Here is a 72,089-nt window from a genome sequence, read left to right as displayed (position 1 = left end):
TAGGAATGCGTCGCATGACAGCGTGCCAGTGTGTTCTTACCTGTACAAAAGAAATGGAGTGAAAACGCAGCACTGCTTTGCAGAAAGCACAAGATCTACATTAAAAAGTAAACTTTTCACCTTTAAACAATGCTGCTTTGACGCTAATTCCAACTGTTCTTTCTTAAACCACTGTGATCAATCAGGCTCTGCCATGCCCAGGATATCTCATTGTGCTTCAGCAAAACCAGGCATGATTTCTGGATGACAGGCCCTGTCAAACCAACTTTGAGAAAAATCAACAAGGAGCTTCACCTTTCCCTAACGGGAAATCGCGTTAATTTCTTTACAAATGTATCAAAGCTCAGTAGTTCAAAAGAGACTCCAGCTATCTGAGCCATGTCAGTTTCAATGTGCTTCAGACAAAACCCCTGCACTCAGGAAAATAACCATGGCTGTAAGGCAATATTGGGAAGTCAGATGGCAAAATCGAATTTGAAAGGAAATGCGAGCAGTTTTCACCACATGTGTAAAAATGGGCTTTGCAAAACTAAAGGAGAAAATGCCAGTTTAAAAAGTAAACTGTTGAATGAAAGCCTGCCATTACCTAGCAATGTGAAAGGGTTTGTGGCTGGTGAAAATACATACATGGGCTATGTTATTCCACATGCTTGTTGTAATTCAGGACCAAATATCAGAAAATAAAGTTTTAAACTGCCTTGGCTGGATTTGCAATCTGTCAAAAACAGGTTATTCCGGTTGGCAGAGTTAAAGCTTCCCCTTGGGAAGGGAGCCACACCATAAACTTCCAGGACACGAAAGTGATAATTGCTAGCTTGAAAAACTTTGAATGGACCAAGACAAAGAAAGTTCACACCCTCGTCAGACATTCGTCTGTGATCCAGGCTGGGACAATAGAAGTCCTGGGACACTAACCTGTGAAGTGGAGGGGGACATAAAACCTTCAATCAAACTGGGAACTCCCTCTCCACACAGGGGTGAAGTGACAGTTGGTGGCACCTGAAGAAAGAAAAAAATGGTCCAGTGACAGACAAAGGACTGCCATTTGCTTCCAAAGACTATTTTATAAATAAACTTTAAAGACTTTTGATCTCTGCAGCAAGAATTTGTAAAAATGTGAAAATATTATAGTTTAAAAATTATTTTATGGGCTTTCATTGAAGATATGGTAGAATTCACTGACACTCTGGGGACAAAATAGCAAAGTATTGCGGATTACAAGAAAAACATCGATGTTGCAAATACAAAGTTTTGTACCTACATTCCTTATGATCATCCACACCCATTTATAAAGTTATGGAATTTTAGGCCGAATATTTCACACTGAAAATGACCAAAAAAGTATAAAAGGATAAAACAATATCTCAAAGATTGCAGGTTTGGACGGCTGTGCTCTACATAAAATATGTAACCTGATTATGTCATGTATTAAGGTACCACAACTGTACAAATGTGTAATTTCTGGTATGACATATGTTTGGCAAAAAGTTCTGGGGGAAGTCTTTTTACATCATAAAATGCAACCTCCTGAACTGAGTCACACCCCAGGGGAGGCAACCAACATTGATTGTCCAATCCAGTTGATTAGAGGCGGGCTTAGCTAAGCCGGCCCAGCCATATAGTCTATGATGTCACCATGCTCTATATAAAGAGTCCCTGACAAGACTCCAGACACACACTCTTCCTGATATTCCAGCGCCTGCATTCCTGTCCCATTCATCCTGCTGAGTCCAGATTCCATCTTCAAGGCCAAAGCATTGCTGACCCTACTCCAGGGCTCACTGCAAAACCCAAGCAGTGCTGATCCTAGTCCCAGCAAGGCCTCAAATCTGAAAACCCACTAATCTCCCATGAAAAAGGAAAGAGCTGTGGTCCCTGTTGCATCCTGAACAAGCCTGGCTTGCTGCTCCCTAACTGCATGCCCGCTGCCATCCTGCCATCCAGCTGGCCTTTAATATCCAGTGACCAGAACTGCCATTCCAGTCGAGTGCCATCTGGTGACCAGAACTGCCCAGCTTTTTGACAGGCGCGCTGCCGTGTAGTGACCAGAATCGTTGATGGTCCAAAAATCCCAAAACTAAAAAGTGGACTGTGAGTATAAATCACCATCCCATAGAAATCCATAGTATACCTTGTTTTGCCTTGGTCCTTATCCCACACTCTAAGCCATCCTATCCTTATCCTAATAACTTGTTAAAACTGTCAGAATTATCCTTGCAACCCTGCCCTTGATTTCTAGTGCTAGCGCCATTTCTTTAGTAATTTTGTCTTGTGTAATCCTAAACCATTAGTCCCATTTCGAGAGATCGGACTGGTTTCCGCCAGGATTGGGCGCTGGGGTGACAGGGTTCAAATCGCAAATCAACCCTGGATCTTACTGTGTCCCTCTTTGGTGGTCTAGCCTGATTACTCTACTGCAAAGTAAAACTGTTCTTGCCAGAACTGATTTCCTTTCCTATTTCAAGGCTTAATTTTACTCAGAGCGCACCTTTTTATATCTTGTATAACTCATCCAATTTACCAGCTAGAGACATAGTTTTACTTCTAGAATATCCCTGGCATATACCTCTATACCGCAACCCAAAGCCGGCGCTCGGAATCAGTGTATTTCACCCATTTTTCTTAAAACCCGTTTGTGTAATTTCAGGCGGGAATTGAAAAAAATTACGAAGTTTCCAACATGTCATTTTGCTGCAATCTGTTTTAAACTTCCCACTAATTTTCAAACTGTATGCTTTTGGTAATCCATTCTTTGTGATTATTAGTGGCTTTGCATTCTTGCTTTAGTGAGGAATTATATTTGCTTCAAGGTTTTTAACACACATTGATTATTTATTTGTCCATTTTCGAGTGTCATTTTAGAACATTGCAAGGGATTTAAAATCCGTTTTTCTTTCTTATTTGTGGAGGGAAGGTCAGATTTAGATTCTGTTTCCTGTTTCTTATTATTGATTACCTGTTGCCTCTGTTTATCCACTCAGAATTGATTATTTGTGGGTTGAAGGAACATTGCCAGGGGAAATCCTAACTTGGGTGCTATCTTTCCTGAACCACAAAGTGCTCCTATTCCGCTGTGCTGTGTCTATGTTCCACTAAAAGGTTAAACCCAGTGTATTGCTCACATTCTTATTGTAATTATCACCCCATTGGTGATTGATGCCCATATTAAAAAGTGAATGATTTCTTTTGAATTTTAAAATAAATACACAAATGTAGTATTTTACCAACTAGCCTGGTTCATGGTCCATTGTGACCTAGGGTATTTGAAAAGGGGGTGTGATATGAGTGGTGTACCATCTCAATATTGAATCTATATATTATAAAGAGATAGACATTTCAGTCATGCGCTGCATACTAGGCTGAGACCAAGGTGTATGTCGCCTGATTGAAATCCTTAACAAATTTGGGGGCTTGAGTCCGGGATTGAGTTTGGTTGCCACTCGTGGCAGTCTAACACAGCAAATTAACCTACAAGGTATCGCTACTTTGTGTGGTTGGTATACTGCGTTACACTCTTACAAGCACGTCCCCAAAACAAATTATCTAAGTACCCGGCCTGTTTCTAAAAGTAAAACTGAAATCAATCCCGAAATAGACAGAAAAGCAATAGAATACAGGTTAACCTTACATAAATAAATAAATTAATAAAGAAAGAACATGTCCAAATGACTGTTGTAGAAATTAATATGGCTAGGGAGCACCTTCTGCACAAGCTATTTGTCTGAGGTGAGTGGCCAGAACAGGATGAAAAAGTCTGGCTGCAAGAAATAACACAACAGGTCACCGTCATGAACCTGTATACATGGCAGGACGGTGGCCTATTACACCAAGCTTTGAGTGAATTATATATGACCCCAAAAATTAAAAAGGAGCAAATTAAACTTGTCAGGATTGCGGCCTACACGTATCTCCACATGGGAGTGATGCGGGAAAAGCAGGAGGAAAATGAAACTCTAGCGCATAATCAATCTGAACTATTAAATCAAATCCAGGCTGAACTAAAATTAACAGAACAAGAATTACAGAAGAGCCAAGAGTTGGAAGTAGAATCTGGAAATTACATCATAAAATTAAAAGAGGACTTGGCCCTCCAACAACAGAAAATGTAGACATAGAGGCTGTGATGCTGGAAATGCATCGGAGGGACAGGGCTTCCGTATCCTTGTCCTTTACTGTCTTTTATCGTGTGTTCTGTTGTGTTTTCCGTGCAGGAGTTCATGTGGGACACAGAGCAGGGTATGAGCTGGTGGCAGCTCCATGCTGAATTTGACAGGTGCTCTGAGTAGCCTCCATTTTGGGATACCAATGCCCTGCCATTTGAATCAGTTGATTCATGATAGGAAACAAGATGGTGTCATGCATGCTGGACGCTACGCTCGTAGAACAGCTAGACCGTTCTACTCCAAATGGAGGCTATTCGATACGTTACCGGGAAAACGACGTTTACACTTTTCACGTCGCTAACTTCACGTGACTTTTGCTTCGTCACGTGAACTACGATATCACGTATTTAAGCAGCGTAGAAACTTCACTCGCTGCTTCTGATCGTCTCTATTGGCGTCGTGTAGCTGAACCTCTGATCTACATCCTGGTATATTCCTACAGCTACTTTTGGGCCTTCGATAGCGTGTGTTCCGCCACACGCTGATTCCTGGAGCTATCCCTTCGCGTGATAATCCACACGCGCTCTTTGTCTTCATACGCGGCTGACCCAGGCTGCGCGATTCCTGCCCGCGTGTAAATCCACACGCTCACGTTGTCTTCAAACGCTATTTTCTTCTAACTCCTGCATCTGTGGAATTAACAGAAGGATTGATCCCTAAGTGGGAAGGAAGCCTTTCAAGGATTATTGGAAGTGACTTTGAACTGAACTTTGGACGCTATCCTGTGGTGAATTCAACCCGTATCTAGCGTGAGCCTCGTTCAGTCCGGGATAAGTCTCCCTTACTAATTTTCCCTTCCCTGTCGTTTTGTTCTTCATTTCAAATCCATCAAGAGACTTCTGGATTGTTCTACCCAGAGATACAGGTCAGTGTGATCATTCCTGTCATTATCTAACTCATCATACTCAGGTTGGAGCAGTTATTCATGATACTTTAATTTGTCCTAGGCTGGATTACCATACCTTACCCACGCCCTTTCCAGTGATCCATCGCTCTGCCTGTTTTATCAGCCAGAGGGTTGTATCATTTGGAAGGTCTTTGTTGACTTCACGACTATCAAGTCGGGTGAACAGGGATCCGGAAGACCCTACCTCCTGTATCCTTTTGAATATTGTATCCTTTTCAGTTGATACTTTGGTGCATTCTGACAGAATCAGAAGCCATGGAGGGTACGGATCCTTTAACTGTTTTGACACAGTTGATCCACGATTTGAGAAACGAAATGGTTACTGCACAGGACATGTTACGGCACCGTATGGACGTTATGCAAGACGCCCTACATGGTAGTCCTCAGGGAACACAAGCGCCGATGGCTACCGCATCCGGATCTGGGACTACGGCACCCCCACAGGAGACTATTAACGTGGTTATGCCCACTCAGTTTCCCTTGGCCCCTCCAGAAAGGTTCACGGGTGATCCCAAAACCTACAGAACCTTTGTAAACCAGTGCCGACTCCATTTCCTTTGCCGTCCTACATCTTTTCCTGACCTAACCACAAAAGCAGCCTTCGTGCTTTCCCATTTAGGGGGCACGGCTGCTGCTTGGGCTAACCCTTTGTTGGAAACTAATAGCCCTTTGTTGTACGATTGTGACGATCTCTTGACTGCTATGAGTAAAGTCTTTGACATGCGTTACTCTACTCAAGCCACAGATTTAGAGTTGCTTAACCTACAACAAGGCAGCCAACCCCTTATGTCTTACGTCGCCCGGTTCAATCAACTGACGGCGGAAACCCAATGGCCTGACAGCAAGAAAACGGCTGTTTTTTACAAGGGTCTTTCTGAAGAACTGAAAGACGCCTTATCTACTGTTCCTGTGGTTCCTACGAGTTTCCCAGAGCTGCTCGATTTGGTTCTACAAATCGACGCCCGAAGGAATGCTCGAAAGGGAGAGAAAAAGCCCTTCATGCCAGTCTCGGGGCGGTCAGAGACACCAGCAGTCATCTCTAACGACCCTGAACCCATGCAAATAGGCGCCGTGAGAGGCCGATTGTCCAATACAGAACGGGAGAACCGAAGAAAAAACCACTTATGTATGTATTGTGGTTCTTCCGAGCATTTATTGGCAACATGTCCTAAAAAACCCGTCAAGCGTGCGGGAAACGCCAAAACTCGACATTAGCAGGAGTCCCTATGTCGAGTGTTTCATCGGACTCCAGTACCATTCCTAAACATGCACCTGTAATAGTTCAGGTGACGTTACATTGTGATGAGCGAGAAGTGGTTTCCAAGGCCATGGTTGATTCTGGAGCCACCAGCAATTATATAGACATCACCTATGCCAAGAACCGTTCCTTACCCCTAGTAAACAAAAAAAAACCTGAAACGGTGAATACCGTGGACGGATCTGTGTTAACTTCTGGTATGGTAACCCAGGAGACGGTACCTGTTCGGATGACGTTATCAAATAACCATTCAGAAGAAATCGTCTTCGATGTTATTGCTGCTCCGCAGTACGAGATCATACTTGGTCTTGCATGGTTAACCCTTCACAATCCTACTGTTGACTGGGTTTCGGGATCGCTCCAATATCCTTCGACTCATTGCAACGAACATTGCTTTACCAGTCAGGAGGTGTCAAATAAACAACACATATTGGCCTCTGTGGTGGAGGATTCTGCTATCAGCGTTGTACATCAATGCGACAATATCATACCATGCGAATACGCTGATTATGCTGATGTCTTTGATAAAGGCCAGGCAGAACAATTACCTCCTCATCGACAGTACGACTGTCCTATCGAACTGATTCCGGGTGCCAAAATTCCTACAGGCCGTGTTTATTCTTTAACACCTAAAGAAGATGTCGTGTTAAAGGAATACATTGACAAGGCGTTAGCCACAGGCTTTATACGACCCTCGCAATCTCCTGCTGCATCTCCTCTATTCTTTGTTCCTAAGAAAGAGGGAGACCTCAGACCCTGCATTGATTACAGGGCACTTAATGATATCACCATCAAAAACCAATACCCCTTACCGCTAATAAACGTGCTGTTGGATCAGTTAGGCACTTCCAGTTACTTCACCAAACTGGACTTGCGAGGTGCATACAATTTGGTTCGCATTCGTGAAGGCGACGAATGGAAGACCGCTTTTAAGACACGGTATGGTCTTTACGAATATTTGGTGATGCCTTTTGGTCTGTGCAATGCTCCCGCCACATTTCAATTCTTCATGAATGATATATTCAGAGACATCATGGACCGATTTGTGGTTGTCTATCTGGACGACATTTTGATTTACTCCTCATCTCTATCGGAACACGTCAGACATGTTTCTACAGTCCTACAAAGACTTAGGGAGAACCACCTTTATGTGAAAGCCGAAAAATGTGTCTTTCATTCGCAGGAAGTGGAATACCTTGGTTACGACATTACCAATCTAGGTGCTCGAATGAGTCGTTCCAAGGTAAAGGCCGTCTTGAATTGGCCAATTCCACATAACGTCAAGTCGCTACAGTCTTTCTTGGGCTTTGCGAATTTCTATCGCAGATTCATCCATTCCTTTTCCAAAACAGTAGCTCCTTTGACGCCTTTAACTAGTTCCAAAGTACCTTTCTGTTGGAACCAACATGCCCAAGCAGCATTCGAAAAACTGAAGGAAGCATTTACCACTGCACCCGTGCTTCAACATCCGGATCCTGATCGCCAGTTTGTCGTTGAAGCGGATGCATCCAGTGTCGCTATTGGCGCAGTGCTCTCACAAGTCTGCACAGAAACCAAGGAGGAACACCCAGTGGCTTTCTTCTCTCGTAAACTCACCTCATATGAACGGAACTACACCGTTACTGAGCGGGAACTACTGGCTATCAAAGATGCCTTCCGAGAATGGCGTCATCATCTTCTTGGGGCCAAACAACAGGTGTTGGTGTACTCTGACCATAGAAATCTCCAAGCATTCAAATCCATGAAATGCCTTACGGCCCGTCAGGCCAGATGGCATGTCTTTTTTGCCCAATACGATTTCCAGGTCACCTATCGTCCTGCCCGAGAACATGTTAAGTCGGACGCTTTGTCCCGTATGAGTAAAGAGGCGCAGGAAGAAAAACAAGTACAGATCCAGCTGTTGGCAGATCATGTGATTTGTGGTTGTTCGGTTCAACCATCCTTAAAAACCGAAATACAAGAGTGGGTAAAAAATAATCCACAAGTAGTCCAGGATATGAATCTAGACGTGCATAACGGTTTACCATTCACACAGGGGGTGCTTTATCTATCAACTCCTTCAATGCGGGATAAAGCCCTCAAATGGAATCATGATTCCTTGATTGCAGCCCATCCTGGACAGAAGAAAACACTGGACCTGCTCAAAAGGTGGTGCTGGTGGCCATCCATGGCAAAAGACGTTATAAACTACGTATCTTCTTGTTCTGTATGTATCCAATGTAAAAATACTCCTGGTAAACCAGTGGGCTTACTCCAATCCCTGCCTGTCCCTACCAAACCATGGGACATGATATCTATGGACTTTGTGGTGGAACTCCCCCCAAATCAAGGATGCGATACCCTATGGGTCGTAGTGGATTATTTCACTAAATTGGCCCTATTTATTCCTTGTATTGGTTTACCAACTGCTACTGTTCTGGCTGATCTATTCATCCAACATATATTCCGTTTCTTTGGTCTACCATCAGTAATCATTACTGACAGGGGCTCGCAGTTTGCGTCACGCTTTTGGAGAGCCTTAACATCTGCATTACTAATTGATGATAGAATGTCCAGCGCTTATCATCCTCAAACTGACGGACAGACTGAAAGGGTCAATTGTACTATGGAACAATATCTGCGGTGTCTGTGTTTGCAATACCAATCGGATTGGCTCACGGTACTGCCGGCGGCTGAATTCGCCTATAACAACTCTTATCATAGTGCCATAGGCACTTCACCGTTCTATGCTCTCTATGGACAACACCCCCGATCAATACCTCTAGATTCCGGTCTATCCCTGGACACGCCTGCCGCAGGCCGTACGCTTCGTGATCTGAAGAGATTACAAAGAAAGGTGAAGCAGCAATTGGAGCAGGCCAAACGACGTGACAAGTTCTATGCCGACGCTCATAGGGTGTCCGCACCTGTCTATAAGGCTGGGATGAAAGTCTGGCTATCCACTAAGAACTTAAGGATTCCGGGCAAAAAGAAATTGTTGCCTAGATTCATCGGTCCGTATGTTGTGCTCCATGTTCTTAATCCTGCTGCTGTACGTCTGGCTTTGCCACAACGATGGCGGGTGCATCCTGTATTCCACGTCTCGCTCATCAAGCCTTTCTCTGACACTACTAGACTGCCGGTACGGCCTGTTGCTATTTCTGTGCGGGGGTCTGATGAATACGAGGTACAAGACATACTGGATATGAAACTCCGTTCTGGTAGACCATATTATCTGGTAGACTGGAAGGGCTATGGACCCGAAGATAGGTCCTGGGAACCTCTTTCCAACATTCATGCTCCTGCTTTATTGAAGCGCTTCCACACAAGAAGGGGAGAGGTTGTCCCTTTGGGGGATGGCACTGTCATGCATGCTGGACGCTACGCTCGTAGAACAGCTAGACCGTTCTACTCCAAATGGAGGCTATTCGATACGTTACTGGGAAAACGACGTTTACACTTTTCACGTCGCTAACTTCACGTGACTTTTGCTTCGTCACGTGAACTACGATATCACGTATTTAAGCAGCGTAGAAACTTCACTCGCTGCTTCTGATCGTCTCTATTGGCGTCGTGTAGCTGAACCTCTGATCTACATCCTGGTATATTCCTACAGCTACTTTTGGGCCTTCGATAGCGTGTGTTCCGCCACACGCTGATTCCTGGAGCTATCCCTTCGCGTGATAATCCACACGCGCTCTTTGTCTTCATACGCGGCTGGCCAAGGCTGCGTGAATCCTGCCCGCGTGTAAAATCCACACGCGCTCTTTGTCTTCATACGCGGCTGGCCAAGGCTGCGTAAATCCTGCCCGCGTGTAAAATCCACACGCGCTCTTTGTCTTCATACGCGGCTGGCCAAGGCTGTGTGAATCCTGCCCGCGTGTAAAATCCACACGCGCTCTTCGTCTTCAAGTGCTATTTTCTTCTAACTCCTGCATCTGTGGAATTAACAGAAGGATTGATCCCTAAGTGGGAAGGAAGCCTTTCAAGGATTATTGGAAGTGACTTTGAACTGAACTTTGGACGCTATCCTGTGGTGAATTCAACCCGTATCTAGCGTGAGCCTCGTTCCGTCCGGGATAAGTCTCCCTTACTAATTTTCCCTTCCCTGTCGTTTTGTTCTTCATTTCAAATCCATCAAGAAACTTCTGGATTGTTCTACCCAGAGATACAGGTCAGTGTGATCATTCCTGTCATTATCTAACTCATCATACTCAGGTTGGAGCAGTTATTCATGATACTTTAATTTGTCCTAGGCTGGATTACCATACCTTACCCACGCCCTTTCCAGTGATCCATCGCTCTGCCTGTTTTATCAGCCAGAGGGTTGTATCATTTGGAAGGTCTTTGTTGACTTCACGACTATCAAGTCGGGTGAACAGGGATCCGGAAGACCCTACCTCCTGTATCCTTTTGAATATTGTATCCTTTTCAGTTGATACTTTGGTGCATTCTGACAGATGGCCCCTGTGGCCTCTTGCTTTCTATTGACTGTTACCTTGTTTTCCCAAAGTCCCGTGAAGCCCTGACTCTGTCCCTCCCCCCTGACTGGCTGTTGGGTGGAAGTTCCATATATGGTGTTGTTGTGAAGTACAGGCCAGACTGGCTGGAACCTTCCCAGTGACTGTATGTTGTGGGTACACCCTGTGGATGGGACCTGGGTGAATGGAGTGTGTGACGAATACGCATTCTGTGTTGTGGATGTCTAGTATCTGGTGTTTGACACAGTGACTGAAACAGCCCTGCCCAAAACTGGTATGAATGCAGTGTGGAGTGTTGAATGGCTGGGTACTTGTCCCAATACACATAAATTGTTGTGAGTGTCTGGAGAGAAGTGAATGGCCTGAATGCACTATGCACCTGATTGAATGCCTGCCTGCATAAATTCCCTTCTGACCGATTGGTTGCCTGAGTGTGACCCAGCAGAATGAACGGGAGATCAACTAGTATATCTTGGGGCCTCTCACTGCTAGAATTCATGTTCAGAAGCTGAAGAGAAACTGGAGTTGAAACTGAAGCTTAACCTTGAAGCCATGCTGGAAGAGAAGTCTTGCTGTTGCTCTACTTCATCAATCTGAAAGCTGCTGTGTCTCCAAGGACCGACCATGAGAGAAGATGGTAAGGCGCCCTCTTCCCGAGCTACGAGGGACCATCGTGCACCAGCTGATCTTTGCCAAAGCTCCCTGGTAGACAGACCTATAACAGGCTGCCGACCAGAGACGGGGACTGCCGCGTAATCCCAAAGAGAAGTGCCTGGACTGTTGTGCACCACCGTCGACGACCGCCATCGCCGACCGGATCCGCCATGCTCCCGTTGCCTAAGAACTTACGATTCACGGACATACTCATCCGCACCGCAGCCTGCCTTATCCCGCCGGAGAAGGCCAGGCCACCGACACACCGAGGAGCATCCACCGGTGGGTTTCCCGCCACCCACAGACCACAGAGACGCCGACGACTCGACGCCCTTGCTGGGCCACAGTTCTTCAAACTCTTTGAGGTCCAGAACTATCGACATCGAGGTGCCCCGCACGCCTCTTCCTTGCAGGACGTTTACGCTTCCCCGTCGATGAGCACCGCTAGGAACGAAGCTGCCACTTCACCACCGTAGTTCACTGTGTTCATCGCCGGACGTTCGACTACCCGTGGCTCCTGCCTTAAAGGGAGTGCACTCAAGAAGGGCCTTCGATTTCCCGACAAGGAACTGTACAACACCAGGTACTTTAGGGTTGCTGAACTATTGGAAAGATTCTTGTGAACAATATATGGACTGGGCTTGTGATATATCTTTATTCTACAGGTTGCCCAGGTGGGGGGATCTCCACATGGAACTGTGTTTAACAGTAGAGGCCAGTATTCTGCCTATTGTTCTCATCATCTTGCTTTCCTCCTATATCTATTGTTGGTTTCCTTTACAAACTGATTTGTGTGACATTTAACCGTACAGGTGATGCACTTTAATGAGATCTAATAGTAACAGTGGTACCACGTAGAACTGTATATTTGCCATTGTAGATAACCGAGCACAAAGTGAGTTATCGTGATATTGTACATAACCTTGTACATTAATTATATAAAGACTGTGTTTTAACTAATAACACAGTCTTAATAGACGGGGACTGCCGGGGAATCCCAAAGAGAAGCGGCCGGACTGTTGTCTGCCACTGTCGACGACGCCGCCACCGACCGGAGCCGCCTTGCTCCAATTGCCTAAGAACTTTTGATTCAACGTTACGCTCGTCCGCACCGTGGCCCGCCTTATATAGTGTGTGGACATTCCTTTGTGGGTGCTTGGGGACTACACTGTACTTAAGAACCAGCCTGCATCACCTCCTGAGAAGTTAGGCCTTGATTGCTCATCCATTGCTACCACAATAGAGAATCTTGGCTGGGGTCCTCCGTGCCTCTCCTCTGCCATATAGAGAGCAGAAGTACAGACACCCCCCTCCAGTCTTTACACTGGTGGCAGCGGTGGGATGCTTATGGTTTTAAGAATCAGTGTATAACCGTGCCACTTACAAAATATCTGCACTTTGTTAAATTGAGGTTTAGTTGTGTACAAGATAACTGCATTACAAGCAATGGAGTCTATTGCAAATGGTAAATTGACTAGGATGAGCTTAGAGGCTCTCCAGAGTGCTTGTGAAGCCAGGAAGTTAGACTTTGTGGATAAGTTTAGGGCTGAACTTATAGCTACCCTGGTGGACTACCAGACTGATGGTGAAACTCTTGAAGGGGGGATGCAACCAATGAGGACTCTGTCCCTGGGGTTTTTGCTGAATCTGATTCTGGGAATGCCACCAATCCTGCTTCCTCTGTTCCAAACCCGAGCACTGCTCTTCAGGGGAAGCCCTGAAGATTGAACTTTTAAAATTGGAGCTACAACGGGAACAGTTAGCCTTTCAATACAAAATGTTGCCAACAGAAGCTGAGTTGAAGAAAGAGGGGTTGGCACAGCAAGTGATACTCAAAGATAGGGACACTGAGCACCAAAGAATCCAGCTAGAGAAAGCTAGAGTGGAGACTTCAGCTAAATCAGTTGAGAGTGGCAGGTCCCCAGCCACCAAGCGTATGAAAGATTTGGTGGTGTGTTTGGGGAGGGTTCTGATATCCTCCAGTGGATTGAAGCATTTGAGATGGCTTCTGCAATTCATGATGTTCATAAGTGAGATTGGGCTAAGTGTTTGCTAAGCAGAGTGCCTCAGACTGGATATGACTCTATTCTGAAACGCAGTGTGGAAGGAAGGGGTCAGTATGAGTGCCTGAAGTCTGCTTTGATTGCCAAGTTTGGCAAGACACCTACCCAATACCTTAAAAGGTTCAAGGATTTTAAGAAATGAGAGAATGTGTCTTGGGTTGACTGGGTGAGTGCTGCGCACATGAACATGATGGGGAGGATTGATGGTTACAAAGGGAAAACGTTTGTTGAATTGTCCCACCTTTTGTTTGTTGAGCATTTTTCAGAAGCCTGTTCACCAGAGCTGTGTCAGTATGTTGCTGACCAGAACATTTTAGATCTCTTTAAACTGGCTAAGTTGGCTGACAAGTGGGTCTCCCACTGGTTGTCCCCTAAGGACTCCAGTGGGAAGGACAAGGCAAAAGAAAAGGGGACTTCTCAGAAAGCTGAGGAGTCCCAGAAGCAATCACAGTCGAGTAAACCAAAACCTTCCTCTCCTAAAACCCGAAAATCTAGTGGGATAGGTCATCTGTGGGTGAGCCAGGAATTGAATAAGTACTGGCATGACCTTAAAGCCTCCCAAGTGGATTGGACTCAAGGAGAGGAAATCCGTGTGATGGAGCCTTACCTGATACCGTTGGGACTGTGGGGCTTTGGATCACAAGAGGGGTGACCCCAAGTGTAAAGATAAGCACTTGGAGTACAGCTGTCAGCCTCACCTACCCTTACCCCATGTCTGAGGTGGAGGCCACTGTCCTCCCCTCCTCTACAGGGATCACATTTGGTGCTCCTGTAGCGATGTCCTTAGTGTCCCTTGGGGCCTGGGACCAGTACGCAGAAGTACTGGCGACTATCCCACAGAAAACCCGTAGGTTTTTGAGAAGTGTTCTCTTGAATGGCCAGCCTTCTACTGCTTTGAGAGACACTGGGGCAAGCATGACAGTGGTGGACAGGACCCTGCTCAAGCCAGAGGACTATGTAGGTGCTCCTCTGAGAACCACCAGGTTAGGTGGTGGGCCTCCCAAATCATCGCCTGTAGCCTTAGTCACACTCATGATTGGAGACAAGACAGCAAAGCTTCCTGTCCTGGTTCAGGACAATATCCCTGCTAACATTCTGTTACGTAATGATGTAGTGAATTTGGGGTTGATCTCGGATGGTCTCCCCCTGACTGCTGCTGCAGTCACTAGGTCACAGGTGACACAGGGTCTGGCTGTGAGTCAGGTACCCGAGCCAAAGGCGAGGCCTAAGGCAAGAAGACAGAAGACCAAGAAGGCCACCTCTATGAAGGGGGCTCCTTCTCTTCCTGCTGTTCCTACAGCACCCATTGGGATCCATGCTCCGGATGGGCTGGGTCCAGTAGAAAACACAAACTCAACTCCTGAGGGAGAAGAGACAGAAGACTCTCCTGTTGGAGAGGTTCTCAACCCGGAGGACCACCCTGATCTTCAGTGCCTGCTAGCTGAAGGGGTACCCTCCCGGGCGGACTTCTGTAAGGGACAGAGAGAATGGCACTTGCTCGAGGGTCTGAGGAAACATGCCCTGTCCCAGGCACAAGAAGAAGTGCCTAGGACATTCCGGATCTATTGGGAGGGTGAGCTCCTTGTTAGTGAGCCCACTAAGCCTCGACCTGGTGCCCTCAAAGGGTTGGTGGTACCCCAGGTTTATAGGCCTTTCCTGTTGCAGTTGGTGCATGTGGTGCCCTTAGCTGGTCATCTTGGTACCAAGAAGACTAAGCAGAGGCTCTCTGCCCATTTCTACTGGTCCCGGATGGGAGTGGAAGTGGAGTCGCACTGCAGGACCTGCCCAACTTGTCAGTTGTCTGGCAAGACTGGAGGCAATGTCATTGTCCCACTGCAGTCAGTGCCAGTGGTTGGCACACCGTTTGAGAGGGTGGGCATTGACATTGTCAGTCCCCTTGACCCTCCCACTTCAGGTTGACATTGGTTCATCCTGGTCTTGGTTGATCATGCCACCAGGTGCCCTGAGGCTAGACCCCTTCAGACTATTACCGCCAAGGTGGTTGCCAGGGCTCTCCTAGGCATTTTCAATTCCCTAAGGAGGTTGTCTCTGACAGAGGATCAAACTTCATGTCTAGTTAGATGAAAACCATGTGGAAAGAGAGGGGGGTAACCTACAAGTTCTCCACCTCTTACCATCCCCAGGCCAATGGTCTGATTGAGAGATTTAATAAAACTCTCAAGGGCATGCTAGGCACTTTGGAAGAGCCCCTAAGGAGGAAATGTGATCTCCTCCTGCTATGCCTGCTGTTCGCTTACAGAGAGGTACCTCAAGAGGGTGATGGTTTCAGCCCCTTTGAGTTACTCTTTGGACATCCCGTGAGGGGGCCCCTTGCCTTGATCAGAGTAGGTTGGGAGGCCACCCCTCCAGGTCCCACCAAGCAAGTGGGGGACTATGTGTTAGGCCTCAGAAAGAGGATGACACAGATGATGGGTCAGGCGAGAGCGAATTTCAAGGCCAGCCAGGAATTGAATAAGTACTAGCATGACCTTAAAGCCTCCCAAGTGGATTGGACTCAAGGACAGGAAATCCGTGTGATGGAGCCTACCAAGCCTAGAGCTTTGGCAGACAAGTGGACTGGACCCTTCAGGATCATCTCCAAGATGGGCGAAGTCAATTATCTGGTTGACATGGAAGCCCCTGGGGTAGTCCCTCGGGTATTCCATGTTAACAGGATAAAGCCTTCCCACAGGCGAGCAGAAGTCTCATGTCTCTTGCTAGCTTCAGAGCAAGAAGAGGATGAGAGTGAGCCCCTTCCTGATTTGCTGCATAGCAAACCTCAGGATGGCTCCGTGAAGGGAGTACATCTCTCTCCCGATCTGACGACAGAGCAGCAGAGGGCCTGCAGGGCTTTGCTCCGGCAGAATGCCTCTCTGTTTTCACTGACTCCAGGCCTTACACCGTGGTGTAGGCACGAAATTGACACTGGTGACAGTGTGCCTGTCAAAACAAGGTGCTACGGTATGTCATATACAGTTAAGAACCACATCAAGGCTGAGGTCGCCAAGATATTTGATCTGGGTGTTATTGAACCCTCAACCAGTCCATGGTCCAGTCCAGTGGTCCTTGTCCCCAAGGCAAGTTCCCTGGCAGGTACCAAGGATTGGAGGTTCTGTGTGGACTTCAGAGGAATCAATGCCATCACCAAAACTGACGCACACCCATTGCCCCGGGCTGATGAGCTCGTGGACACCATAGGTGCTGCCATATTTGTGAGCACCTTTGACCTTACCTCAGGGTATTGGCAAATAGCTCTGACGGACCATGCCAAGGAAAAGACGGCATTCTCAACACCTGAGGGACTCTACCAGTTTGGGGTCATGCCTTTTGGGTTGAAGAATGCCCCGGCCACCTTCCAGAGATTGGTCAATCATGCGCTCAGTGGGCTGGAGGCCTTTTGTGTGGCTTACTTAGACGACATTGCCGTCTACAGTTCCACCTGGGAAAAGCATTTGACACATCTAGACAAGGTGTTGCAGGCCTTGAAAAGGGCTAACCTCACTATCAAGGCCACCAAGTGCCAGATAGCTCAGGGTAAAGTCACATATCTTGGTCATGAGGTAGGAGGGGGTCGAATCCAACCTCTCCCCAGTAAAGTACAGGATGTACATGACTGGGAGACTCCCACTACTCAAACCCAGGTGAGAGCCTTTTTGGGCCTCACTGGGTAGTATCGCAATTTAATGGCAGACTATAGAACCATAGCTGCACCCCTGACAGCTCTGACTTCACCCAAACAGCCTAGGAAGGTTAATTGGACTGAAGACTGTCAGAGGGCCTTTGATGGCTTGCAAGAAAGTCTGTGTAGAGCACCTGTGTTGTGTGCACCCGATTAGAGCAAGCCCTTTATTGTTCAAACTGACGCCTGTGACCCTGGAATTGGAGCTGTCTTGTCCCAGTTAGATGACAAAGGGAGGGAACATCCTATCATATTCATCAGTAGGCAACTCAAGCGTAGAGAACCTAGGTGGGCTACAGTTGAAAAGGAATGTTTTAGCATAGTTTGGAGCCTTAGGCGTTTTAGGGCCTACCTTACAGGGTCTACCTTCAAGGCCCTGAAGTGGCTTATGCAGATGAATGGTGAGAACCCGAAACTGCTCAGGTGGTCCATTAGCCTGCAAGGGCTAGACTTCGCCATAGAGCATAGACCAGGTAAGAGTCACGATAATGCAGGTGGCCTTTCCAGAAGGTATGTTGACCGTCTGGATGACGGTGTCTATCTCGTGGGAGATTAGGCTGCCTAACCTCAGTCTTGGGGGGGCGACTGGGATGCTGGAAATGCATCGGAGGGACAGGGCCTCCGTATCCTTGTCCTTTACTGCCTTTTATTGTGTGTTCTGCCGTGTTTTCCATGCAGGAGTTCATGTGGGACACCTGGCGGTGCAGCTCTCTCTTTTGGTTTGGTGTACAGACCCATGGGATACCCTTATGGCACCCCTAGGTGGGGGTACAACCCTGTGCCCCTAGGGTATGTTTTAGGGCACATGTGTGTGGCCCACAGAGCAGGGTATGGGCTGGTGGCAGCTCCATGATGAATTTGACAGGTGCTCTGAGTATCCTCCATTTTGGGATACCCAGACCCTGCCATTGGAATCAGTTGATTCCTGATTGGAAACAAGATAGCCCCTGTGGCCTCTTGATTTCTATCGCCTGTTACCTTGTTTTCCCAAAGTCCTGGGAAGCCCTGACTCTGTCACTTCCCCCTGACTGGCTGTTGGGTGGAAGTTCCATATATGTTGTTGTTGTGAAGTCCAGGCCAGACTGGCTGGAGCCTTCCCAGTAACTGTATTTTGTGGGTACACCCTGTGGGTGGGACCTGAGTGAATGGAGTGTGTGACGAATATGCATTCTGTGTTGTGGATGTCTAATATCTGGTGTTTGACACAATGACTGAGACAGCCCTGCCCGAAACTGGTATGAATGCAGTGTGGATTGTTGAATGGCTGGGTACTTGTCCCAATACACATACATTGTTGTGAGTGTCTGGAGAGAAGTGAATGGCCTGAATGCACTATGCACCTGATTGGATGCCTGCCTGTATGAATGCCCTTCTGACCGATTGGTTGCCTGAGTGTGACCAAGCAGAATGAATGGGAGATCAACTAGTATACCTGGGGGCCTCTCACTGCTAGAATTCGTGTTCAGAAGCTGAAGAGAAACTGGAGTTGAAACTGAAGCTTAACCTTGAAGCCCTGCTGGAAGAGAAGTCTTGCTGTAGCTCTACTTCATCAATCTGAAAGCTGCTGTGTCTCCAAGGACTGACCCAGAGAGGACCTGGTAAGGCACCCTCTTCCAGAGCTACAAGGAACCATCGTGCACCAGCTGATCTTTGCCAAAGCTCCCTGTTAGACAGACCTATGACAGGCTGCTGACCGGAGACGGGGACTGCCGGGGAATCCCAAAGAGAAGTGCCCAGACTGTTGTCTGCCACCATCGACGAACGCCGTCACTGACCGGAGCCGCCATGCTCCCATTGCCTAAGAACTTTTGATTCACTGACACGCTCGTCCGCACCGTGGCCCGCCTTATCCTGCCGGAGAAGACTAGGCCATCGACGCACCGAGGAGCCTCTGCCGTGGGTTTCCCGCCACCGAAAGTCCACAGAGACGCTGAGGACTCGACGCCCTTGCTGGGACACAGTTCTTCAAACTCTTTGCTTTCTGGAGTTACCTCTCCAGAACTATCGACATCGAGGTGCCATGCACACCTCTTCCTTGCAGGACGTTTACAGTTCCCCGTTAACGAGCACCGCTAGGAACGAAGCTGCCACTTCACTGCCGTAGTTCACCGCGTTCATCGCCGGACGTTCGACGACCCGTGGATCCTGCCTTAAAGGGAGTGCACTCATGAAGGGCTGTCGATTTCCCAACGAGGAACTCTACAACACCAGGTACTTTGGGGTTGCTGGACTATTGGAAAGATTCTTGTGAACAATATATGGACTGGGCTTGTGATATATCTTTATTCTACAGGTTGCCCAGGTGGGGGATCTCCACATGGAACTGTGTTTAACGGTAGAGGCCAGTATTTTGCCTATTGTTCTCATCATCTTGCTTTCCTCCTATATCTATTGTTGGTTTCCTTTATGAACTGATTTGTGTGACATTTAACCGTACAGTTCATGCACTTTAATGCGATCTAATAGTAATAGTGGTACCACGTAGAACTGTATATTTGCCATTGTAGATTACCGAGCACAAAGTGAGTTATCCTGATATTGTACATAACCTTGAACATTAATTATATAAAGACTGTTTTAACTAATACAGTGTGTGGACATTCCTTTGTGGGTGCTTGGAGACTACACTGTACTTAAGAACCAGCCTACATCACCTCCTGAGAAGCTAGGCCTTGATTGCTCGTCCATTGCTACCACAATAGAGAATCTTGGCTGGGGTCCTCTGTGCCTCTCCTCTACCATATAGAGAGCAGAAGTACAGACACACCCCTCCAGTCTTTACAGAGGCCCAACTAGAAGCAGCAAAAATAGAGTGTCAGGAAAAGGTTGACTCTCTAGAAGAGAGTCAACAGAATCTGACTCAACAATTAACGTATAATATGGGGTGCTCAGGACAAATAACCATGCTGCAAGATCAGGTCAAAAGGTTGAAAGAGGAAAATAATAAATTAATTTTGAGAGACCACCACTCTCAAGCAGAATTTGATCAAGAGCGCCAACAATGCAATACCATCAAGCAACAAAGGGATGGCCTGGCTGAACAGAGAGGCACCCTAAATCAGGAGAAAGACGCCCTATGCCAGGAAGTAAGCAAATTAATAACAGATTTCAGGGAAGTGAGTTACCACTCCAGAAACTCAATGAACTCAAAATAGAGTATGGGAATCTACTGGAGCGCGCCAGACGGGTAGAAGGTGCTCTAGAAGAGAGCACCCAAACCAAAGATGCACAAACTCAGGAGGTGAGTCTCCTGCAACAGAAATTATCTTATTATTCCCAAACCATACAGGAAGCGCAGAGAGACAAGGAAGCCCTCTGAGAAAAGAATGGTGGGCTCCACAAACAAGCAGCAGCGCAAGAGCGGGTCATAGAGGCCAGTAAAGCCTTGACAGCTGAGCAAAAGGCTAAGATCTTTGCTCACTATCAAGAAGTAGGGGCTGATAAGGAGAAACTAGCAAGGTTGGAGAAAGAGGGTGTTAGATTGAATCCTATCTGGAGAGACCCTGAACGGGTAGAGAGAGACAGGGCAACCCCTGATCATAGCATGAGGACCTCTGTACTAAGGGACGCAAACCCATTTAACTCTTTGTGCATTGCTGACTTCATGGCTGCCGGCTCACATGAGCCGGATACCATGAGCCCGTCAGAATTTAATAGACCAAGCATGATGGAACTGACAGGTCAGCACCCCCCAGAAAGTGATGATGATGAAACATTAAGGCTGATGTCCCTGACAAGGAAATCTCTTATGAGGGGAGAGTCAGGGAATTAGATCCACAGAAATACTACTTTCCAAGGGACCAGTTGGTTCAATTTGATGAAAAACCAAATGAAATGAGGCTAGAAAAGAGCATCCTGAAGACCTCAACCCAATAGGGCAGTGGGGGGATACTCTGCCAATTCTGTAAGAAAGGAAGAGTCAGAAGACTATTCTCCTGAGCACCACAGGAATAGAGAAATTAGACCCCTCCATTCTGTGAGCCCCGCTCACAGAATTAGGGAGTGCCTAGATGATCATGAGGGGACCTCAAGTAGTAGCGCCTCTGAGTCTGAGGGCGAGTGGACTCGGGTGACTAAGCCAAAGAAGGCAAACAAACTCAAGAGAGTTATGACAAAAGACCCCATTAGGCATATTAAGGCCATTAGGAGTCTCATAACCCCATACCATAAAACACAAAATATTCTGTTTGGCAACACTTGGAGCTCTATGAGCAGATGATGGACACTTTTCATCTGAAAGACAACCAGAGCTGCAGAGTACGTAAAATTGACCTTCTCCCCTGAGTACTCCAGCTTCTTTTCCGGACTGGAGGACCAGAACCATTCAAGATGGTCCACCTACAGGGCGGCCATCCTAAAACACTTTTCCGCTCACAGAAACCTCCAAGAGACTTGCAAAGTGGCCTGCAGTCTGCAGTGCAGGGAAGATGAGGCCCCTCGAGAATTTGTGCCGGAGCTCAAACGTGCCTTTGCACAAATCACTAGGAGTTTATAACCACCTTCTTTCATGCACTCCCCAAGTATATCATGACCTAGCTGGTGAGGGATTTCCATTACAAAAGATCTCTGGACTGGGTCATAGAGTAGGCGACCCGCATTTATGATGTCCAAAAACCTGCAGAAAATAAAAATTTGGCCAAGAACCCCAAACCAGCCAACACCCCTGCTGCTGCTAAGGTGGAGGAGGTGAAGGCTGCCCCCATTTTAGACTTAGAGATGGGCTAGCCTAGAAATATAGCTACACAAAATCAGCAAAATCAGAGACCCAAGAAGCCTTCAGGCCAATCACAAACAGGTGGCAGTCAGGGAGGTAATCCCACCAATGGGACCCCAAACTCCTAGGATTATATCAGTCACAGATACAAGGGCAATCGACCAATCCTGGGGTATGTATGAACTCCCCCAGCCCAAGGGGGGATCCAATCCGGTAAGTACTCCCCCAGGAAACTTCCCTCCTAACTTCCCCCAGGAGGGCACTAATCCCCCAAATGCTGGGTTAAGTTTCTTCCCCCGATATTCACAAAACCCCAACCTGCATGACAACCCTCTTTCCATTCCCTGATTTCAGAAAACCAGACAACCCAATCCGGGAGAGGGGAGGCCAAGGGTGGAGGGTTACCAAAATTCACAATCTCCAGGTTACTATGGGAGAAGGGATAGTTACCCTTCCCGTCATCCACCTAGATTTGAACAGAGACCCCCGTACCAGCCGGAACGGGTGTCCCAACTGGAGCGCCAGGTCCAAAACCTTACCCAGGATCTGGGTCGTATGTTGAGGGCTCAACAGAACCCTCAGATAAACATGACGGCTCAGAACCCCACAAACCAAGGGTCTGGTATCCCCAGAACAATAACAGGGAGAGAGCCCTGACAACTCACCGGTTCCAGAGGAAGAGGCACGGGGGGAAGGGAGGTGTAAGGCCCTAGTGGAAGCTTCCTTCCTTACTTATGAAAAGCCCCTGGACATCCAGGAACCGGAAAAAAATCTTATGCCCCAAAAATCTGCAACCCAAGGAACAGAGGGCGGGTAGGAGAAATACAAAACTCAAAAAGGCCCATTTTGGGGAATGTAAAGCCCTAGAAGAAGCTTCCTTCCTTACTCCTGAAAAGCCCCTGGACAACCAGGAACCGGAAAAAAATCTCATGCCCCCGAAAATCTGCAACCTAAGGAACAGAGGGGGGGGTAGGAGAAATAAAGAACTCAAAAAGGCCCATTTTGGGGAGAAAGTTGGTGTCCTCCAGTTTGAAGGGGAATAATCCTTAGAGGATTCTGGGGAACAAATTTCTCCTTCGGGGATGGGGGAACTCGTCCCAAAGAAAAATGGGTCCCAAGAGATCTAAATGAAGACTGGGTGGATGTGGGGACTGAAAAATGCCCATCCTTGAACCCCAGAATGAGCATCTAGAAAAACAAAAGGTAGGTGAAAGGGGAATCGTGGTCTATCTGGATGATGTCCTGATAAAAAGCTCAACTGTGGAGGAATATATAGCGGAAATCCGTTATGTTCTGACACAGTTGAGGGTTGCCGGAGAAAAACTATCCTTCCAAAAGGCACAGAGGTGCAGAACCCGTGTCAACTTCTTGGGCATGAGATAACTCCTCAGGGTCTCTGTCCCCAGGAAAAGAAAGTGGAAGCACTCCAGAAACTGAAGGATCCCACAACTCTGCGTGAGCTAAGAAGCCTCCTTGGAGTGACTAATTACAGTAGGAAGTTCATTTAGGATTACGCAGAGATCACAAGACCCCTGATCCATCTGTTGAAGGGGGGTCAAGTGGGAGTGGGGTCCAGAACAAGCTGAGGCAGTAAAGCAACTCAAAAGAAGCCTCTCACAAGCGTCTTGTCTAGCTTACCCTGTCAAAAACAAGGAGTTCTTCTTGGGGACAGGGTTCTCAAATACATGCTTGACAGCAGTATTATATCAAAAGCATGACAAGGTCAATAACGTCATCTCCTATGCAAGCAAGACTTTGGGCCTCATTCCTAGATTGGAAGTACCCATGGCTGCCTCCAATACCGGGTCGGGCACCAGTCTGGTTGAATGGGGACTTACCGGGTCATTCCGACCCTGGAGGACCCGGTATGTCCCCATTCACCAAACCATTCCCCATTCCCGTTTGAGCCCCCATAGGTGCTAATAATGGGCCCGTGAATAGCAGGCCCGTTATTAGCACCCTGGTCCCTTAGCGGGACCCGTAAAGGACGTGTGGTCAGACCACACGTCCTTTACGGTTCCCGCTAAGAGACCTCGAAATTGGGCGGTAAGGGATTACCGGCACTGGTCTCCTTACCGGTGTCTGGTATCCCTTACCGCCCACCTCGGAATGAGGCCCTTTATCCTCTGTGGAGGAAAAATTCAAGAATTGTGAGAAGGCACTCCTGGAAATGGTGTGGCCATTGAAAAATGTATCAAATTATATATGAGACAGAGCTCAAAGACAGGTTGCACACCTGAGTAGATTCCTAAAAACACTGTATATAAACTTTAATTTGATACACATTAAGAATTAATAAAACACACAATTAATAGCAATCATCACAGACTATTAAGTACAATACAAAAAGGATCAATATTGATCATCACATAAAAGAACACATAAAAGAACATAGGATTTCGGTAATAACAATCAAATGGTTGGTCAACATAAAGTGAGCAATACATTCAACATATAGCTGCTACTGTATCAGTTTCTGATCACTAATAGATAACACAAGTTTTTGTTTCCCTGTATGGCAGTTCACTAGGCCATCCTCACTGCCATCCAACACCAACTCCATGAACTTGTCATAATCACTGACTCAGATTATGCCTGTAACGGGTTTGTGGAGCAACGGGTTAATTGGAAAACCAGAATCATGCTATGTGCTAACAACAAACCGCTTAAACATGGCAAGCTCATCCAAAATATTGATGATCTGGTCTCCTCTAGTGGGATGACCATCTATTGGAAGAAGATCAATGGCCATTCCAGAATAGAGGGGCCAGACAAAACTGAAAATAACCTAGCGGATCAGCTGGCCAAAACCAGAGCCATCCAGGGGATCCCCTTGAGATTGAGTCCCTATTGGGGGAAATCCAGGTCACTGCTATCACTAGGTCCCAGACAAAGGTTCACAATAAACTCTCAACTGCCCACTGGAGTAAAGAGACCCCAGATGCTGATTTAATCATGGCACAAAAAGGGGATCCAATCATTGGTACATTTTATCAACACATTGAGGACCCTGAGAACTTTCCCTGATGAAGACCGATTACATTGGGAAAGAGGACCTCAGGGTGTTGACGAAATGTCCAAACATTTTCCGAATCCAAGACGGTTTGTTGGTAAGGAGATCCATATCTGGCTGTGACCAGTGGGTGGTCCCTACTTCATTCCGAAGCCTGATGCTAAGTCCCGCCCATGATGCGGCCACAGCCGGTCATCGGGAGTTTTACACTACTTTAGAAATCTTGCTAGAGGTTGCATACTGGCCACACATGCGGCATGACCTCGACCAATACTTGAAGGGGTGTCTTGTGTGTGCACAATTTCAGCCAACATCACTCACACACCAAGCTCCCCTCCAGAAGAAGGGGATGACACTGCCTTGGTCAGATTTACAAGTAGACTTCATCCGGCCCGTGATTCGCTCCTAGAGGGGGAACAAGTACATGTTAACCCTAAAATGCTTGTTTACCAAATGGGTGGAATGTCTCCCGGCCCCAAATTGCAAGGCAGAAACAGCAGCTGCCCTGATGATCAACCACATCTTCTCACGTTTTGACCTACCTGTTAAGCAGAATTAAATGCAGTACCCTTTGGGAACACCATACACAATTAAGACTGCAAGTGACAGTACAAATTCACCTTTGGTACAAGCCTGTACTACACAGTAAAATGGTAGCGATGGCTGAGCAGCCAGACTTATCTCAAGAGCAAGTGAGCAGTATCAAATAGTTACAAAAAGGACAGCAATTACTATGATTCAAACAAACACTGACGCAAGGTTCCTGAGTAAAAGAATATACATTTATTTACATATCAAGTTGTATAGCTTTTCACTAAAGTAAAGCAGTTCAAAAATCATACTCTAAATACACCACACCACTCCTAATAGTTTCCAGACAAGTTAAGCTCACAAAATGAAGTGGGAGCAAAATGGTACTCTAGTAATTCAAAAGGGAGGGAAAGACAAAGTTAGATAAAAATTGAGCAGTACCAACAGGTAAGTAAGCAGGGCAATATAGAAAGAGGAACTACAGTGATGGAGTCAAGTAAAAAGGGTTTACGGTCAAAGTCAATAGGACAAAAGTCTTTTGCTCAAGATCACGCGGCTCAGGGTAGTTCGTGGTTAAGTCTTTGCCAAGAGTTCAGAACGAAGTTGGTCAGCAGAAAAGTTAGTTTAAAAGAGGAGAGAAGGACAAGCCCTCGGATTGGCGAAATGTTTCAAACACCTTCACCGCAGCTGGATGAAATGAACAACTGGATTTGCACGGTACCTTTAAATGGAGAAGAAGCTGTAGCTGAGGCGGACGTTCCTGGCAGTTCCTGCAGGCTCACGGTTCCTCAAGTGACTGTCGGACTGACATGAAGTAGGAAGAATGGATGGTCCTGCACTGTCCAGGGAAGAAACTAGCAGCTGAGCAAAGCAACGAATAAAAGGTGCACTCCATAAAACCCAAGCAGGGTCTGACCTTCCTGGCTATCTGGCCCACTGTAGCTCTTTACAGCGAATTTGACCAGAGGAGGGAGTCCTGGCTTGCATTTTGGGTGAACTGGTTGGTCCCACCAGCTCAGGGGAAGAAGATTCCGGGAGGATCTTCTCTGTCGTTGGAGTTTGAGGATTCAGAGCTGCAGCAGGGCTTCACCGGGCGGTTCAGTCGTGGTAGGGATCTTCTTCTTTCAGCTCCTCATCGGTTCTTTCATTCCAGTGGCGACTCTGCCTTTCCAGACCTAGAGACCTGCTTTTTATGCAGTTTTCCCCCATTCACACAGCCTGGCTGTCAATCACACAGCAGGGTGGCTGTCCTGGCTGGACAGTCACCTATCCAATCAAACAGGAGTGTGACTTGGGTTACCAAGGGAACCCATGGCAAGGCTCCTAAAACCCCTCCCTCACATCCTGCCTACCCAGACTTTCAGGCGCCTAAGGAGGGTTTCTGTGTAGAAGCCCGCAAAGAGACAGTGAACGAAGGAACCAAACCTGGTTAAGCCCGCAGAGAAAAACAGGAGAAAGACATTTTCAAAAAGAAATGGTGAATAAACCCAGCCGGAACCGTATATAAACGTATATGGTCCAGCGGGTTTAAGTACGAGGCTACCAAGGTAGCCTAAAACAATACCAAGGTTATTTAAGATAACGTAAGTAGGAAAAATAGGGTAGTTACAGCCAAGTTTTGATGAAAAGGGAGAAAAACAATTCTCCAAGAGAATCAGACAAAAAGTGATAAGTATTAACCCTTTCCAGTACTCCATTTAAGATGGTTTGTACTGGGTCTGTGGATTTAAAATGACTAATAAGGTCAATGGCAACTTTACATGTTCTCTGGGAGACAGTCCCAGAAAATGGAGTGTGAGTGGGAAGTCTAAAAGACAACCCTGTGTCACTGCATTGAAGGTGCTGTGTAAAACACAGTAAACAGATGATACCTGTGGAGTAGGTGCGGCTCCACAGTCTATGAACACAAAAATGATAAACACATACAGCAAAACACATGTAAGAGTGGGAAAAAGAGCTCACACTATTACCAGGTGAAAAAAATAAATTCTAGAAATCTAGCAAAGCTGCTGAGGGACTCAGTAGTTAAGGGAAATTACCCATTCTTGGGAATTCTCCCTAAGACTACCCCAAAGGATTGAGTCAGACCAAGGTAGTCACTGCCCCAGCAAAGTGATGACAAAGATGTGGGTGATACTTGGGGTAAGAAGGAATGCCACAGTGCATACTGCAGTACACTAGTGGTTGAGTTGAGAGTTACAATAAAACCATTGTGAGCATTCTAAAAAAGTTTGCATCAGACTGTGGCCAAGCTGGGCCATCCAATTACCACTTGTCATGATGGCCATCCGATATGCACCCTCTTCTACAACTAAGATGTCTCCATTTGAGTTGATAACTGGAGGAAGGATGGTGTTCCCTCAGCACCTGCTCTATAGAACACAAGAGGAGACACTGATCAACTCCTTCACCACTCATGTGTATGTTGAGAATCTAACACCTTCAACATGCGTTTGCGTACTCTCAGCAGAATCTAGAAAGATCTGCAGAGGGGATGAAGATTCAATATGATTTATAAACAACCAAAAAGGAATACCAAGTAGGAGACAGGGTGTACTTGTACAATTTCCAAAGGAACCAGACCAAAGAATTCACATTTTTGCCCAGTTGGCACGGTCCTTTTGGAATTGTAGATCAAATTTCACCTGTCACCTACAGAATCTGCATCCCCAAAGGCAAAATGAGAGAAGAGAAATGGGTCCATATTAATCAGCTAAAGAGTTGTCACCCTAGGTACACTTTGCAACAAATTGAGGAGCCCAGAGAGAGTCAAATAGAGGAGACATCTGAAACATGAGAAAAAGAAAAAGAAGAACCAGAAGGGGACAGATAGAGTTTTCAGTATAATTATGTAACAGGGAGTATTTTTCTTCATTATCAATTGTCAATTGTCATCATTGAATGCCTGCATATCCCACTGCTGTCAACCTGATTGGAGGGCAGTTAGTGGAAATGGTAGTAACCGGTTTGTGTTCTCTTTAATAGATTTGTACTGGTTGCACCTTCACTACCAAGGAGGACTTCCTCGGGGACCTGGAAAGTAGAAACCCAAGGAAATCCAGGATTGTCGGTCAACACCATGAATGAAGATCCAAGAGAAAGCTTGGGGTGTCGTTTCAAGTTCCAACCAGAGAGAGCGAGAGGAGCGTGACACACCGCTCTCTGATGGAAGAAGGACTCATTCCTGACTGATCCTGCTTTGCCCCATTGAGGAATCCCACTTGCCTGAATCTCCATTGACTTGGAATTCACAGAAGTCAGAGGGGGATGTGTGGGATAGGTTGACCCACTCAACAGTATTTGCCCACATCACCAAGCTGCATTTGCGCAGAAACAGAAAAATAGCTGCACTGGCTCATGTGAGTACCATGGCCTCAAAACTGCATTTTGCAGCAACATAAATATGGTGGCACCTTCTTGCCAAGCACACATGGGGCAAGATGGAACAAGGGGACACACTAAGGGAGTGTGCCAGTGTGTTCTTACCTGTATAAAAGAAATGGAGTGAAACGGCAGCACTGCTTTGCTGAAAGGCAAAGATCTCCATTAAAAAGGAAACTTTTCACCTTTAAAAAAGAGCTGCTTTGCCGCCAGTTCCATCTGTTCTTTCTTAATCCACTTTGATCAATAAGGCCCTGCCATGCCCAGGAAATGTCATTGTGCTTCAACAAAACCAGGCATGATTTCTGGATGAGAGGCCCTGTCAAACCAACTTTGAGAAAAATCAACAAGGAGCTTCACTTTTCCTGCACGGGAAAACACTTTCATTTCTTTACAAATTAATCAAAGCTCAGTAGTTCAAAAGAGACTCCAGCTATCTTAGCCATGTCAGTTTCAATGCATCTGTGCTTAAGACAAAACCCTTGCACTCAGGAAAATAACCATGGCTGCAAGGCAATATTGGGAAATCAGATAGCAAAATCGAATTTGAAAGGCAATGCTAGCAGTTTTCACCACATGTATAACAATGGGCTTTGCAAAACTAAAGGAAAAAATGCCTGTTTAAAAAGTAAACTGTTGAATGAAAGTCTGCCATTACCTAGCAATGTGAAGGGGTTTGTGGCTGGTGAAAATACACACATGGGCTATTTTATTCCACAGGCTTGTTGTAATTCAGGACCAAATATCAGAAAATCAAGGTTTAAACTGCCTTGGCTGGATTTGCAAGCTGTCAAAAACAGGTTATTCCAGTTGGGAGAGTTAAAGCTTCTGGCTAGGAAGGGAGCCACACCATAAACTTCCAGGACACGAAAGTAATAATTGCTAGCTTGAAAAACCTTGAATGGACCAAGACAAAGAAAGTTCACACGCTTGTCAGGCATATGTCAGTGCTCCAGGCTGGGACAATAGAAGTCCTGGGACACTACCCTGTGAAGTGAAGGGGGCCTTAAAACCTTCAATCAAAATGGGAACTCCCATCCCACACAGGGCTGAAGTGACAGTTGGTGGCAGCTGAAGAAAGAAAAAAATGGTCCAGTGACAAACAAAGGACTGCCATTTGCTTCCAAAGACTATTTTATAAATAAACTTTAAAGACTTTTTATCTCTGCAGCAAGAATTTGTAAAAATGTGAAAATATTATAGTTTAAAAATGATTTTATGTGCTTTCATTGAAGACATGAGAAACATCCATGGTGTAAATGCAAAGTTTTTTTTGTGCATACATTCCTTATGATCATCCACACCCATGTGTAAAGTACTTTTAGGCTGAATATTTCACACTGAAAATGACCAAAAAAGTATAAAAGGATAAAACAATGTCTCACAGATTGCAGGATTGGACGGCTGTGCGCTACATAAAATATGTAAACTGATCATGTCATTTATTAAGGAGCCACAACTGTACAAATGTGTATTTTCTGGTATGACAGATTTTTGGCAAAAAAGTCTGGGGGAAGTCTTTTTACATCATAAAATGCAACCTCCTGAACTGAGTCACATCCCAGGGGAGGCAACCAACATTGATTGTCCAATCCAGTTATTTAGAGCGGGTTTAGCTAAGCCGGCCCAGCCATATAGTCTATGATGTCACCATGCTCTATATAAAGAGTCCCTGACAGGACTCCATACACACACTCTTAATGATTTTCCATCGCCGGCGTTCCTGTCCCATTCATCCTGCTGAGTCCATATTCCAACCTCAAGGTCAAAGCATTGCTGATCCTACTCCAGGGCCTACTGCAAAACCCAAGCATGCTGATATTATTCACAGCAAGGCCTCAATTCTGAAAACCCACTAATCTCCCATGAAAAAGGGGAGATCTGTGGTCCCTGTTGCATCCTGAACCAGCCTGTCTTGCTGCACCCTAACTGCATGCCCGGTGCCATCCTGCCATCCAGCTGACTTTTAGTATGCAGTGACCAGAATTGCCATTCCAGTCCAGTGCCTTCCGGTGACCAGAACTGCACATCTGTTTGCCAGGCACACTGCCGTCTAGTGACCAGAACCGTTGGCGGTCCAAAAATCCCAAAACTAAAAAGTGGACTGTGAGTATAAATCACCACCCCATAGAAATCCCTAGTATGCCTTGGGCCTCATTACACGGTATGCGATAACCATGGTGCTATTAGCGCCATGGTTGCAGCCGGTATTTTACCGTGTCTGCCTTGATGGATGGCGGAATTACCGCCCTACTCCAAGGTGAGCAGGGGTGGTAATTCCCCATTCACCAAGGCACTTCCCCATTCCCATTTTTGCCACCATAGAGCTCAATGGGAATGGGGAAGGAGCTAATTACGGTACCGCAAATTGCGGTACCGTAATTTGCACCAAGGTCCCTTTGCGGGCCCGTTCCTTAACGGCTGGTAAAACCAGCCGTTGAGGTCGCGTCCCGCAAAGGGACCTCGTAGTAAGGCGGTAGGGTTTACCGATACCGGTGCCCTTACCGGTACCGGTAAACCCTTACCGCATTCTGTGTAATGAGGCCCCTTGTCTTGGCTTGGTCCTTATCCCACACTCTAAGTCATCCTATCCTTATTCTGATAACTTTTTGTCTAATTTTGTCTTGTGTAATCCTAAACCATTAGTCCTATTTGAGTGATCGGACTGGTTTCCGCCAGGGTTGGGCGCTGGGGTGACAGGATTGAAACCGCAAATCAACCCTCGATCTTACTGTTTCCCTCTCTGGTGTGCTAGCTTGAATACTCTAGTGCAAAGTTAAACTGTTCTTGTCACAATTGATTTCTTTTACTATATCACAGCTTCATTTTACTTAAAGCCCCCCTTTTTATATCTTTTATAACTCCTCCAATTTACCAGCTGGAAATCTAGTTTTACTTCTAGAATATCCCTGGGATATACCTCTATACCACAACCCAATGACCGCAGTCCAAATCAGTATTTCACCCATTTTTATTAAAAACCGTTTGGGTAATTTCAGACGGGAATTGAAAAAAATGGCAAAGTTTCCAACGTGTCATTTTGCTGAAAATCTGTTTTAAACTTTCCACTCATTTTCGAACTGTATGCTTTTGGTAATGCATTCTTTGTGATTATTAGTGTCTTTGCATTGTTGCTTTAGTGAGGAATTATATTTGCTTCAAGGTTTTTAACACACATTCATTATTTATTTGTCCATTTCCGAGTGTCATTTCATAACATTGCAAGGGGTTTAAAATCCGTTTTCTCGCTTCTTTGGGGAGGGAAGGTCAGGTTTGGATTCCGTTTCCTGTTTCTTATTCTGATTACCAGCTGCTTCTGTTTATACACTCAGAATTGATTATTTGTTGGTTGAGGGACATTGCAGGAGGAAATCCTAACTTGGGTGCTATCTTTCCTAAACCAAAAAGTGCTCCTATTCTGCTGTGCTGTGTCAATGTTCCACTAGAAGGTTAAACCCAGTGCATTGCTCACATTCTCATTGTAATTATCACCCCATTGGTAATTGGAGCCCCATATTGAAAAGTGTATGATTTCTTTTGAATTTTAAAATAAATAAATAAATAAATGAATAAATAAATATTGTATGTTGCCAATCAGCCTGTTTCATGGTCCATTGTGGGGGGGTGTGATAGGAGTGGTGTTCGATCTCAATATTGATTCTATATCATATAAACAGATAGACATTTCAGTTGTGCGCTGCATATTAGGCCGAGAACAAGGCGTGTGTCGCCTGATTGAAATCCTTAACAGGAAAACTCTCAATCACCAAAGAGTGGCATCCACCTTTTTAAACAACTGAACACGGTCACATTCTTTTTTTACTTTAAATCCCTCCATATCAATACAGTCAGATTTGTTACCAGATTGTGTACAAATGTTATTGTGAAGTTACACGTCACAAGAACAATATGTTCAATAACATTGCATTGTGGCTTTAGGCACATTCAATGTAAAGGATGTGTATTGGTTACATCATTGATCTATGACACTGCACTGCATGATATTTTGCCAAATGAATGGTGGGGCCTGTGCATTGCTGACTTAGTCTTTCTGACCTTTCCTTAAACCTGCCCTGGTATCTTTTGGAGACTTGGTCAGCCTTTCCATCCACTTGGTGGATCATTACATTTCACCTCTGCTTACCTTGGGGCTTTACCATGAGGTGATGCCTGTGGAACAGTGCTCCAGAAACTGACCCGAAATGGCTTTCCTAACACTGGAACATAGTTCCACAAGCCCTTGGAGGAGTCCCAAACTCTTTCAGGGCACCAGGTCAACATGTGTACCAGTTAGAGCTCCATGGCAACGGCATGTGCAGGGTCTTAGCCCACGGTATGCAGACTACGCAAATCTTATTGAAGAGAGGGTCACAGGAATACTCTCCCTCGTCCCCATTAACATGACACTATTCTGACCGCCCGCAGAAGCACCAATGTGCAGAGAAATGCTCTCTCAGACAGCCATTCAAACCTTATCCAGTGAGTGTCTTTATGGATACAGGTGCTTCAAAAGTAGTTATAGACCTGAATGTCTCGATGGATGACATTGACTAATGATGAGAAACCATTGTGCTGACCTCATGAAGTGAAACATGAACAAGTTAACAACGTTGCAACATGTAGAGCACTCTCACAGGCAAATGTGGTATTGCTAACAGAAACATTGGGTGCACATAGTCATTCTTGCAACCTTGAAGAGGTGCACAGAGTGCTGAGAACCAAGCTGGGTCCCAGGTCTGCGGAGACTAATTCCAGCCAATCAGGGGATAGAAATCCGGGGTGAATGGCAGGGGGCAAGGGCCAATTGTAATCCTGTGACCCTGCAACAATGTAATAGATAGTTACTTGGGGAAGGGGCAGGCCAGCCACCTGACATGGAAGGACCAATTGAGTATTATCTATAAGGGGATTCTATAGTGTTTACAACTCCGAGCACCCAAGGAAAGGTTGTGATAGGTTTTTCAGGGAGGGCCCAGGTTGTGACGCAATTTAGCATCAAAAAGGGTTGTCAAAGGTTTGGAAATGGTGATTCCGGAAATTGTTGAATGTCCTGTATGATCCCTGTCAGTTTTTGTAATAAACAACAGTTCTAACTTGCACTTGGCTGAGTCCTCAGTTTGTTCGGGGGGCAGGGTTGTTGGGCCTTTGGGAGCTGAATGGGTGATATTGTAGTAACCCCTAGACCTCTGGCATACCAGACCTCACCAACAAGTTGGTAGCAGAGGGATAGTTTACTACGCCCGTTCGGCATAAACCACCTCTTCCGCCGCAGTGCCTGGAGGGCTGCGGGGCGACACGTGGATGAGTCCAGCAGATAAATGCACCCCTGCACAAAGGCCGTCAGGAGCCAGCTTGGAAATGTCCTGCCCGCGGTCCGTGAGGAGTCCAGCAGACCAGAAGGGTGGCGTGGCAGCTTTGGGAGAGCTGGTAGCTGAACAGCCAGCATCTGTGGATCATGGAGTGTAGGTATTGACTCAGCCACACAGCATCTAAGGGGAGTGGGAAAGTAACAGGGGTCCAAGGGTGGTAATGAGTATCTTTGAAGCATTGTCAAGTATTGTCTAGAAGTGTTGACTATTGTGAAGCTTAGTAGGGAAAGGAGCATTTCTATGGTTAGGGCACATTCGCTCCTAAGGGAAAAGGTTCTGGTGAATAAACTAGACTATAGACTTAAAGGCACAGGTGACAGAAGTTAAGTGAATAGTGGATACCCTGTAGATTGAGCAATTTAGCTTGAGTCATGGATGATGGAATCCCTGTGTAAGGTTTAGAAAAGGGAGCTGACCTAGATTGCGGAAGGTGTTTGTCTGGTTAAGTCTCAGGGAGGCATTTTATGTGCAAGGCGAGGCCGTAGATACAGAATGAACACAAAAAATATTGCTATCCCTGTTAGAAGGCAGGAAGACAGCTGTTGGTTCATGTTGGGGTTGTGTAAAGTGTTTGCGTAATGGGACGTTAGCATTGTGAGCATTGTAAGTGATCTCTAGCACTGCCTTGTCTAGTGCAGTGGTGACGTCACCCATTAGGTCTGTGCATTGGACTTAGAGAGTATGAGGTGTTACAGAGGTTGGTGTTGAGAATTTTAAAATTGACCGAGGAGGCTGTTCAGTGACGGTACAAGGAAGGCGCATGCGTGATATTGCTGGGTGTGCCTGAGGAGGTGGAGAGTTGCAGAAGGGCGGCATGCAGAGCATGCCTAACAGGTTGCTTTGGAGCCAGAGATGCTTGAAAAGAATTGTTAAGAACTAACATTTGAGATATTCATGACTCTAAACTGAAAATATTCATTGTGCTTGTTTAATAACGGAGTGTCGAAAGCCTCGACTTGAGGTCAAGTATGTATAAAAGCAATGTATCAAGGGAAGTGTGGGGGGACACGCCCCTAGAGCACTTGTTTAAGGCCCTTCCACGCTATAAGTACACGATTTGTAAATACAGCACAGAATGGACGAAAAGCACCAAGGGTAAATTGACTAAGACATGGCCACAATGCAGAAGTTTCTCCAAAAATGTGCAGCAACCACTACAGACACACATACAAGACACCTATTAGGGGGAAGAAGTTGGCCAGTCGTATGACAATATTTGAACTCTGGCGAATGTTCCAGGAGGATGAGGGGGATGTAACGAGGCGTGAATGGATGCTAAGCCAACAGGAGACACGGGGGCCAGCGTCCCCGCCTTCTGCTCCCCCATCTTCTGTGAGCGAGAAAGAAGGGGATACAGAAGACGAGCAGGGGTTATACCCTATTCGGGAGCTAAAGACAGTGGATAGGTACACAAATCCAAAATTTCAACCTCCATCATACACCAAAGAGGAGGGGCAGTAAGGGACTGGACAGACAAACAGTGGGAAGGGAGCACGCAGTAACACACAGATTAGCACCAGGGAGGGGCTAGAAGGCATATCATCGAACAAATGGGTAGGAGGGCAGATACTTCTGAAATTGGCTGGGAAGACAACGAGAGAAGCAGCAGGGGTGATTAAAGAACTGGATGGTCAAAAGGGGAGCAGCGTAGCACAAGACAGGGTGGAGATAATGGATGAAGCAGAAAGAAAGGAGAAGGGAGGAGAGGAGAGAGGCGAGAGAGTGCATAGAGACAACCAAAGGGTGGAAGAGAAAGAGCAGGAGCAGCGAGAGAGGAGTATGAGGGAGCTCGAAGAGAGAGAGAGGGGAAGGGAAGAAGATGAGAAGGCAAAACTCTAGTAAAGAGGGAGCGGAGAAAGTGAGAAACAGAGCGAATCGTAAGAGAACGCAAACAAAAGGAGGAGGAGGAGCACGCAATAAGAGACATAACAACAAAGTGGGCAATGAGAATGGGAAATGCAAAATGGGAGAAGGTAGGTGAGCGGAGCCAGCCAACACTACCACACAGGACAGGGCTGCCACTCCATCGGACATGACAGACTTGGGGTCCTGCAGAGGAAGGGGTAGTGAGGACCTTTTTGACTTTGGAGGGAAGCCCAGCGAAGACACAACCTCTAGGAGGCTGAGCTTTGCAGACAATTTCTACAGTAATATGGACACTGACTCAGACGGGAACACAGAGGGAAGTGAGGATGAGGGGAGAGGGTGAGCAAAGCATGGGTCAATGGAGAAAAGTGCAGATAGAAGCATGACATGGGCAGTAGGAAAGTAAACAGAGGGATTTAGGGGTGACAAGAACGATTGATCACAGCAGTCCAGAGACGCATCGCACAGTCTGGATGATCTGATCCCATACGTGCAGAGGCTTAGGGATCTTCAATGGTGAAAGAAGGGGGAGATGGCAAAGGCATGTACTGTCATTAAAGATGCTGGGACACCAGATTGGCAGATCCAATTGATACGAGGAGTGAATGGGGAGGTCGGGTTCACCCAGTTGCCCTTACTGGAGAAGGGAGGGGAACAACGTCAATACATACCATAATAGTAGATAGACAAGGAAAACTTGAGGTACAGGCTACCCTCATTAACGGTGGGTGCGGGAAATGGATATTGGAAATGGGAAGAATGACATCGGGACAGAAGTTAGCAGTGGGTGACGTAAAGGGGCTACGAGTGGCACTCCTCGGGGGAAGCCGATGATGACATTTGGAAAAGGGTGGGTTACCCAGGAGTAACCCTAGACATGGCGCATGATGGTGCACCATTTGCAAACTGCTGAGTGGACGTATGGCAGGCTCTAAGGACACAGTACCCAGACAAGTCAGATATTTGTGCGATTATGGCACACAACATGGAGGAAGACGAAGACCCCTTAGACTACATTCATATGATTCAAGTGCTTTGGAGTCTTGAAACACAAGAACAATGGGACAAAACAGTAGCATTATTCTACCACATATTATGCCTGGGGTTGCCCGAGCAGGTGCAAAAGCAACTCAAGAAATTAGCGGGGATGGAGGCAAAGCCTTGGTCAGAAATACAGCTCACAACAGTACACTATTGTAGGCTAATGCAAGAGAATGCTAGGAAAAAACACGAGGCAAGAAAGCAAGAGGAAGCAAAGTTACACAGAAGAAGCTATCTTAATATGCCATGAAAGGGGCAGTATTGACGAGTGCTGGAGCGCAAGGGGCACCACAGATGCAGTACGCACCACCGCCTATGGGGGGAGGATTCATGGGGTGGGGGAATGCGCAGCATGGGTTCCTAGGAAGAGTGAGGCCACCTAGAGGATGCAGATATGGGCACCATGTGCATCAAAACCACAGGAGATTTGCAGGGGACTTTCGAGGATATGGACAACAAATGCAGCAGGGCTCAGGGGGATTTTCTGGTGGGTTCCAAGGGCAGGGGAGGGAGCCACCCCAGTGTGCAGACAGATAGGACATATCTCTAGGGTATGCATAAGAAGGGGAGAGGCGCAACAGAATGGGGCAATGCAGTACCAGCCAACATATCAGGGGGAACAGAACGAATATTACACACAGGATCAGGCACCACAACAAGGACGGGCACTGAATGCACACTCACAGACACATCGGCCTAAGACGCAGTTACCACAAATGCAAGCACCTATGCAGCAGTATTTGCAAGCACCACAGATGCCACAGATGCAGGGTAACATGCAACATGCATACACGGCACAGCAAATACTGCAGATGCAGAGCAGCACACAACCAAACGATGGGACAGTGGCACACACAGACTCCAATGCAACGACTCACATTAGGAACTTTGGGGGGGTCACTGTATTGGGAGGCAACCCATTCATGGGGAACGGGATGTCCTTATACCCTCAATAGGACAGCCCGCAGATGAACTTGATGTGTTCTATCCTATCGATTACACCCAACCATGCAGAAGAACCACGTACAGGGGTGATGATAGGTGACAAGACTGTTTCCTTTCTTGTAGACACAGGGGCGACTACTTCCTGCATCCGGGAAGGGAAATATAGTATGTCAGGCGATGAATGCTCAAGGGTTCGCTGGGGTGACAGAATTGGTTCCTTTTTACAGACTATATTGCACTTTCTATAGGGAAGCATGATCTATCTTTGTCCCTACTCTATTCCTGACAGACACCTGTAAATATACTGGGAAGAGACATCACAAACAGACTTAACATGGCCATTTCATTTACAGACAAGGGCATAGTGTGCTCTACACCAGACATACACCTTCTAAATATGAGGGAAATCATTCAAGCTTATTGTGGACTGTAGGGTATTTTGTGTACATTTGGGGCCTAGCAGTATTTTCTTACCGCCAAAAATAAAGTAATTCAGCAATAATCACTCCTTGCATTCAGATTGGGTTTGGTATTATAGTAATATAGTGGCTATGCATTATTTCAGTACACAGATACATTTAGTTGGTATGCATTTCGTGGTGGTATAGTGATGCGCATAATTTCTTTGTTTTATTTGTGGCCCCAACATACAAAACTCCTTTATTTTGTTAAGACTGTTCTTGTGATCTCTAGAGGCCTCAGGCTTCTACATTATTCAAGAACACCAAATTTTCATATGGAATGCCACTTATGGCTGTTGTCACTGATTTATCTACACCAGTGAGCTATGCTTCCATAAAGTATTCACAATAACATGTGGTATAATCACTAATTTTTTTACATGAAACTATTTCCAGAGGCATCTCTTTCTGATGACTCATATACGTCCAGCAAACTATTTCATTATGTTCCACTCAAAAAACACACACACATATATACACTGAGTGGAACCACGCACAGAGCTATTTATAATTGCTCATAACATTACTTTATCTGCATAGACACTTGGCGCTTTAAGCATCATTCCCTCTATGGCATAGTATTTTTTTTGGACACCAAATGAAACAGAAACAAGAATACTCTTAGGCAGACTGTGTTATCACAATTTCATTTTAAAATGATACATTACCATTCGTGAGACAATCCTCTCTGAAATAAAAACATGAGAAAGACAAAATGCAAGAACACTACAAATTTCATTTCATATTTGCACAAGAGAGAAAATAATTACATCGTTTGTTTTGCCTTCAGCTGGCAACATTAAAATGTGTCATTTGAACACAGTGAAAAGCTATCGCTACACTGCCTGTCTAAAATAGGTCTCATGCACATACCGCACCCTCACTTTTATACAAGATAATTACCAGCGAATTGTAGCTGTTTAGCATGCGAACTCCCCAGACTGGTCGCTTTCTTTAAATGGCTCAAGGCTTTCCTTCAAAGCACCCCAGCGAGGACATGCAGTTCTGATCTGCGGTCTCTCAAGCCGGTGCTTATTGACTGGAATCTCCAGCCTGGGAAAGTCAGCAATGGACCGGGACGATACCTCTCAATCAGGAAACCCCATAGAAACTCCAGCCAAGTCTTCCCCGAGCTGTGCAAAATGTCCTCTGCCTTTCTCTCTCCCCGAGATTCTTTAGGAAACCTCCGTTACAGCCCCTAGGGTGACGTGCACCCAATAAAATTATATCATGTCAAACCCTCCTTCTTTAAACAATGGTTTGGCTTATACAGTTTAGAAACTGTATCTACTCATTTCCTGTCATGCAGATTTTGCATCCAGCTAACACAGTGAACAGAGAAAGAAAATAAAAATGAATCCAAGGGCATGTTTAAAATGACTTTCAGCCTGCCTCATTTTGCACTGAGAACACATTATATTATTAAGAAGTTAGGATCATGTTAGTACTGTTAATTATATTAGTTCATTAATCCTCTAATGTGTCTCCTGCAACAGAGGCATTTCAGGTGAGAGAGAAGGAAAGAAATGTGTTTTTCAATGTGATAAAAATTGCTGTATTTTTGGCTGAGTAGCCTGTCTTCATTTACATGTCCATGTCACTTTGGCAACACATGGCTTGCTGTACCACATTATAGCAATACATTAATCCCATGCAATGGTGCTGTGCTCCCAAAACACGTTAAATGATCCTACATATCGCCTCCTTCTTTCTGAGAATTTTGGCAATGGTCCAAGCCACAATTGGAAGAAATCCAACTTGCTCCCTTTCTTCTTTTTTAAAATGTAACAATCCAATAAAATTAATATTCATGTGTGAAAAATGAAAATTGAAAAATCACTGTTCAGTCATCATAATAATAAAATTCATTTTTTAGTCCATCAGTTCTTATAAAATGTTCTATATTTTTCTTCCCAATGGAAGTGTCCATAGTCCAGTGTCTTACTTTTGTACTTGAGTTCAATCACAAAATAATAGAATAAAACAAATAACTAAAACAAAGAATTAACATAACAGATTAAAATAATTAATTAAAATAATAAATACGTGGAACTCCATACTCCAGGACACTTGTCTGCCTCTGATATGTCCCGACCAGCGATGTCACATCATTTGGTTCATTCGGGTACTCTTCCATCTTTGCACTCTTGGATCCTTTCCTCATAGGAGTCATCACTTTTTGGCATTCCGGTTACTTTGTCTTCACCTCCACCCGGAGGTAGGCATCATTCGATCTTCATCCAGGGGACTCCAGGACTCCATTGTCTCCCGTGACCTACGGTACAAATATGTTAATATTCTAAACCAAATAGAAAAGAAACAAATTAAGTACATAGCACAATACTAACTTCACCCTTTTGCCAAAAATAAAAAATGCTTTATATTTCACCCTTTTTCCTCTTGCTTTCTGAAATTAAACATAGGTTAAAGAGAAAACAAACATACATAAAACAGCATTCAATATTTAATACATTTTCACACCAATTCCATACATTTTAGCTTCCATTTTTTTAATATATATATATTCACATATATTACAGTGTTTATGTGCCATTATCATAATCAACCATCTTTATTTAACTTCCCTGCCACTACTATTGACTAGACCCATTCACTTTACCTTTTTATGTTCAAGGGACTTTATCTGCTTCGACACGCTCAAGTTGTTTAATCTCATGTCTAGGGTGACATGGTTTCATTTGATTTACGTGAACAAACTGCTCTGTTGCTGTTTCACCTTCAGTCTTCAAAATTTTATAGACCACAGGAGAGACCTTATCTATAATTCGATATGGCCCCTGCCAGGCTGCTAGAAATTTGGAATTTTTCTGTTTACCTTTTCCAAAATGAAATTTATACACCTGATCGCCCACACAATATTCCTTTACTGACGTCTTTTTATCATAATATGTCTTTGCACTGTCAGCAGCTCTTTCTAAATTTTTCTGTACAAAAGCAAATGCATGTTGTAAGTGCTTTCTCAGTTCATCAATATATTCATGAACTGTGGATGCGCTCACAAGTGTTTGCTCATGTGTCCTGTATAGCAGGTGTTGTGGTAACACCATTTTCCTACCTGCTAAAACTTGATGAGGGCTAATACCTGTTGCTTTGGCAGGAGTTGATCTGATTGCCATCAGAAGCAAAGGTAAGTGTAAATCCCAGCTGGAACCTGCTTCTGCCATGAAATTCTTTAAAATGTCAATAACAGAGCTATTGCTGCGTTCAATTCGACCTGAAGACGCCGCCCGATATGCGATATGTAGCTTTCTCTTCACACCCAATATTTGCCATACATTACTCATTAGAACACTTGTAAAATGACTTCCTCTGTCTGATTCTATTCTTTGTGGCAACCCAAACCTTGAAAACACATGGTTCACCAGCAATGTGGCTGCTGTTTGCGCACTACAGTCTGGTGCAGGAATACACTCAATCCACTTCGACATCAAACACACCACACTTAAAATATAACGGTTCCCCCTGCTCGACCTCTTTACAGGCCCTACATAGTCTATTTGCAAATCTGACCATGGAAGAGTAAGGCCTCTTTTCATTAATGGAGCTCTATGCATTGGTGAAGAAGGTTTAAATTGGGCACATACTAGACATCCTCTAGTATATAATTCTACATATTGGGACATATGTGGCCAATAAGCATAATCTTTTAGTATTTCCATTGTTTTCTGTGAGCCTCTGTGGCCTGCAGTTATAGCATCATGCGCATGGTGTAGCATTAACCCTCTGAATGAAAGGGGTACCACCCACTGTATTTGTCCTGTTATGGACTCTCTAATCATGAGTCCATCTTGTAGTCTTATTCGTTTTTTATTCTTTAATAGCACCCTCCACTTTTCTTTTCTCATACAATAATTTTCTGTTAAAGGGTTTTGTTCAGGATCTATCAAATGATTATAATAGATTCCCAAAATGTGATCATTCTTTTGTCCCTCAATCAGATCTTGATCTGGTGTATCATAACTCCACTGTACCACTGGTTGATCTGTCTCCTTTGTCGCTTTAGAACGTGTTACTGCATCAATTTGTATTTCACCCAGTAAATGTTCAATAGGTAGCAATTCTCCCATCACAGCTCCAATTTTAGCCAGGTAATCTGCCTTATCATTTCCCTCCTTATCCTCTCCTGGAGTTTTCAAATGCCCACGAATTCTCCTCCAGTATATTGTTAAATCATTTTCTGACACCAATTTGTCTATGGCTTGTATCATTAATCCATGTATAAGTGGCATTTTATTGTATGTAATCATGCCTCTCGCTTTCCAGCCAGGTAAATATTCCACAAAGCTATTTCGTGCATAATCAGAAATAGTCACCAGGATAATTTCACTGAATTTATTATCAACTGCAGTAGCAATTGCTTTATAAATGGCTGCCAATTCTGCTACCTGACTGCTCCTAGCACCAATTCTCATCCTTATACTCGGGATACCTTCACACTTCAACCAGACATTCCCTATTCCTGACACTAATTGTTTGTCACTGTCATTTTCAATGTGAAAGGCACAACCATCAACATACACAGTTGGCAAGTCTTTTCATGTTTTTTCATCAAAAGCTTTGTGTGGTGATTGTTCAAATTCCTGCCAATTAGGTTCCACTTCTATTTCATTTGATACTGGTTCAGCTGCACAGTCATGTAAATCTGCTAAACCTTGAGCAATTGGGCTTTTTTTTATTTTGGCCATATCTCACTTCTACAGGAAAACCCTGTAATGCTAGCGTCCATGAAGTGATTCTGGACTGTGCTAAATTACCTGACCTAATTCTTTTACTCTCTAAAAATTGCAAAGGTTGATGATTTGTCTAAATAATCACCTTTTCTCCCTGAACAATGGGGCAGAAATGTTGTAGCGCCCACACAGTGGTTAATAGGGCCTTTTCACATTCATTGAATTTAATTTCAACTTGGGAAAATGCCTTACTTGCATATGCAATGGTTTTGTGATTCAAATCATATTTTTGTGATAACACTGCTGACATACAATGTTCAGAGAAACCTATTTCTATAAACAAATCCCTGTCCTTTATGGGATATGCTAAACATGGTGCCTTTACAAGACATTCCTTTAATTTAGCCACTGCCTCAGACTGCTCTTTTTCCCATTTCCAGGGTGTATTCAGTTTAAGCAGTTTAGTCAATGGTTGAGTGATTTCAGAATAATTTTCAATGAACTTTCTGTTATAGCCTGTCATTCCTAATAACCATTTTACCCCTTTCACATTTTTAGGATCTTTTAGTTTCTGTATGGCCTCTATTTTCTTCTTATGTGGATTTAGTCCATGTTCAGTCACTTCATGGCCTAGAAAATTCACCTTTTTCTTGCACCATTGTGCTTTTTGTAAAGATACTTTGGCGCCTGCTTCTGCAATTGGCCAAGAACATGTCTTATTTCATCAAAATGGCTTTCAAGCTTTCATTTTGTATCAGGACATCATCCACATAAATTATGGTTCCTCTTTCTGCTGCATCAGGCATAGCCTTTCTCAAAAATATGCCAAATTCACTCCCACTATTGACATACCCGAATGGAGTTCTAACCCATGCGTATTGAGTCTTATCAAAAGAAAAGGAAAATAAATTCTGTATCTCCTCTGCCAATGGCACACACCAATATCCAGAGGCGAGATCTAATGTGGTGAACACTTTTGAACCATGTACCTGAGCTAATCCCTGATCAATGAATGGCAGTGGCCATCTGGATACTGGCACTCTTTTATTTAACTCTCTCAAATCTGCACACAGTCGCCATTGACCGTTTGATTTTAACACACCTAATATAGGTGCATTGGATGTGCTATGGATGGGCCTGATGATTCCCCGTGACTCCACATTTTTAATAATCTCTGCCAATGATTCTAAACATGCCAGCGGTAGTCTATACTGGCGTACAAATACTGGGCTTCTGCTACACCCTTCCGGAAGTGTGGCCACATGTAAATTAGTTAGCCCACAATCATAAGCATCTTTTGCAAATACATCTCTAAACTCCATAAATATCTTCCTCAATTCATTCCTATTCTCCTCGTTGTCACATGCATCCGCTAATAAAATCTGCTTCTCTACCATTTTGGAGAATTCTGGAAAATGTTCCGGCATGGGAATCTCGGCGCTTTCCTCTAATTGTGTGGCTGTGTCTCTTTGTAAAGCTGCCACATTTAAATGTTTTGGCATATCGGCTTCTACTTCAATGGGCTGATTTTCTATTTCATTTTCATTTAAGTTAAATGTTATGCAGTCCTCTTGATGACAGCACACTGTCTCGCTTGAATCATAAGGGTACACAGAATGAATTTTAAATATCCCTTTGGGTTGAGAGTCCGGGTATTGTGGCAATTCACCCTTAGCATCTACATACTTTTCAGGGATATTTCCAATCACCATGTTATTTAGATCAGCTGTGTAATGTGATTTTTGTATGGCCATTCCTACTAGGGAGTTTTCCTCTAAATGAATATTCTGATTACCTTTATTATTCACCATCATTTTTACAGACCCTTCACCCACATCTTCCAATGGAGTGTATTCATAATCCAGGCCTTGCTGTTTTATGGATTCATTCAGACATACAAATGCATCAGAATCTTTCATCTGCTGTCCATTTTTGCATTTCAGTGTTATTGCAAACTGCTTTGTGAATGCAGGGATAACAGTATCTTTCCTCATGTGTAATTCAGTTCCAGAAGGGACCAGCTGTGCGCAATGAAAAGCCCTTCTTTTGTCTTCAAATTCAGGTGCCGGCCCACCTATGCGTGACCATATCTTTTGATTAAGGAAATCTGGCACCATACACATTCTGTGCATGATGTCATTGCCCATGTAAAAGTCATTTTGTGGTCCACACACTTTCCAAACATTATGGTAAATTGTTTTTTGTCCAATGCTAATTTTCACCATGCATCTACCTGCAATTCGGTTTTCAAAGTCTGGACCGTCCAAACCAGAGACATACTGGTTTTTAATGCTAAATTTCGGGATCTCCTCCCTTTCCATTATTTTTTGCAACAATTTCTCGTTAATGAAGCTCCTTTCCTGTTCAAGCGCTAAAGTGGCTTTTATTGTTTTAGAATAGTCATTTATCCCAACATGAACCCATGGTTGTTCATCTTCCATGTGTATTTCAGCAAGAGTGGTAATGTGTTTTTCCGAACCTGCTCTAGGAGCAGTATTCTGTTTGCATGTCTTCTCTTTTAAATAAAAATGTAAGGTGTGCTCATCTATGGCAGTTTGCCATTCTTTCCTTGGGTCTAAGTATATTTGTACAGGTATTTTTTTATTTTCACTCTGCATCTTGTCTTGACACATTAATATAACAGTGACACTAGGTATGCAACTATTCTGGAGATACACCTCCACTGCATCATTCGTTTTTGCAACGGTGTGACATTCATTTATATTGCTGTTTTGTGATTTTAGTTTCTTAGGTCTCAATGTTTTTTTGGTTAAGGACCACAGTACTCCATTCACCCCATCTATGAGCGGAGATAATCTTTTCAGGCAATCTGTTCCCATTAGAAATGGAATATCACAAATGGATGTAACCAATACCTCCTGTTTCATTCAGTGTTTACCTATCTTTATGTCAACCTCAGTGGCGCCTATAATAGGCACCACCTCCCCGTTAAAATTATGCACTGGACCTTGATTCTCCATTACTGTGATCTGATTCTGCGGGGATCTCCCTTCATTGATACTCTTTACTAATTCTTTAAACATAATTGTGGCATGTGCGCCAGTGTCAATCATTGCAAATGTATGGCATTTTTCTTCCACAATGATGGGAGCATAATACCTGTCTTCAACTTCCTCTAACACACATAGGAAATGCAAATTCTTACTGATTTCAGGGCTCACCTTTCTCAGGCCTTTTTCACTTTTGGCTAAGCACATTGGTAAATGGAAAGACATTTTTCCCTCCCTTTTGCTCATTCCTGTGTGAGAGACTTTATTCATTTCCCCATGTTCAGAGGTTTTTTGGAGTGTGGCGACCGTTCGCCCATCCATCCAGGTATCATCAGAGGTCACACTACAACCCTCCAACTGAACATGTGTAACAACATCACTTGGCAATTTGTCATTGTCTAATTCTGTGCATTTGTGATTATTCAGCATGATACCAGCCCTTTTAACCTCTTCAAAAATATGTGGTTCAAAGAATTCTTCGGGTGATTGACCTGTACCCTCCTTTTGAGTATTTCTTTTTCCTGCCTGTGTTTCGTCATTGTTTGGATTGCCCAGGGAAGGAGCTATAGCATCGCCACTTACTCCCGGTTCACTGGTATTCCCCATGCATGAGTCCTTTTTCTTAAACCTGTCTCTTTGTTCTTTTGGGTTTTCAGGTTTTCCTATTTCATTTGTACATATCGCCAATGTTTGATTTAGTTGTAGGTTAAACCGTACCTCTCTTTTAGAAGTATTTGCATTTTCTGTTACATGTTCATGTACTGGTATTTTCACTTTTAAATCATTAGGCATCTCAGAGTCATTATGCAAAATTACATCAGAGCAAACTGTCTTTTCGGCGCTGCAGGTATCATAAGTACTTAGTCACTTTTCAGAAGCCCCCGATCATTGCTATGGCCATCTGCCCCCTCCTTTAATGACTGTTTTAGTGTTGTGCAGAGCTTTCCTATTTGCTCAGCCAACATTTTCACTTGGGCATCGAGGCACTGGAATCTTTCCATCTCTCTAGAATCCTCTCTCTGTGGCCTAGATCGATATTGACTGTTTTCCCCCTGATTGGATCTATTCTGATACCTCTCAGGAGAATTATTTCTATTGGGATGGTTCCTGAACTCTTGATTCATTTGCGCAGGGGAGCGGGGTGCACCCATCCTTTGGTTGTAGTCCCTTGGTGGGGAATCATTGTATTGACGTGAAGTGTAGTTCATATTCTATCTCATGTCTTGTCTCTCAGGTTGTGGGTACTAGCCCCTATGTTGATTCCCATTATCAGCAAATCGATCCACATATCGGGGTCTGTCCTGATTACCATATATCATGGTATTGGGATCAAATCTGCTTTGTGTCCCCAATGTCTGATAAGGACCATCATTTCTTTGATCCTGATTTTGTCTCTGGTTATTGTTCATACCTGGCAAATCAGGTTGATAGCCTGCCCGGGGCCTATCTCCTAAGTACCTGGGGCTGATGTAACTCTCCCTATCACTAGGATCATGTGATTGGAACATTAGTGCAGTGTGTGATGACCTTTGTTGATTACCCCTCTGTTCAGGTGCCAAATTATTTTTACTTGGACTTTGAGCAGACTCAAGGGACATTTTGGCTGACCTGATTTCCATCACTGTTGCTGAGGGTTCTTTAGATTTAGGTCTAGTATCTCTTATTTTATCACTTTCTCTACCCTGACAATAGAGTACCTCATATAGATTTGTGCTTTGGTGTACAATCCATTGCACGGACTTGTCACGGTCAAATTCACGGACCAATTGGGATATGATGTCTTTCTGCAGCCCATAGAAGTAGGCAGTTTTAAACTCATTGGAATTGGGGTCAAAAGATACATCAAAGCGAGAAAATGCTCTTTTTAAGTCTTGTAAAAACTGGCGAGGGGATGTATTAGGCCCAGCAGTGATTGTGTAAGCGACTTTCTTTGCCTCCTGCAATGACTGGAAAGGAGAGAAATGACGCCTGATCTCTTTTTCGAACTCCGCCCATGTCATATTCTGCTGTTCATTCAATCCTCTTATAATACTGGCCCTCGGGGCATCTAAAGTTAAATGAAAATATTGCCTGTACTGTTCCTTAGGTATCAGTAGTGCTTTAAAAATGTCATGAACCGCTTCTAAGTGATCCTCAATGCAGCATTCCCCTCCTTTTTTAAATGGTTTGATCAGGGCTTCAATGGATCTCATTATCTTTATGGGGCTACTTGTTGCAATGCATGAAATTGCACTACTTGGTGACTCAACCCTGGTTCCAGGTGTATGGGATTGGTGGCGGCCCCCAATGGGAGTATCAAATCCCCCAAGGGCGCTGTAACCAAGTTCAGTCACCGGCCCAGTCACTGGAGCACTAGCCCTTTGGGTAGAAATAGAATTCACCTCAACTCCATTGAATGTGGTGCCCTGCCGCCTCTCCTGGGACATGGGAATGCACATTTGCTGTTCTAAGTCCTTACACTTTTTAAGGAGCCTGTTTGCTTCGTTTTGCAAATAGTTGTTTTCATCACTCATTTTATTAATTACCTCCTGCATGTTGCACATTTGCATTTGGCACTCATTAAATTCTTTATTTCTCTTGTCTCTTTCTTGAATCATTTTAATCATTTCTTGTTCTGCGCTCTGGAGATCACATTCTTTTTCACAATGTTCTTTTTGTAAAATCTGCATCTCTGAAACAACCTCATCTTTATCCTGTCTAATGTGATCCACTAAGGCTTTTAAGTGTGAACATGAAGTGTGGTTTAATCAATATTCAATGTATGGCAGGCCATGTCAAACATATGGATTTAAGAGCAACCCAAGTAAAAAGATGACAGATAGATGGACATTTCAATGGTGTATAGTACATATGTCAAATCAGTCGACTACTGATCCTCTAGAGAATGATAAAATTGAGACTCACAGATCTGTACACACATCAAGGTTTATACTTTTCGAATCTCTATACCAAAAATGAGCATATTCATGTATAGTCGACGGGAGGATTCCACCATTGTATCCTCTTTTCTTCCCTTCTTGATAGTGTTGGTTATGTGCCAGGACTTGTATTCCTCCCCTGCACCTTAAAACTTCCTAAATAGAACAGACTAATAAGTACATTGCTTCTCAGATAACTGGTTTGTACCAATAATTCCTGTTTGTATCACAACAAGTGAACAGCTTGGTGAACGCCTCAACAGCTTGCTCACAGAAGCCATAGCCAAGACTAAAAAGAGTTCAAACAAGAGTTGGCTACATTGTCTACCCCCAGCCCTGTTCGCAATGCGCAACAAGCCTGTGCCCAACCACCATAGAACCCCACACGTGGTGGTAACAGGATGGCGCATGTGACTTCCCCTGGCTCCTCCCACTAGAGCAATCAAAGATGCTGACAGTGTAGCAAATGTATTGGGTCAGGAAATGTATGAATTTATATATTCCTTGATTGCTAGGGCCTCTTTTATTTCTTGAGAGCTGCAAATACACCAGGAGAGGCCTGAAACTGGAAAAGACAGTGACAATGTTGAAAGACAAGAGGACTTACTTAAGCTGCCACTAGCATACCAATGAGACCAGTTTCTCCTCAGAAACGTTTGCCGATGTTGGGATGCACCAGGCTCATGGGCCCCCACACCATTGAAGCAGTAACAGAAAGAGCTGTAAAGCTGATTGGAAAGAACAGTGAAAGTGTGACTCTTTTTACTGCATTTCTTCGATGCTGCCCAGTGATCCCCAAGCTGATACTTTCCAAGGCCAATTTGTCAAATTTATTAGAAGATCCAACAGGTCCTGAGCATGCCATCCTAATGTGTATTACCATGTCTTCATAGCATACTTGGCCCAAGTTTACCCACAACTAGAAAGGAGAAACCCATCAGTCCTTGCAGTCCTTAGAGATCCCAGAATTAAGGCTTTGTGGGAACAACTATATTTTGCCATGACAGATTAAATGATCAACGCGCTTCACCTATTACAAGACTAACTCAATAACTCTAATTTTTGCACATTTCACGTGGGCAACTTAAATCATCAAACTCAAGCAGCACCAGGATCCAAGCAACACAGGTAATGGACGGGGTTATTAAAAACATGCTCTTATTTCCAAGGGGTATTTTTGCAGTACTGTTTTCGCAAATATCCTTTGTATCTAGTGATACCTCTGTATCCTCTACTAACATTACCCCAACTTCAGCAGGTGGAAGACCATGTCAGATGGACAAGGGATCACTGTAAGGAGAGGTAAGCGCAGTGCTGATGTAGACATGTGAGGGGTGGATCTATATCTCACTGACACTGCTCGAGTGTCTAACAATATGTGGTACAAGCACATGACCAAAGTAGGTGAAGAAAACCACTGGGAGAGCTGCTTTGTCTGATCATTACTCCCCTATGCCATTAGTGCCTCCAGAATGTTTATAGCAACTGAAATACCAGCAGCAACATTGCGATGGATTGCTCAGGCAACGTTCCTCTATTAATAGAGTTATATGAAGACTTTTGACATGATAAACAATTACTAGCAATTGGACCAGGCAATACAATACACACCTGATGGCCCACAGAAAGGAGAGACAAAAACACTGAAAGAATTACCCTGCCCGAAGAAGGGGTCAAGGACATAGGAGAAGAACCAGGGTGCTGGGAAAGACCACAGATGCTTGTGTATGACCAAGTATACACAGCAGAAGAAGAGAAAGAGGGAGTAGTAGGAAGCAAAGCACACCCCCTAGTATAAACACCAGTAAACACAGCACACAGAGAAAATTACAAGTGCCTGAAGGAATGGGATGCGAGCACCACATTTCTCACCTGGATAGACAATGAAGCTGGACCAATGCCCATACTACCACTGAAGAAACCAGCATTATGTTACCAGAATGAAGGTGCAGTTAAGGTTGGAGATAACACAGAATGTAGCTACACAGAGAAGCATCAAGCAATGAAGCTTGGCACAGCAGTACTAATGGACCACTATTGGGTGTGTGGATCCAAGGCATACGAGAAGCTGCCACCGAACTGGGGAGGCATTTGCTCGTTGGTGTGCATCAATATGCCAGCATTGATCGTGCCAACGAAGGATGTGAAGATAGACGAATTCCCTCAAATGTATACTAATAAGAGAAAGAAGAGATTGATAGCAGTGGAAGAAAAGGGAAGAAAGAAAAGGTCTGTAGAAGTGATTAGAGTGAAAAGAGACAACATTTTCTCATCAGAATCAGAAGCATCACTAGACGATGTACCAACTGATCATCTGTTGTTCAGCAGGCCAGAGATATTTTGTGCGTCAGTAGTTCCAGCTGTCCAGACATATAAAAATGCAAAATGGTTGCAGATAACCAGATAAGAGCTGATGCAGACGATAAACTCTACAGTAAACGGCTTCAATGCAATAAAAGAAGAGCTCCAAGCAGTAAGGTTAATGGCACTTCAAAACACATATGTTCTCGACCTTCTAGCATTAATGGAAGGAGGAGTTAGGTTAGGAGTTCCTGCTGCATGTGTGTACCTACAAATGATGGAGAGAATGGCACACTGACAGAACAGCGACAAGACTGTCGAAAATGCACGCCAAGATGGAGGAAGAAGCCAAAGGCACAGGGAAGGACCATAGCTGGTTGTTGTACATATTACCCTGGATGCCATCATGTGTAGCAGACCCACTGAAATTATTACTAGGAGCCCTAATACTAGTATTAGTAGTAATGTGTGTGGTGAAGATCTACATTACACAATGCCGCGACACCACTGAGAAGACAATAGGAATGAAGGTGTAAGTAGATGTAAACACAGAACAACAAAAAGACAAGATATTGGAAGAATGAAATGACCTAAGAGCTAGGATAAAGGAGTATCCACTGTTCCTGACTGAGATGATTTCATTCGACAATCCATTCAACAATAACATATACTGGGGGAAATGTGTATGGTGCAACCCAGAAGGAGATTGCAGTTACGTGACGGGGAGTTTCGATGACCATGCAAATTACTATGGACATCTTGAAGGAGTAACAAAGATATGGCTACCAAAAGCAAGAGTGACAAAATATGGAGGTTTGGTCGACATGTCGACCAGAGGGGAGACTGAAGAGAGGGTCCCAGGAATGCCCCCCCCTAAATCCCCATGAACATGATGGCCCAAAGTGTCAAGAATGCACAAAGTCACTCACGATTCGGACAGCCCCCAGGAGCACTAGTGAGTCAGTGACTGACACGTATGCACACAAATACTGCCTCAAACAGCCATTCAAACCTTATCCAGTGAATGTCTTTATGAATACAGGTGCTCCAACAGTAGTTATAGATCTGAATGCGTCGATGGATGACATTGACTAAAGCTGAGAAACCACTGTGCTGACATCATTAGTGACACCATGACATAGCCACGTTAATCATGAAGCACACTCGCAACCATGCACAACGGTACACAAACACACACTCGTATACATGAAGAACATGCTTACACAGTTCTGTAGATAGAGGACAGATACATATACATACTGTCAAAACTGTTATTGTTTTTCTCATTAGCCAAATGAAGAAACACTGAATGCAAGGCAACAAAGAGATGCAGAGCAAGCTTGCAGATGCTTATGGCGACTAACCCTATGGAACTACAGGAGCACAAAAGGAGCCTGGCAGGACCAAATATAACTAACCTATAGGAAACATAGCACGACATAGATGTGTAGAAATCACACTTTAAGTATAACAGGAATCACATAAGGCCACAAACTGCAGGACAAAAGATGAGAGAAAAACAGACCTAGGCTGCACAGAGCAGGAAGGCCAGGGGTCATAGCCAAGGTCAGAGACAAGCAGCACATTCCAGACCTAAGACGACAAGGGGCCATCTGCAGAAAAACAGAATAAATCCTCATAATTGCAGACCAGAAGAGAGCTCGATTTCGTGGTCCTCAACAACATGATGCGGCCTTGGGCTCGAACCACTCCCCTAGAGTGGCCGACCAAATGCAGGCCCCAGAAGGGCCCATAGTCTCCTTGAAAGGGTAAACTTTACTGTGTCCTCGTAAGAGCTTTGGATCTCCAACAGACCCTTCAGCCACTGCTGGGTTATAGCCCTGATGGCAATAGACCATGGACATTTATCATTGCTTTGCCAGGGTGAGTGGACTCCTTCCTACAAAGTCCCATTGCTGTCAGCCCATTTCAGATCCTCACAGTTTGGAGTGGGGTTAATTTCACCCTGTGTCCCCTGTGGAAGGCTGGAAGCCTCCTGGGCCTCCCTTCAGCCTGAGGTTCGGTCCAAGATGAACGTGAATCAAAACTTTGGGGAAACTGTCAAAATGTCTATCCCACAAGTTTTTCTTTGTTCCTTGGCGTTGTTGTAACTGATCTCTTAAGGTTCATGTGGAGGTATTTGTATTTAAGGGGGACATGTTTTTTTCAAATGGAAATGCTTTCAGAGTATTTTTACACAGTATACTGGGCATTTCTGGAGGCAAGTCCTCTGCAAAAGATTTGGATGCAGTGGATAGTTGCCGCTTAACCAGATGGTGATGGGGTCAGAAGAGAACATTGACTGGGTACAAATAAAGAAGAAGACCAATACCCATATGTTTCACTTCACGTCTGTGGTGCCGAGAACTGTTCGTCTTCCGACCGCGGGTGACCCATTGTCAAGTTTGGCAGCATCATGTGGTTCTGGTCTGCAATTATGAGGATTTATTCTGTTTTTCAACAGATGGCCACTTGTCGTCTTAGGTTTGGAATATGCTGCTTGTCTATGGATTTCCTGCTCTGTGGAGCCTGTGTCTGCTTTTTTCTCATTTCTTGTCCTGCAGTTTGTGGCCTTATGTGATTCTTGTTATACTTATAGTGTGATTTCCACACATCTATTTCATGCTACATTTCCTATAGGTTATTTATATTTGGTCCTGCCAGGCCCTTTATATGATACTGCAGTTCCATAGGGTTAGTTGCCATAAGCATATGCAAGCTTACTCTGCATCTTTTCGTTGCCTTGCATTCAGCATTTCTCCATTTGGCTAATGAGAAAAACAATAACAGTTTTTGATTGTATGTATATGTATCTGTCCTCTATCTACAGAACTGTGTAAGCATGTTCTTCGTATATACGAGTGTGTGTTTGTGTACCGTGTGCATGGTTGTAAGTGTGCTTTATGACTAATGTGGCTATGTCGTGGTGTCACTAATGATGTCAGCACAGTGGTTTCTCGGCATCAGTCAATGTCATCCATCGAGGCATTCAGGTCTATAACTACTGTTGAAGCACCTGTATCCATAAAGACATTCACTGGATAAGGTTTGAATGGCTGTCTGAGAGAGTATTTATCTGCATACATGTTAGTCACTGGCAATGTCCCCACTAATTATGTTTCACCAAGTGCAGAAATGGTAGGCATTTGTGCACATACATTTCCATGTGCTCAAATGAGTAACGAGGTAAGCCACTTTGTGAGCATGTGTATTTAGTGAGCTAGCTGGTTTGGAAGGGAATTTCCCCTTTCTAACCACTGCAATTCTTTACAAATCAGTGTAAAAGGTGCATCTTACACCACCTTTACCTAAAATCAAGGCTAAAAAAACCAAATATTTTGTATGCAATTATAAAGAGAGCTAATTAACCAGTCCAAGACATTACGTTCTGCCACAGTACATAGCAAAAGTACGCCTGTGCCAAAATAAATATCAGTATGAACATAAAAGCATTGTATCCTCAGTACAAACAATTGTTTTAGTTGTAGCTATTCATTTGCCGGCACTGTCAGACAAAATGCAGAACATGTTTTATGCCATTGGTAAAAACACTCCTGTGTATTATGAAAAACAAGTATAGATTATCATAACTGATGGTACTGTCAAAACATTCAGACAGGATACATTATTTGCAGAGGGAATAATGAAAACGAAAAGGATTGTGCCAGAAGACATGCCAGTAAGAGTTTATGGGTCACTTTAATAAAGGGATTCAGGGGCCTTACCAGGATGGGAGCTCTTGTCCCCAAGATGGGAGTCACTCCCACTGAGTTCCCACTTGCCCAGGACCCTAGGGAAGGTCTTGCTGAGTGGGCTCAACTCCCCACCCTCAAAGGGGGTGTCTCCCCTATGGGGAGAAGGGACAAATATTCCAGATTCATCACAATACCCATGATTCCTTGCACGTTAAGTAAATGATATTGCATTGTTGTTCTCCACCTATAGGGTAATGTAAACAATGCTAAAGTAAAAGGTGCTAAGCAGGGCATTTGCCTACTCAAAATCCCTGGAATGCAAATTAATATTTGAGTTTTATAATGCACTAGTAAAAGTTCTGTAGACAGAGATGATAAGATTCTCATCAATTGTTGAAAATCAATGATCCTGTAGGTTGCTATTCCGATTCGCTTATTGCTTGATATGCTTTGCACCCTGAAGTAAACTGCACTTAGAATGGATGCGTGTGGCTGGCTGACATACATCGGAGCAGACGTAGGGGGCAGGCGAGAGTTGGCGTGCTGCTGCATTCTGTGACTTTCTTTGCTCTCACCCACCTGTCGCCTCACCCATGCATGGTGCAGATAATTGCGGTGCACATATCTTGGAATCCTTGCATCCTAGGGCCTTAAACAGTGAGTTGTGGTCCTTGTGTCAGGACCGGTCCTTCTATGATCACATTGATGTTTTGCCGATTTCAGGCAGCAATCTCATGTGTGAAGGTGCTGAAATACAGGGAAAGGGGTGGGGAGTCCAAATGTCATGTAGCAATGTCTGCAGGTCCTAACTATGCAAAATGTGGTGCATATTGGTACAACAGTGTGGAATTGTGTAAGGAACAACGCTTTGCCAAGCCACAAATCCACAAACAAATGTTGTCTTTTATTAATATAGATTAAAGTTGCAAGGGTTCTGCTTCAAATTGCTTGCGTGACACTTGTACAAAGTAAAGGAATGAGGTTACACAACCAAGTAGCCATCTTCCTTATAGTAAGTAGCTGATATTTGAGCTGAAAATTTGGGTCACATAGTGTGGGTGTCGCTTTTGCTAAAAGCCCCATAAGTAACAGAAATTCTGGTGCTTGAACAGTATTCATATTACAACAAACATATAAGAAGTGGACCTAGGTGCCAGACTTGTAATCTTTCTCAGAGACAAGTAAGGCCGTTTCAAGGTTGTGCAGTAATATCTAAATGTTGCCTGTGGCCGAAGTTAGGGTCATAAAGTATACGTGTTGTAGAGTCCAGTAAAGGAGTCATGGGTGGAGAGGGAACATTATGTGTGTTATGTGTGCAGGAATATCTTAGTTCGATCTTCTTTTCACAGAGCTGCCGATTTTCATATTCGTTTTTATGCTTGCATAGTTGGGTAATGCAAATAGGCTAAACCAGAATAACAACACTTGTTAGTATAATTTATCTTCGTTACGAGAGAAAGCAAATGCCAGGTAAATGCTGTGGCTTTTGCCTTATCAATTCTTTGAAGGTAGAAATGATTTGTGTGCGCTGCTAAAATTCCTCTGAGCGGCAACCAGTAGTAAGCTGGGCAAGCGCACATGCGCACTGCTTAGAGGGAACATTATCCTGAGGTAGCTTGTTTTGTGCAGGGTGTCTTTGAGGTTATAAAGATATGAATGGGTAAAAAGCACCTGCACACCCGAGAAAAATGGCTTTTGGGACTTATTCCTAGAGTATGCAATGCCAAATGGGTTTGCACGTTCATAAAACTTAGGTTGGTTCTGGCCAAACAACTACTGAATATGCACTGGCTGTCTCGTGATCCTTGGAGAAATGCCCAGCTGGGCAGCTATAGAGTTAGACATAATGCAAGCGACAAGATGAGACATTGAATGCAATTTGATATTAACCTGGGGATCGCTTACCAATAATTTGTCTACAAACCTAGACACTTATCCTTCTTGAATCCCTCAAATATGCTGGTAGTTTTTTCTGCCTCTCTGTGGCTCAGGGTGCTGCACCTCTACCCCGTGTGACTCTCAGTCCCAGTTCTGTTCTACTTGTGGCTCAGGCTTCTGCAGCTCTCTCCCATATAGCTCTCAGTCCCAGTTCTACCCCCTTGTGACTCAGGGTGCCGCAGCTCTGCCACATGTGTCTCCCAGTCCAATTTCTGCCCCTTTGTGGCTCAGGGTACCACAGCTCTACACCACATGCAACTCTCAGTCTCAGGTATGTTCCCCTTGTGGTTCAGGGTGCCACAGCTCTTCCCCATGTGCCTCTCGGTTACAGTTCTGTTCCGCTTGTGGCTCAGGGTGCAGCAGCTGCACCCCATGTGGATCTCGGTCCCAGTTCTGTTCCCCTTGTGGCCCATGGTGCCTCAGCTCTACCCCATGTGTGTCTCAGTCCCATTTCTGCCCCCTTGTGACTCAGGATACCACAGCTCTACCCCAGGTGACTATCGGTCTCAGGGTGCTGAAGCTCTATGTAATGCGACTCTCAGTCCCAATTCTGCCCCCTTGTTGCTCAGAGTACCACAGCTCTACCAAGTTGCTCTCAATCCCAGTTCTGCCCCTGTGGCTCAGGGTGCCACAGCGCTATGTCATGTGATTCTCGAGCCCAGTTCTGATCCCCTTGTGGCGTAGGGTGCCACAGTTCTGCCCCATCTGGCTCTCAGCCTCAGTTCTGCTCCCTTATGGATCAGAGTGCCACAGCTCTACACCATGTGCCTCTCGGTCACAGTTCTGTTCCGCTTGTGGCTCAGGATGCAGCAGCTGCACCCCATGTGGATCTCGGTCCCAGTTCTGTTCCCTTTGTGGCCCATGGTGCTGCAGCTCTACCCCATGTGTGTCTCAGTCCCATTTCTGCCCCCTTGTGACTCAGGATACCACAGCTCTACCCCAGGTGACTCTCTGTCCCAGGTTTGTTCTACTTGTGGCTCAGGGTGCCGCAGCTCTATCCCATATAGCTCTCAGTACCAGTTCTGCTGCCTTGTGGTTTAGGGTGCCAAAGCTCTACCAAATGTGACTCAGTCCCAGTTATGTTCCCGTTGTGGCTCAGGGTGCAGCAGCTCTACCCCATGTTGTTTTCAGTCCCAGGTATGTTCCCCTTGTGGCTCAGGGTGCTGCTGCTCTACCCCATGTGTCTCTCAGTCCCATCTTTGCCCTCTTGTGGCTCAGGGTACCACAGCTCAACCCCATGTGACTCGCTATCCCAGTTCTTTTCCCTTGTGGGTCACGGTGCCGCAGCTCTATCTCATGTGTGGCTCTCAGTCCCAGTTCTTTTCCCCTTGTGGCTCTGGGTGCCTCAGCTCTACCCCATGTGTCTCTCAGTCACAGTTCTGTTCAACTTGTGGTTCAGGGTGCCGCAGCTCTATCCCATATAGCTGTCAGTCCGAGTTTGCTCCCTTGTGGTTCAGGGTGCCACAGCTCTATAGCTCTGTCATGTGACTCTCGGTCCCAGTTCTTTCACCTTGTGGCTCAGGGTGCCGCAGCTCTACCTCATGTGTAGCTCTCAGTCCCAATTCGGCCCCCTTGTGGCTCAGAGTTCCACAGCTCTCCCAAGTTGCTCTCAGTCCCAGTTCTGCCCCCTTGTGGCTCAGGGTGCCACAGTGCTATTTCATGTGACTCTCGAGCCCATTTCTGATCCGCTTGTGGCTCAATGTGCCACAGCTCTAACCCCTGTGGCTCTCGGTCCCATTTCTGTTCCTCTTGTGGCGTAGGGTGCCGCAGCTCTGCCCCATGTGGCTTTCAGTTTCAGTTCTGCCCCCTAGTGGCTCAGAGTGCCACAGCTCTACACCATGTGCCTCTCAGCCCCAGTCCTGTTCCACTTGTGGCTCAGGGTGCCACAGCTGCACCCCATGTGGATCTCGGTCCCAGTTCTGTTCCCCTTGTGGCCCAGGGTGTTGCAGCTCTACCCAATGTGTCTCTCAGTCCCATTTCTTCCCCCTTGTGACTCAGGATACAACAGCTCTACCCCATATGACTCTATGTCCCAGTTCTGTTCTACTTGAGGCACAGGGTGCCGCAGCTCTATCCCATATAGCTCTCAGTCCCAGTTCGGCCCCTGGTGGCTCAAAGTGCTGCAGCTCTATGTCATGTGACTCTCGGCCCTAGTTCTGCCCCCTGGTGGCTCAGGGTGCCACAGTGCCATGTCATGTGACTCTTCAGCCCAGTTTTGATCTGCTTGTGGCTCAAGGTCAGCTCTAACCCATGTGGCTCTCGGTCCCATTTCTGTTCCCATTGTGGCAGAGGGTGCTGCAGCTCTGCCCCATGTGGCTCTCATTCTCAGTTCTGCCCCCTTGTGGCTCAGAGTGCCACAGCTCTACACCAAGTGCCTCTCGGTTTCAGGGTGGCGCAGCTCTATGTCATGTGACTCTCTGCCCCAGTTCTTTCCCCTTGTGGCTCAGAGTTCCACAGCTCTACCAAGTTGCTCTCAGTTCCACTTCTGCCCCCTTGTGGCTCAGGGTGCCACAGTGCTATGTCATGTGACTCTCAAGTCCAGTTCTGATCCGCTTGTGGCTCAAGGTCAGCTCTAACCCATGTGGCTCTCGGTCCCATTTCTGTTCCCCTTGTGGCCGAGGGTGCCGCAGCTATACCCTGTTTGGCTCTCAGTCCCACTTCTGCCACCTTGTGGCTCAGGATGCCACAGCTCTAACCCATGTGTCCGCGCTGTGTGGTTTTCTTGTAGTAATTACTGATCCTTTTCATAAGGTCTTTTAATAATTGCTGAGAGGCCATTTCTCTTCTCTTAATATGTGCTGTGATTTTTTAGGCAAAGAATGCTGAAGTCGTACACTGGCGGGAATAGGTAATTATAGAGAGACTGATAGTTGAAGTCAATGGAGCACTCTGTTCTTTATTCGTTTTAACCAGCAGGGAGCTGTCCGAACATGAAATTAAAGTATCTTTCTAAAAAGAACCGATGCGCTCTCCCTCTGCTCAAAGGCGGTGCTGTTCTTGATGGCTGCTTTATGTATCATGATAATGGTATGGAACAGTCGTGCTCGTGATGGAAGTGTGCGCGGCTCTTTTCAATGCATTCCCTTGACATCTAGAAATGCTCCACTATGGTCTGCTCTGTTAAGAATGTGTGTCTCATTGAGATGTGGGGTGTCGGCGCAGGATATTATGTACCACTCTCCGGTTATATGAGCTCCACTTGGTATTTCTGTCAGGAATGCCGAGCACTCACAGAAGTCAAAGCATTCATTGGGATAAAGGACGCACTCTGCCCGGCACTGCGTCAAAGAAAGCATCTAAAGGAGCACTCCCGTGGCGCGCACAATGGCCCGTGAACGTGCTATTACGTCTTGGCAGACTCCCCTCTTTCTAATCTGGGAGTAAGGCATCGTGTCATTAGCCAATTCGGCCCAAGAGGGGGCGCTGTACCCTGTAGGTTGTACTATTTGAACTGCCCATGAGTAGAATACAATAAACAATTTCTCAGTGGTTGGATAGCCAACAAGAAACCTGCTGTTATTTTATTGGGCCCATTTCTATGCATATTTTTGCTTTCCTTTACATTCATATTTGCCCTTTTAACTATTTTGTTATTATCTGAGAGGACGTAGAACTATGTGGCAGCTGGCCCAACGTACAAAGCAATGTTATGACAACAAGCATTGGCTATGCCAACAGTTTGGCCTTCTTTGTAGGCATAGGAAAGTCACTTGCCAGGCACTGTCGTAGTGGTATTAACAGTCCATTGATGGTAGCAAGTGCAAAATGGTGCGAGTACCTGGCCATCTAATAGCAGTACCTGCAAAATGCCCAATACTGGTACACAAGCTTGTTTTTAAAAGGACTTCAGTGAATGACACCGAGAGTGCTTATAAATCGAGTGGCTGAAGGCAGATGAACCCGTAGGCCCTTTAAGCGAGGTAGCACTATAAGGGATGGATGGGGATGCAGATTTTACTTTTACACCAATAATAAGTCCAACTCAGGAAGTTGGCAAATCATTCGCTGTTTTATTAACAATTATCTAAAACAGGGAGTACAACAGACATCAACGGAAGTTCGCTCAAGTCTCTCAACGATTTACATGAAAAAACACAGTTATTTAGTAAAATGTCGTGATCATTGACGTCAAACTACGTGGCAAAATAAGAAAACCTGCTTGAGGTTGTGATAGGCTTAAGGGGAACATCTAGGTGTACTTTCAATAGGGGATAGGATTGTGATTGGGTCTCTAAGGTCAGGTGGACAGCTATGCCCAACCCTAGAGCAAGTCATCTTCAGTGTCATAGAATACACATTTTATTAACTTTCAAACTATAGGGCTCTTTGCTATGTGGCCCTCTACATTTGTGTGGCACGCTGGCACACTTATGGAATATTCCACTTGCTAGCATCATGCAAGCTGGCACCCCAGGTGCTGGCGGGTTGGATTTGACCATGCCTCCCCACCCAATTAGCCCAACCATCATCACTCCTGCTGTCTGCCATTGAAATTGTCTTTGTACACGGCCTTACAAAGCATCACTGTGCCTGAGAATAGAAGGGAGTGTGAGCATGGTCTTATCTTCAAGTCTCGGTGTAGCTTGCCCAAAGTCTATTTTCATCTAGACCATGTGACAGGAGACGGTGTTTGATCTCTTTCTTTCGTATTTAACACTATTAAATTAATAAAACATGGCACTTCTAGTGTTTTTCCATTACACCTCAACAGGAGCTCGACTCACTTCTCACGTTCATTGTATCTTCTCGAATAGATGACCAATTTCTTGGCTGCTCCAACCCTTGACACTGAGCCAGACAACTTTTCTCGAATCTTCCCTCATCGTCAGCTGTTTTCTTCTACTGAGCCACACTTTCAGCCATTCTGTTCATGGGGTCCTAGTTTTCTAAAATACGACATGGAACATCCAGATTCTATACATACATATATATATTGGCGGCACCACCTGCAGTCTATTCACTACATATAGCCAGCATTCATGACTACTTAGTCTACTTGCTTTTCAGCATCTGTACAATTATAAAATGGCTGCATTTTCTACAGTGCTCTCTGCACGAGCAATATTCATTCCGCACATGAAATGTTGCCAATTTCTTCACTTTGCCATCAGATTCTGTAAGGTCTATATACTCTCTTCATTGGCATCTCTTCTGGGTGCATCATTTCTGCTTCATGTGACTTCACCAGACTTCCCTTTCATTCATCTTCACACTTCTTCTGGAACCTCCTTTAAAAGACTGTCATTTCTCAGTGGATACATCATATAAGGCTTTCTCAATGGATACCTTGTTTCGAGAATTCTTCTTGGTATAGGGACCATTATTGGCGTCATGCATGTCACAATTTCCAGCTTCCAGCATATTGGCAAAATCGGCCAAGACCTCTGGTAGAGGCACTTGGCTCCTCCTCTACATAGACTTGGTTAAGTAATTTTGATTACACCAGAGAAGTAGAAGGAGCCCCCTTTTGTCACCATCAAAATTTTTACAGGTGGACAAGCCCACTGTTTCTGGTCTTAGTCACGCCCCCTTTTGATGTGCGTTTATGTAAACCTAAAAGCACAGCTCTAATACTTCTGGATCTCTCCATAACATTTGACACAGTCAACCATGACATCCTCATCGGGAGAATTGGAAGAAATACGAATTACCGACCTAGCCCTACTATGGATTAAATCCTTCTTAACAAACAAAACATAAACCATATGGATCAAACCTTTCAAATCCACTCCAAGGGAATCCACCCATGGAGTACCACAAGGATCCTCCTTCTCCCCACTGCTCTTCAACATATACCTGATGCCACTACTCAAGCTGATTTAAAAAAAACAGTCTCACTTACTACAACTATGCTGATGACACACAGATCGTCTACAAAATACAAGATACACAGAAAGGAAACACAACACTGGAAGACTGTCTGTGAGAGCTCTACAGCTGGATGAACACTAACAGCCTCAAACTCAACCCAGACGAGACAGAAATAATGATCATATCCAAAAGTGGGGAAAACAATCATTACATCCCATGGCCGACTGAACTGGGAACAGCACCGACTGATTCAATGATAGTAAAAAACTTGAGAGTCTTAATGCACAATGAACTAACACTTGAGCCACAAGTAAACACTACAATCAAGAAATGTTTCTACCTCCTACATGCATTAAAAAGGATCCAACCATTCCTCTCTTTCACCCACAAAAAACTCACAATCATCGCACTCATCATGTCTAGAGTAGACTATGCCAACAGCCTATATCTAGGAATGCCAGAACGACCATTAAAAAAAACATCAGTGCATCCAAAATTCTGCAGCCAGAGTCCTGCGCAAAATACAGCGAAGAGAACACATTACCCCAGTGCTGTAAACCGCTACAATTGCTACCAATAAAACAGTGAATAAAGTTCAAAACAAAGTGCATAACACAGAGAGCAATCCACGGCCAAGGAACAGAGTTCCTAAAGGAGAAAATTACCATCTATCACCGGACAAGACCTCTCAGATCAAGCAACGCCATTCGCTTAGAACCCAAACCATACAATAAAAGAACATTCGGAGGATCATCCTTCTCTCACCTGGCAGCAATAACTTGGAATTACCTACCAAAAAACATACGCAACAAAAAGGAACATCTGGAATTCAGAACACTATTCGAAACGTGGCTATTTGCCCCAGAAAAATTAGGAAACGACTAGGAAGCATAGACCCAACAATGGGAAACAAGAATGACAGAGAGGAAAACATGACCCCTAAGTTTATTCACCCTTACCAGAAAGTGGGGTGGGGGGCACCCCAACCACCAATGTCCACATACCGCTAATCCAAAGAGGAACCAAGGTAGGTAAGATGACCCACATGGGATGGGCACGGAGAGACCAAAATCCCCTAACCTAAACATTCCCAACCCAGGGTGGGGGAATATGACTGTAGTAACACTGAGGAAAACTGCCACGCCTCAACAGGCTTACCAACTAGGCGGACAAATACAATTCCAAAGACACAGGATAATCATAGATGTTGAGCACAGAAACGCAAAGAAAAAGAGGTAGGGAAAACCTGCTAACCCAATTCTCAACTTTCCACAACACTTCTCATAAAGAAACTCACACACCACCACTTGGTAAAGCAATCCACACGCACTTCATCACACTGCAACAGGTAAGATGACCCACATGGGATGGGCACGGAGAGACCAAAATCCCCTAACCTAAACATTCCCAACCCAGGGTGGGGGAATATGACTATAGTAACACTGAGGAAAACTGCCACGCCTCAACAGGCTTACCAACTAGGCGGACAAATACAATTCCAAAGACACAGGATAATCATAGATGTTGAGCACAGCAACGCAAAGAAAAAGAGGTAGGGAAAACCTGCTAACCCAATTCTCAACTTTCCACAACACTTCTCATAAAGAAACTCACACACCACCACTTGGCAAAGCAATCCACACGCACTTCATCACACTGCAACAGGTAAGATGACCCACATGGGATGGGCACGGAGAGACCAAAATCCCCTAACCTAAACATTCACAACCCAGGGTGGGGGAATATGACTATAGTAACACTGAGGAAAACTGCCACGCCTCAACAGGCTTACCAACTAGGTGGACAAATACAATTCCAAAGACACAGGATAATCATAGATGTTGAGCACAGAAACGCAAAGAAAAAGAGGTAGGGAAAACCTGCTAACCCAATTCTCAACTTTCCACAACACTTCTCATAAAGAAACTCACACAACCACCACTTGGCAAAGCAATCCACACGCACTTCATCACACTGCAACAACAGACTAACAACACATAACCTGGCACAACAGTGCATGAGCACTTGCATAGCCCTGAAAACCGCACTTAAGCTAAGCGAACGGAGCAAACCGAACTGAAGTTACCAACAGGACATCACTGGCTACCCTGGCTACCAATAAAACAGTGAATAAAGTTCCAAACAATGTGCATAACACACAGAGCAATGCACGGCCAAGGAGCAGAGTTCCTAAAGGAGAAAATAACTGTCTATCATGCAATATTTGGGGGATCATCCTTCTCTCACCTGGCCGCAATAACCTGAAATCACCTACCAAAACACATACGCAACACAAAGGATCATCTGCAGTTCAGAAAACTACTCAAAACGTGGCTCTTTGCCCCAGAAACATGAGGGAACGACTAGGAAGCATACACCCAACGGGAAACAAGAATTCCAGGGAGGAAACCATGACCCCTAAATTTATCCTCCCTTACCAGAAAGTGGGAGGGGTACCCCAACCAACCACCCATGTCCACATACTGTTAATCCACAGAGGAAGCCAGGTAGGTAAGATGACCCAGAAGGGATAGGCAGGGAGGGACCAGAATCCCCTAACCTAAACATTCCCAACCAAGGGTAGGGGAATACGACTAGAGTAACACAGAGGAAAACTGCCACTCCTCAACAGGCCAGCCAACTAGGCAGACGAACTACAATTCCAAACACACAGGATAATCATAGATTCGAGCACAGAAATGCAAAGACAAAGACGTAAGGAAAACCCACTAACCCAATTCTCAACTTTCCACATACACTTCTCATACAGAACCTCACACTACCACCTCTTGGTGCAGCAATCCGCACACACTTCACCAAACTGCAACAACAGACTAAGACCACATAACCTGACACAACAGCAAATGGGAACTCACACATTGTGTAGCAACACTATAAATACTAAAGGCTTACAAAACCCTTTACACATTTTCAACTTCTTCCAAAGTGTTGTAGTCAAAATCTCAAAAGCAGCCCCCACAGAAATAGAATACGGTGCTCCTAACATCTATGTGCTATCCTAATCGACAGGCATACCCACAGAGCATTCTAAGTAAACTATACATTTCCAAAAACGTCATTAAAAGCACATAGCTGTTTAGTTAAAAATGAACAGCCTGTCTCAGAAAAGACCTGTCTCATGAAGGACATGACTCATGTCAGGATTCAGAAAGGCCGTGAATTGCAATAAATACATTAAAAAAGCCTCATCAATGCTTGAATAAAACCCCACAAATTGCACATTATTAGAAGAATACAAAAATAATACATGAAAGTATTGGAATAGCCACCAAAGGTTTATTTAATGTTTAATATAATGTTTGGAATGGCTATGACGGCAGTGGCATCCAAGCTTTGACATTGAAGAGTCTGATTGATTGTGTGGGTGTCTAATTGACTGAATGAATGTCTGATTGATTGTGTGATTGTCTGATTGTGTGAGTGTCTGATTGATTGTGTAGCGGTGCCATACTCAATAAACACTTGCACAACCCTTTACACATTTTCAACTTCTTCCAAAGCGTTGTAGTCAAAATCTGAAAAACACCCACACACAGAAATAGAATCTCGCGCTACTAACATCTATGCGCTTTCCTAGCCAACAGGCATAAGCACAGAGCACTCTAAGTGAACTATATGTTTTCAAACACGTCATTAAAAACACACAGCTGTTTAGTTAAAAAAGCTCAGCTTGTCTCAGAAAGGGCCTGTCTCAGAAAGAACCTGCCTCATGGCATGACTCAGAAAGGTTAGAAAAATATAAAAACAATACATTAAAGTATTGAAATACCCCCAAACTATCCCTGTTGCTGTTGTTGAAATAAAATGCTGAAAAAACAGCAGGCCAAGCTTTCAATAAAAAAGCTTTACAAGAGTCCACAGACCCACAATCACATCCATCCGAGAAGCAAGTTACCCCACAGAGTTGCAATCAAGTGTGCCATGTCAATGAACTGGTGTCCGCTGGGGTGCATCATTTCAGGGCTCTGCCAATGATGCTGACAATTTCCTGGCTCGAGTCAGAGAACCATTTTAAGGGGTGAAAGCTTAATGTTGTTTCATTATCAACAATGCACAGATGTATGTATTTCTGCTTAGTCTGCAGAAATGGGATTCTTATAAACAAAAAGCAGAATTCTATTTCATGCATTCTGCTTCCTATGTGTTATAGCAACATCTAAAAATAACCTTAGCCCTGCAGATTCTTCCCTGGAGCCTGTGCAATGTTTCTTATCAACAGAAGCACAGCATTACTTTTCCTGAACACTCGACAAGAATTAGCGAGTGTCACCGTAGCATGTGAACAGTCAGCTTTCTGTATCCTTATGGCAACATCTAAAATTAAGTTCAGCCTGCAGCTGCTTCCTGTGCCGGCCTTTAGTCACAAGTAAAAAATAACCTTGTTAACTACCGTTTTTGTTGATAAACATTGACAGTGTGTCTGTAAATGGGTGGTTTGTTTATACAGCTGACTTAGAATATCCTGTATTCTGGCAAGCTGAATATAAAGCCCATCTGTGCTTTCTGCAGATTTGGATAGAATGCTGCTCTGTGTATCAGCACATTCCTAGGATTCCCCATGCCTTGTGGTAGATATAAAAACCCCTGCAGTGTTGCTTCACAGCTCTTTGGTGGGTCACAGAAGGACACGTGTATGCCGCAAACAAGTTGTTGTAGACCACTTAGAAACAATTGTTTGACTTTTGTACGGGATATGGGGAGCACAGTTTACTAATCTGCTTTTCATTATTTACACTTTGTATCAAAGCCAGTTCATTTAAGATTGGTATACACGTATACATTTTTATATCAAAATTGATATTGAAACCTTTTGATATCAACATTTCCGTGGGAGTTTATATAAAAAATGTTAATGAATATGGAATATAAAAAATATACATTTGTATATAAATTTATATATAATAAATATTTAAAAGATATGATTTTTTATATTACTTTTTATATACAATGTTATATTTAAAATATGCTTTTTTATATTGATTTTTATATAACTTTGTTATATCAAAAAATATTTGTTGTATTTTTAAATACATTTTGATTTTAAAAAGATATCAACATTGTTTGATATCATTTTCTACTTCCGATAAAGTTTATATACACATTATTGGGGTTCAATAAAATTGCTATCAATTTGATATAACATTTATATTTTGGCTTCCTATCACCCTGAGTGACGAAATCCCTCTGTGATTTCATCAGCGCATCAGTCTGCAAAACCCTAGATTCACAGACCCCGTCTTCAGAGCTTACTTAGCTCTCAGGTGCTCGTCCGAGCAACATCGTCGAGCGCTGCTCCCATCTTCATTTAGATTTTATATAAAATGTATATTCACTTATATCATAACTGATATAAATTAGAAAACACTTCCTATACAAATTTACATTTGATATCAAATAGCTATCAAAAAAATCTTTTTTATATCAGTGCACGGGAGTGATGGCTGTGTTGAGAGAATCTTCCATTGTATTGTTGCTGCTGACTGTCTCATAAGCGGTTACCCTCACTGACAATGAAAGATGCCAAAACCTTTCTCCAGGACTCAAAAGGGGGGGCGGGTGGAATTCTTGGGACTTGGACATGTATTGAAAGGAATAAAACTGCCTAAACTGAACGTTGATGTTGACGTTTCTTCCATGTAAGATTCTTTACCTTTGAAATCAAGTGAGCTTCATTTGACACGAACGGCTGAGATCCTGTCCTTGATTTCTATGAAAATTCTTCTTCTGGTTAGGAATGTTCTTGATCTCACAGACTTTGAGATTTTGCAAAGTGAGTCTGTGTTGGAGAGCATAGTAGCAACTTGATGGGGTGTGGATGAAATAACAGTGAGAACTGTAGCTGCACACCTCAGCTGGTACATGGAAGAAACTCCTGCATGCATATTGTAGGAGGCTGACTCCGCTTCTCAAGCGGGTTTACTACAACAGGATTTTTCGCACCAGCAGCAGACAACTAAAATAGTAATAGGACTTGTGCAGCCCACTCCAACAATTCTTTTGGGATCGACAGTTTCATCCAGTGCTGCATTGAATAACGCCAATCATGTGAAGCCGTCGATCAGCCCTACAGAGACTGAGGCTGCGACAGGTGTCAACCAAACTTTCAATGTAGAGGACCATGTGGGGGGTCCTGTGGACATGGTCAATCAGGTGATATTCAAGCAAGTCACTGAAGTGCGAAAGGCTACACCTTTGTTGTCGGTGAGGCTGGTGCAAAATGAGGCCAATTTGTTTTTTGAGTTGGGGCAGAAAACCTATTGTAAAGATGTAGTCTCTTCATCGAAAGCCTACCAATGCTAAATTTCCTTCTCTATGGAAAATCGAGTTTTGCAACCCCCACACAAGGACGATCATCTTTCTGCAGTGACATTGTCTTTGGACGACTCTGTCTTTTATCCCAAGTCTTTGGGTGAATAAAGACAGGGTCCGAACTCCACTGCATTCAAGACACAATGCAGTATGATGGCGGTGCTCACAGTTTTACTGGCTCCATTTCTGAAGCTGTACGAGACTATGAATGAAAACGCAAAAGACCAGGCCACTCTCATCGCGATGAGCCACTTGAAAATAATATATATTGAATCAGGTGTCCAGTCAAAGGGTCGAATGCATTGATTTGAATTACAGTAGTTTTGAGTCAAAAGGACCGAAAAAGAAAGGTCGAATGCCTTTTTAAAATGTTTTTTATTTTTTGCTTTTAACACCAAAAACGGGGGTTTGGGGCGTGACCCCCCCCCCATAAAAAAACATTCAACCTTTTTTTTTCGGTCCTTTTGACTCAAAACTATTGCATTCGAATCAATTGCAGTCGACCCTTTCACCTAAAACCATTGAATCATTGGTTATTTCTTTACAATCTAGAGTTGATCATGAGGTGGAGTGTGCAAATGTGATTCAAAAGAAGCTTCACGAGGCATTGGATCAGGAAAGGGCATATAAGAAATGCCTATTGAGTTCAGTATTGGAACTGATTAAATGAAAGTGCTTGGTTCAAAACAGGAAAGCTGTGCTTTCTATTGCACAGATGTCGGATTCTACTGCTTCAAAGAATGCTGATTGCATAGATGTTTCTCTAACACAGGCTAGTGGAAAAATGCAGGATATGTCTAATATGCCCTTGACTAATGGAGTAGTGCTATCTATAAGATCCTCCAGTTCGCTGTCATCTGCAAAGATAAATATCCACGGAACTGAGCCTGAAAGCCTGGTCGTTTGTGAGTCTTTGGCTCAGACGATAAAGGTGCCGGAATTGCATCCTATTTTTTCAGCGTTGCATGGGCTAATTGGCGCGGGTACAATATTTACTACACAGCCCTTTTGTCACCCTCACCTGATACTCTGCGGGAGCGATGAATCCCTCCACTGTGGCACTAGAGTCCTCTTCCCCACTCCGAACTGGGACTAGCTGATCTGTCAAGACACACAAAAAAGGGTTAATGCTTTCCCTAGTGATCTCGGACTCCCACCCCATCCCGTGGACCAGTGTGTTCTAAATCTGGATTCTCGACTCACCTTTAGTGCAGATTTGGCGTGCTTTGGGGCAGGGGCGCTGAATCATGGTTGGTTGTGTGAGTAGTCCGGGAGAACTTAGTCTCTGGATTTGGAGAACCCTCACTGTTTTCCCCAGTTTACTCAGTTATGAGTTCTGTTTTCTCTCACGGGGTTTTGGAAAGTGCAGATAATGTCACTAGGTAAAGGCAGGTTCCCAGGTTCTCTGGATGCCAAATGCCAGTAAATGTTAATTCCCAGTTGCCTCACTGGGTTGGATATGCAGGTAAGAGTCCCAGTTGCCTCACTGGATCGTAATATGCAGGTAAGTATCCCAGTTTCTTCACTGGTCTATTATACGGATGAGTTTTCAGTTTGGTTTGGCTGCCGGATCAAGTTTACTCACTGTTTTGTGCTTTATTCCCGCAGGTGCTGCTGCAGGCGATGCGCGCGGCAACCGCCGTGGTGTGCTGGAGTCGGAGTGCAGATCGGGTCGGGAGATTAACTGGTCCCAACGTACTGAAGTTCCAGTAGCCGGAAGCGCAAACCGGGAGTGAGCACCGTGACGTGCAAACAGGTCCAGAACTGGATCAGGTGAGTTGGATAGTACGGTCCTTTCTTCTTTTTGCAGGGATTCCAGACTGCCGTGAAGTTGCAAAAGAGCCAGAGTTGCTGGAAGCCGAGGTGAGCGTGTGAACAGTGTCTCACACGAAGCACAGACCTGTCCTTGGGCGTGGCTTAAATAGCCAACCACGCCCAAAGACTGGAATGCACAGTGTACAGTGCTCTGTGTAAAAGGAGCGCCATGTTGGGGAGGTTCTAAGTACCATAATGTAATGAGGGGGCGTGTACTGCCCTGAATGAAGCTATCCTAACCCTGTTATGCCAGATCCTGGCCCTCTTAGCCCCCAAGCACCTATGCTGAGTTCGCCTAAGCACCTGGAGTGGGGCAGAAACAGCGGCAGGACCAGTTCCCATGACACCTTTCTAATATTTCAGAATAAGAAAAAGAGGAAACTTAAAAGAGCGGCATCGAAAGAGACGCCTCAAAAATCTATCATCAGGCTCCTATGAAAAAGGATTCTTCTGATGCTAGTTGTGAAACAGTTAAACCAATCAGCATGCTTAAGAATAGGTCCTGTGCCGGTCCTGTGCCATCTCACATGAGCCCAGGCACAAGTTTGACCAGACAGAGATGGATTGCCTAAATCACTCCACTTATACGATTGAACAGGAAGAATTCTTTGACAGAGTCCAGAACTCCCAGAGCTCTCCAACTCCGGTTGTCAATTCAGTGAAATCTTCAGTGAACATAGTTCAAGTGGACTCACATTTTTCTAGACTGGTTCCGGGCTCTACTCTAAAACCTATTGGCATTGATACATTTCCAAGCCTTAAAACAATGAAAGACACCAATCCTTTCTTCACTCTTGCTGAAAAACGACAAGCGATAATATTAAAAAACAAAATCTTGCTGAATCGGGACTGTTTAGACCCTGATCCAACGGGTCAATTTATTACTAAAGTCGAGTTTGAGGGTGTGCACAGATCGTTGAGGAGCGGAGTTAACAATATAATACAGGTCAACAAGATCAATGCACAAAAACTGGCAGCAGTAATTTAGGATTATACAGAGTGAGCCTGGACAGACTGTTGTCAGTGGATGATGGCCTTATCTTGAACCATTCTAATATGATGATACTTTTAAAC

This window comes from Ambystoma mexicanum, chromosome 4q (assembly GCF_040938575.1).
Source record: "Ambystoma mexicanum isolate Mex_15411 chromosome 4q, UKY_AmexF1_1, whole genome shotgun sequence".
Taxonomy (NCBI): Eukaryota; Metazoa; Chordata; class Amphibia; order Caudata; family Ambystomatidae; genus Ambystoma; species Ambystoma mexicanum.
Note: the sequence above shows the minus strand (reverse complement) of the source record.